General features: G+C 38.5%; 4 protein-coding genes across 9 annotated transcripts; 1 reads left to right on the top strand and 3 right to left on the bottom strand.

Moving 5' to 3' along the window:
* Positions 1–237: 237 nt before the first annotated feature.
* Positions 238–15793, bottom strand: asxl2 (ASXL transcriptional regulator 2). Of its 4 annotated transcripts, XR_004198695.2 has the most exons (14): positions 15641–15793; positions 13820–13902; positions 13612–13614; positions 12791–12899; positions 12421–12562; positions 9150–9268; positions 8127–8247; positions 7780–7839; positions 7388–7548; positions 7035–7131; positions 6821–6926; positions 4762–5494; positions 1740–4450; positions 238–840 (listed from the first exon to the last, which is right to left on the bottom strand). XR_004198695.2 is itself a non-coding variant. In XM_031727066.2 (13 exons), the coding sequence occupies exons 1-13, from the start codon at positions 15695–15697 to the stop codon at positions 2657–2659; spliced, it is 3585 nt and encodes a 1194-aa protein (XP_031582926.1). In that variant the 5' UTR covers positions 15698–15793; the 3' UTR covers positions 238–2656. The 4 variants fall into 4 exon arrangements, 3 of the variants coding, with proteins under 3 accessions (XP_031582926.1, XP_031582927.1, XP_031582928.1); XM_031727066.2 differs by having other exon boundaries at positions 238–4450; XM_031727067.2 differs by lacking the exon at positions 13612–13614 and having other exon boundaries at positions 238–4450.
* A 443-nt stretch (positions 15794–16236) lies between these two features.
* Positions 16237–22406, bottom strand: LOC116310322 (kinesin-like protein KIF3B). Its single transcript, XM_031727084.2, has 8 exons — positions 20690–22406; positions 20479–20580; positions 20273–20395; positions 19876–19994; positions 19231–19347; positions 18261–18375; positions 17035–17210; positions 16237–16770 (listed from the first exon to the last, which is right to left on the bottom strand). Exons 1-8 carry the CDS (start codon positions 22085–22087, stop codon positions 16620–16622), a joined length of 2301 nt encoding a protein of 766 aa, XP_031582944.1. The 5' UTR covers positions 22088–22406; the 3' UTR covers positions 16237–16619.
* Positions 22407–22556: 150 nt separating this feature from the next.
* hadhab (hydroxyacyl-CoA dehydrogenase trifunctional multienzyme complex subunit alpha b) lies at positions 22557–30236 on the bottom strand. The gene is made up of 20 exons (XM_031727078.2): positions 30098–30236; positions 28160–28201; positions 28004–28074; positions 27784–27917; positions 27507–27645; positions 27294–27413; positions 26834–26936; positions 26552–26674; positions 26343–26461; positions 26094–26150; positions 25892–26001; positions 25334–25468; positions 25005–25176; positions 24813–24899; positions 24486–24626; positions 24327–24395; positions 24013–24208; positions 23793–23907; positions 23491–23636; positions 22557–23384 (listed from the first exon to the last, which is right to left on the bottom strand). Exons 1-20 carry the CDS (start codon positions 30162–30164, stop codon positions 23239–23241), a joined length of 2292 nt encoding a protein of 763 aa, XP_031582938.1. The 5' UTR covers positions 30165–30236; the 3' UTR covers positions 22557–23238.
* Positions 30237–33585: 3349 nt separating this feature from the next.
* On the top strand, positions 33586–56234 carry rps6ka5 (ribosomal protein S6 kinase, polypeptide 5). 3 transcript variants are annotated; one of them, XM_031727079.2, is made up of 18 exons: positions 33586–33786; positions 33949–34033; positions 37225–37296; positions 37472–37690; positions 37909–38024; positions 38110–38211; positions 38546–38629; positions 38724–38827; positions 38924–39074; positions 39189–39350; positions 40622–40747; positions 41921–42054; positions 42796–42889; positions 43821–43991; positions 44310–44501; positions 47831–47990; positions 48575–48738; positions 49238–56234. In XM_031727079.2, exons 2-18 carry the CDS (start codon positions 33964–33966, stop codon positions 49541–49543), a joined length of 2427 nt encoding a protein of 808 aa, XP_031582939.1. In that variant the 5' UTR covers positions 33586–33786; positions 33949–33963; the 3' UTR covers positions 49544–56234. The 3 variants fall into 3 exon arrangements, with proteins under 3 accessions (XP_031582939.1, XP_039458850.1, XP_039458849.1); XM_039602916.1 differs by having other exon boundaries at positions 33895–34033; XM_039602915.1 differs by having other exon boundaries at positions 33586–34033.
* Positions 56235–60948: the final 4714 nt, after the last annotated feature.

Here is a 60948-nt window from a genome sequence, read left to right as displayed (position 1 = left end):
ATGGAAGAAATTTGTTGGGCAGACAATATTTTAGGTTGTAAATGGAAAGTTTTATTTCTAAGTCAGTTTAATTTGAAAACTTTACTCAAATCAACAATTACTAGTTATCGCTTTTACAGTGTGGAGTTTTAAATGGAGACAAAATGACACTGACATTAAAGAAATTCACCTAGTGTCAAACATGACATTAAAAGAAGAAGGGGAAAAAGTGGCAATCCCCCTCCTTTCCCACCCCCACTTCTTCAAGCCATTTTCTATATGATGTGCTCTACTCTTCCAAATGCACACACACAGTTAGCCTTAGTATTGATTGGGACTGCTGTTGGACTCATGTTTCAGTCATCATTAACAAAAATTTCAGCTGCCTTTAGGGTTGAGAATGATTGTTCTTAATATTTTTTTGCAGTGCAATCCAGTCCAGCAGGACTCTAACATCACATTCAACCAAATATGACGTAAATAATTAATGGGGGTCAAAAATGAGAATAAAAAAAACACATCTGTATCACTAACTCAAACATCACTATGTCATTAATAAGTGAAATTTCTATGCCTTGTGAAAATCCTGCTAGATTCTAGCCCTCAAAAACAACTTTCCACAAGACACAACCACCAAATAAAAATAAAACTATATTAATTGAATGACTTTTTAAATGGTGCATTAAAACATTATCTTTTCATAAAGTGATGATGCAAATAGACAAGTAAAAGCTACACTTTAGACAACATCTTCATCGAAAAATATAGACCAATGGATTCACTAAAAAACCTGGACCATACAGAATATCAGATACCTGGACTATTTGAAAAGTGATTATTCTGCACGGTGGACTGTCCAGCCTAAAAAAAAAAAAAAAGACAGCCAATATATTAATATAGTAAATACCCTGTTGATTTGTCAAAAACAATTAGCAAATAGATCTTTTATATTAAAATATATTAATTAAAATATATTACTTTGATTAACTAGTCAGACATTTAAAAACAACTTCTGATTATTTTTTGTTTTCTTTAAGGTGACTTTGGCATACTACCTTGGAAATAATTGCTATAAAAGAGGTCATGTTTTGTACCTCCAGGAGATTCTAAAATATAGTAGATGTGTCAATATTTGTAACCAGCAAAAACACAAAACGTTTGGAGATAACACTTCAAACACAGTGGCCTTTTTACAAGTCAGTACGCACTAAGCACTAATGTTAAAATCATCATAACGGGCCTGCAAAGGTTATAACAAGTGCTGACACCACAAATGTGTTGTGCATCACAAAGACAAATTACTGTTGATTAAATACATATGTGACAAATATCATTTTTACAATACTTCCAACCACAGTATTATAGAGGATCACTCTCTTAATTTCCTGGAAAAAGGCCGCGTTAAAGTGAAGTGTTACACTCACTTATTGATGTATTGGTGACATATTGTACCTGTTTTTAGCATATTTCACTGTTCTTCTCTATTTTCATTCCACAGTAAAAAAAAAAAGAAAAGAAAAACATTTTGAAATAAAGAGCCAGTTATGCTCAAGCAAGGTGTGCAGCACGAATAAAATAACAATATTTCTACATCTAGGCAAATACCATACATGAGCAAGTATATACAGCAAAATAACAAAATTGTCAGCATTTTCTCCCCCCCGCCTTGAGTGTTTAAATTAAGTTTGCCACGGCTGATTTATCTATACAGACACACAAGCATTAGAAATCCCACACCAAGGGAGATCATATCCACAAACCTGATTTTTGGGGAGGAAATGCTGATTCATGCAGTAGGAAGTGACTTCAGACCTTCACTGGAAGTGAAAAGATCTTAATTTACCAACAAGGATTATAGAGGAATTGTATATGATTCTCTTTTCTTTAGGTTTGATTTTAAGTGCTGTACACCGTTATTACTTTATATCCAGGTGGTTTTCAAGTGCTTTGCCTTGGAAACAAGTCAGGTTGATTTATATAAAGTATCATTCAAAAATCACACTATATCTTCTTACTAAAACTATACATGTTCATTTCTAGTTCTTAAATCTGAGTGTGTTCAGTAATAAAAGTACAGTTTCATATAAAATAGTTACTGTAAGTTGCACTTCCCTGCCACACGTGCATAAATGCCAAATAGGAGGTACTCTACATCAAATGATTATCATTAGCGCCCTTTTTCTTTTTTTTTTCTTTTTTTTTGCCGTTAAACCATAAATGATTAGGACCAATAATAAAAAGTGTCAGTCTAAAGCACAACAGTCATTATGTTCTAAAAAAATAGCAACATTCATTTTCCCTCCTCAAAAAAAAAAGAAAAAAAAAACAAAAAACTAGACGCATATATATATTTAAAAAAATATATCACACTAATCTAGCCAAGTGCAAACACTGCCAGTTTTCATTTCTCACATATCTGACAACATTTGATTGAAAATGGATTGGCATTTCTATGACACAATTGCACAAAACAACTTTTCTTAGATGTTAGTGGAAAAACAAGACCATCCAGTGTAAATCCTTGCCTTTCCCACAACGAACCGATGCTAGAGCCGTTTTCTCCAAAGCGTGACTTAACACGTTTCAGGCTATTATGCACTGATTCTAAAACACTTGCTTCTGCTTTGTGCTGTGACAATACAACTCTAACCATTCTTTTGTTACTGTTAATTTAATATCATCGTACCACTAAACACGAGACACACAGTTTTGAGGGGCCTATGCAGTCATCATGGCAAAAAGCGCCACACCCCTTGCACATGATCATTGCCTTCAGTCGGCAGTAGCATTTAGACTGGACGTCCTCCATGTTGGAGCCCTCAATGAATGACTGTTCAGGTGAGGGCTCGCCCTGGTTGCCGTGGTCTAATGAGTGACCAGCAGGTATGGTGGTGACAGTCACTGAGAAGGACATAACGCTCCCGTGGATGCCACCACCATCAGCTTCTGATGAGGATGTGGAAGAGCCGGTGCCTGCAGTGCTGCGGTTCAAAGTGTGAGGTACGGACATACTGATAGTGCCACCGTAGCATGATGCTACCGGGGGTTCCTGATTATCGAGTGTTCTCTGGGATTGAAAGGCAGTCGGCCGCTGGTGACTGGGATCCACGTGGGTAAGATATGGCTCGGAGTTTCCTTGATTACTATTGAGTTCGAGGTGCCTTCGGTGTGACTGAGAAAAAGGGCTGGTGTCTTTGGTGGTTGCGCTGGTGTTGTTGTTATCACCACCAGCTTCAATATACTCTGATCCAGGCTCCGTCTTTATGTTATAGTGATGCTGAAAGCCCGCTGGTTCATTAGACTTGCTTACTGAGCATCTTTGCTGCTCTGTTTTGACCCCAGAAGGAAACAGAAAAACTTTCCTGGCTGGTTGGTCCTCCTTGGCTGCATCCTCTGCTTCTGTGGTTTCCCTTTTTGTGCTGGTTACAGACGTGTTTGGAATGGCAGACAGGTGAAGTCTCCTGCTCTCTGATCCTCTGCCATACGTGGAGACATTGAGCAGGTAATGTCCTGTCATGGCAGGCCTTGGCATCCTCCTTCGACCCAAAAAACCAACAGAAATCCTGGATCGATCTTGTCGCTCTTCTGCGTGCATCAGTTGCTGAACTTTGTACTGAGGTGACTGAGGCCCTACACCCCCTCCATAAGGTTGACTTTGTTGGACTTTCCTCTGCATTAGAGCCTGTAGGATCTGCTCCTGAGTCTCCTTGTCAGGAAGTTCCCTGTGATGTTTTGTGTTTTCTGAGAAAACACCAGCTCGGCCTGATGTATTGAACTTCTCAGCCCTGTGCTCAGCAGAATGTGATGCCTTTCCCATAATACCAGAGGAGAAGTTTGACATCTTTACTTCCACCTTGGATAGCGGTTTTGGGAGGATCTGCTCCAGTGGAACTTCTTTGCCCTGCAGAAGCTGAGTGACCAGCGGGTTGTTTGCAGGGATGCAGGAGCTGGTTCTGGTTGTTGATCCAGCAGTTAATGGGATTTCCTGTTCCTTTGAAGCATGCACCGATGATGGTTGTGCTGATACACTTGAACTCTTTTGGACGCTATGGATTCCTGTACTGACAGTACCAGCAGAAAGACTTGTATGTTTTTCTTCAGTTTTGCTTAAGTACTTCTGAGACTGGTTTGGGCTACATGGACCAAAAGAGTCCACTTGGCAAGGAGAAGATATACTAAACTGTGTGGCTGGTAACCTAGCAGATCCCTGTGGGGATGTCGGGCTGGATAAGTGGTGTGTCTGCTCACTACTGCCTCCACCTGGCCCTGGGCCTGGCACCGCCCCCTTTGAAGCAGATGATGATGCTGCTGCTGCTGCACGTTGTGCTCGGGCAAGCTGAGCTTTGGCTTTGATATCTGCCAAAGTGCGAGCACCAGTACGGCATGGGCTACTAAGTGGGCTTGGGAGGGGAGTCCTTGGTGAGATCTGGCTAGGTGACACGGGCAAGGGAAGAATTCGTGATACTGGGATCTGCAAAATGGAAAAAAAAAACCCCAGAGATTAATTCCCATTTGTATATCTAAAAAATATAAATTAAAAAAACATATAACAATATAAATAGGCTTCAAGCTGTATCCTATTTTAATTTCCTCACATGTACAAAACAACAAACTCTGGGATTTACTGGGAAAACTCTAAGTCCTTGGAGCATATTGAGACTAACAATATACTGAGGCAAGTATAGTTGCCCAACTCTAAAAAGATAAAGCTACAGACCTGTCAGGTCCGCTCAGAAAATAGAGTGATCTGAGCAGACTTTGAGCTGCCACATTTATTCCTACCTTTAGTGGTGGAACCCTCTGATTTGTTGTTGAAGTTGGTGTAGCAGGGCTGGATATGGATGATGCTGAGGGAGACACAGATGAGAATGAAGACACTGAAGAAACTGAAGATATGCGGGGTCTTTTCTCTGGTGTTAATTCACCCTCTATTTCACTGAGAGACTTCCTTTTCAGCGGCTCTGAGGAGCCACTGGGCTCTGAGATGACCTCTTCGCTCTCTGCAGCAGGCTTAACCATAGACACCGACTGAACTTCTTTCAACTCTGAACTAGCCTTTGGTGGAGGGCTGCTGTTCACAGACAACTGGGAGCGTTCAGTTTTCTCCTCCTTCGTGTCTTCCTTGCGCTCCTTTTCTGGCATTGTCGATGCTGCACTCCATTCACCACGTTTCTCAACCTCTGGTGCTCTCACTGCAGCCACCAGTCCAGTATTTGCGGTTGTATTCATCTTCCGATCCTCAGCATACTGTGAGCGTCGCGTCTTCATGGGTTCTGCAGTAAAGACAGGCTCTTTTTGAGCAGGCAGTGCTTTCAGAGGCTCCTGTGACGATGTCTGCGCTGGCTTTACGTCTTTTGCAGGAGCATCAGTCAGGCTGCTGTCCTTGGTGCACTTAGATTCCTCTAGTGCTTGAGCGACAGGTCCTGTCTGATGAGAGGGGGACTGAGGCCTGGCAGACTCCTGATTCAAATCAGCCTTTGTCAGCTCTTTGGATTCCTCATAGCTGAGCCCTGAACTGTACAATAGAAAGGGAGACAAAGAAAAAGGGAAAAAAAACACAACTCCATGAATTAAGTGTTTTCTTTCTTGAATGAGGAAAGAGTCATTAAACACTTAGCTTTTAAATTATTTTTTAAAAAATACACAAGAAGAGTTTTGAAAATGACAATAGCCCAAACAAACTAAAAACAATTAATTGGCTAGTACTGTTTTATTCATTGTAGTATTTTACTTTTCAATCTGTTCTTTTTCTTATGAATTGCTTAATTTTTAACAACAAACTTGACAACAAATGACAAATCTTTGAATTACTGAATCTAATCTGAAGTTGTGCATTAAAAGTGAAACTGTTGGAAAAAATTCATTCATCCATAAAACTAATGACACTTATGAGCGCTATCTGGGCATTGCACTGACGTGCTATTTTGCCCTGTTTGGTTAATCTGTTCCAATATGTTATACAGAAAGTAAATATCCTTTAGAAATAGATATTCAATCAATATTCTTAAGAAAAGCGACTGATCCATTTTCCTTTTGTAAATACTACAAGTACTAAGATTTTAGTCTTTTTTGATATATAAGAAAAATTACTCCACTGCCAGCTAAGGGAGGGTGTAACCTAGGCCAGTTTTTGTAGATACAATATCCTGATGTTCCCTAAAGTTCCCCTACAGGATGATGGAAAAGATGACAGCTGTAAAATGAACTAACTGAAGGTGTGTGTGACTGTGCCATGGCTGTTTAGACAAGGCATGAGTGACTGATGTCATTTGATACAGGACACCAAGGACAATATATAAAGACAATTAAATAAAACTTGTCCTGATAGCTTATTAAAAACTCTGCCAGGTCAGGATTAGATGACCTTTGGTAAGACTGAGAACTTTTTTTGTCTCTCATTTTCTTTGAAAGCCTTCAAAAGGCTTTCTGAGAGTGAAGACTTGGGTTTTTTACAGTTAAAGTAAGAAGTGGGTTTAGGTTAAGGTTTGGATAAAGATGTCACACTTATTTGTGATGGTTAAACTTGGGATTAGGTGGGGTTAGAGGCTTGGGAAAGCAATAACACCAATACATGTCCTCACAAGAAAAGCCAAGCGAACATGCCTTATACTCTTTCTCCCTGAACACAGAGATTCTAAAATTTTAGCTAAAATATTATAATTGGTCATCTAAACAACCCCAAACCTACGACACACCTATTCGGGGCTAAAGATCTTCACCTGCCAAGTGGAGACCGAACAGCTGGACTGACAGATTAGCAAGATACTGTATGATGTCCAAGTTCACCAGAAATAGGTAGGATAAGTGGATCAAAAAATTATAAATGAAACAGAGAACCTACTTCTCCCCATAATAGTTTTCAAAGAAGGCTTCCTTCCAGTGCTCAACTTTCTTTTCCTTCTCAATTTCTTGGCGCATTCGGAGCTGCAATTCAGGAGTGAATTCCCCTAAAAAATGGAAGAGTCACAAAAGAGCAAATGTAAACCTTGGTGTTGTGCTGTTTTTTGAATGTGAATTGAATTTTGCAGTTATGAACTGAAAGCGTTTGAACTAACCCTCGGCCAGTCTATCTTTCCAAGACTGAGCTGCTGATGTGAAAAACTCATTGTTTAAGGCAGAGCTAGTGACCTTCAGAAGGCCGTCCATGCAAGCCTGAGGAGAGAAGGCACAATGTTATGACTAATAGCATGACGATCAGCATCACTGCATCAGTACATTGACTTTATTTGGATTCTGACTATGATATAGAATATACAAATGTTTTACAGAGATTAAAAAGATATTTTATGAGGCATATATCAAATAATGACTGGCAGATACTGCACACAGCAACAATTTTACTTACACATTTACATTTAATGTAATATAAATAGCAAACGTTATAACATATGTATAATTTTAGGGCTACCTGGCGGTCTACTTCTGGCAGAAGTTTGACCAGCCTTTGCTGGCAGTCTGGAGGCAAGGCAGAGAAATTGTGCTTGTTGATGATTGCTCGCAGGTTGGTGTTAACCAAAATAGAGTCTGGCGTCTCCACGTCTATTTTATACTTGGCACGTTTTATCTGCCCTGCGATACAAACAAAACAGGAAACAGATGTAAACCAAGGGAGATTCAATAATACAAAGAAGCAACTGTGAATTATGTAGCTCAATTTTGTAGTAAAATAATTTGTTTTACTTAATTGTTTTCTGTCAAAGTAGAATAATTTTACCTACACCTAAGACATAACTATGCAGACAATTAATTCTAGATTACAAGCATGCAACTGATTTAAATAAAAGCACTTGTCTGAATTACCTGCACTGAGGCGACTGGACCTTTGGGAAACCTTTCTGGGTACGACTGGGTGGCATAAATCTGTTTGGAAAGAAGAAGAGGAGCTAAAGGAAAGGCTCTGAGAAATGAAAGCCAGAGATCTGACTGCTTCAGTTTCCACATTAAAGCTGCCAATTATATGAGTCATGTTTGGATGATGATGATACATAGCCTTTTGTAGTCTAGTTATAAAAACCTGCAATAATAAACAGGATAATTCCCAGAACTACATCACTATCCATCATCTATCTTCAAAACTGTGAGTAATATCATGCAATTAACATCAGTAAACTATCCAACAATTTGGCAATGTAACAGTTACCACCTACCAGTCTTTGTTGTAATGTTATCTGCCATGTCTTTAAGGGTTTTCAGAAGCAGTCTTGGACTGGAGGAGATTGGCATTCCCCCCTGTCTACGCTGGTTTCTCTGCTGCTGCTGCTTCAGGGCCTTAAAATGAACAACACAGAAAGACGCAAATAGCCAGCAGTATGAGAAAAACAGAGTGTGAATATGTGTAACCCTCTGCTTCCCTGCAATTGCTCCCCAAGGGCCACTTGCCTGGTTAAATAACAGCTAAATAACAGCAGTGCAATGGAACAGAGGTTGCATAACAGAGGCATAAATCATCAACTTGCCATAAATCTGAGAACAAGTCAGATCAAATTTGTCACAAATTTCTCTACAGATTTAAAGAAGCAAAGAAAGGAGGTCCACCACAATGAGATATAAAATAGGAAACAATAAACAGATCCGTCCAGTAATATTTCAGCCAAGTCGCCATCTTGTAGTGTTACCTACGCCCAAATAATGAATACAAATTCACACCAGCACAGATGGAGTGAATTACAATGTGTGCAATCAAATTAAATCTAATTAAATGGAACACAAAAGGCAAAAGACAGCCAATGTGAGAATGGGAAATGGGTTCTTTGAAAACATTAATACTGTAAAAAAAACAAAAAAAACAAAAAACAAAATAGCTACAGGCAGTTCTCCCTGATGTTTGAAATAATCAGCAAGATGAAGAACAAAAAAACAAAGAACACCAGCTGAAACACCAACATTGAGTTATGTGCTGCCAATTAAAATAAAGTAATGAATATAATCATACAAATTTAATTGTTCATTGTAGCCCAAAAAGAGCCCAAGTCTAAGACTCCACACTCTGTATACCGATGTAAAAACAAAAGGGTGGATTTGCATATTGCAGAACACAGAGGCAGTGATTTATACGGGAGTGGGGTGTGGCAGGAACTCATGTTACTCATCTGAGTAGGGAGGATAAGTTAACAACTTAAATGTATGTTTAAAAAAGAAAAACAACAAGAAATATATGTTGTTTGCTGTACCTGTTTCAAAGCTTTCTTGCTGTGTTTCTGCGAGGGAGAGATGAGCTTACTGGTGGGGACAGACGGCGACGAGCATCGAGGCTGTGGAGACGACGGCTGTGACTGCAGCTTGGAGGGAACTATGAAATACAGAAGCACAAAACAGATGTTACCAAATACATTTCCTGAGGGCGGTGTGCAGACTTTATCACATTGTGCTTTTGTTTTGGCGAAACTGAAACCAATTCTGTAGACAAAGAAGCAGATTACATTACCTTACGAAAATATCATATTATTAAAAATGAGCTCAACTTCAGAACAATCCCCCTCCTACTATTTGCCTTCTGTTTCTTACAGAACATCTTTCTACATTCTGCAGCAGTTCCTTCCCAGTGCTACCTAATTTGCATTTGACTTTGCAGTCCTTTGCATCGATTATTTCAAAAATAAAGCAATATCAGAGCCCTCCTACTCAGCTGTAAACCAAGGTTATTTGCTTGGTACTTTTAAGTTGTGCATAATGAGGAAGTGGTCACGGGTCATACTGAGAAAATTCAGTTTCCTGTTTTAACCGTCACTTAAGTTATTCAAGTGGCAGTGAGAAATAATAAGAGTCAGCAAGACCACAACCTGAGGAAAACAAAATAATTGGCACTTGATGAAAAGCTCCCTCTCTCAAACTGCATTGTAATCAGGCACAATCAGGTGTTCATTTCACAATAAAGCAATATTTTAACCCCACAGAATGACAAAAGATCAGAAACCGTTGTAATGTGACTGTTGTGCGCTGCCAGCAGGCTCTCGGTGAACAATTATCAGACAGCATTAAGGACAAAGTAAAGCTCAAAGATAAAACCCACCTTTCGCTATCATCATGTTCAGTGCTGCGTGTATTCCAGGAAATGTTTTTGATGAGGTGGTGTATTTTATGTTTGTGGTAAAGCCACTTTCCAACTTGGCATGTCTAGTGCTACTTGAGCTAGTTTCCGGTGTTTCCGCAATAACCTACATCATCAGCTGACAGGGGGGTGTTAACTCTAACTGGCATAACCAATCAGCTACAATCAACTAAAAAAAAAGCCAAACATCTACTGCATTATGATCTGTTGATGTTTTTTTTTTCCTTCTCTGTTGACTGATGAACAGTTATGACACTTCAGCAAAAAACGCGCTTACTTTTTAATAAACGTTAACAGGGGTTGCATTTAAAGGTGTTTAAGGAGTTAGTAAAGGCATATTTCAGTGCTTTATTAAGTAGTATTCACTGTTAATTTACATAGGTGGTCTGGAAGTTAGATAATGGTGACATATTTCAAACCTATAACACTGATCAACAAGTGTTTTGGTACTTGGATTCTTTCACCCGTACTTCAACAAAATTGACTTTTTGACCCCAAATCTGAAAACCATTTTCATCTGGTTAAGCTGTTCCAAGTACTGGACAACTGGGATGACTGAACACACACAGCAATGCGTTTCAACATTTAAGATGTAAGTTTGGTCTCCAGAAAAGTGAAGCCAAAATCAACAAAGATGTTTTTGTTAGTCCTGAAATCCATGAACTGATGCTTGACGATGAGTTTGAAAGGAAATTGTAGCCAGCTGGATCAGCAGCATAGGAAACATTTGTGCCAGTAGCCCAGAATTTTCTTGGCAATCTCAGAGCAGAGAATTATGCTGAACTTGTGTTTAACATGCTGAAATCATATCAGTTAATGAGTGTCAGAGTGTCACTGAAGATGCACTTCTTACATTGTTTTCTCAACATTCTTTCCATCAAATTTGAGCAATGTCAGTGATGAGCATGGTGAAAAATTTAATCAAGATATAAAAGTGGTGGAAAACTGATATCAGGTAAAATTTAATCCGAGCATTACTGTTCATTCTTGCAAGGAGAGACAGATATACAAACAAAAAACCAAGTCCCTCGAACATTTTTAAGTACACTGAAAATGTGCTTTATTGTGTCTCTCATATCACCTTCTTGTTTATTTTCAGAAAATAAACACATTAAAACTGTTTTAATGGGAAATAGTTAACATTCCAGAGATTGCACTGATACATTATAATGATATTCAAGTGTTAAAAGAATATGATGGGTATTTCCAAAATCTTATGCGCAAACTTTAATAAGATTTCATATCTAAAATCAGCTTCCCACTGCAAACTCCAGCTTCCTTCCATAGTCCAAAGACATGCAACTAAAACTAGTTTAACCAGGTTAGCTAGTTTGAGTTAGTTCTATTGGAAATCTAAGGTGTAATGTTGAATGTGAGCACAAATGGTAGTGTGGCTCCAACAGCTAGCCCTGCGATAGACTGGCAACCTGTTTAGGGTGTACCCAACCTTTCATCTGTAATAGCTGGATTAGGTTCCAGCCCCACTGCAACCCTAAATTGGATAAGCAGAGGAAGATGGATGGATAATTTTGTTTGAAATCTGCAGGAAATATAAGCTAAACATGTAATCGAGCTATTAAGAATGAGACCCTTTCTTCATGGCAGACAATCTGACTGTTCAAACTGCCCATTTATTCACTCTGTAGTCTACTATTCAGTAGAGTAAATCAGCCATTCTGCAGTGCATTTCAAAATTACAGCTGCAAATTTCATCCACTACAAGTATATACTGGTACAGTTCATACACTGACTTGGACCATAATGTTTGAGCAGTCCGCTGTCACAAGTAAAAAAACAAATACTCATTACATATTCATAGAATATGATTTTCTTACCCTCTGAGAATTCCTGGTGAACACTTAAAACTAAAAGACCTATCAAAACTGTATTTGAGACATCAGGTACAACTAAATTTTTGGCATGTCTGAAATGTGATGCTAAGTAGCCTGCTTATCAAATATTTGCACAAGAGCTGTAAAAGCAACATGGCTATTTCTGCTTTTAATAAACAGTTACTTTAACGGAATTTACTGCTTTACATCAATTATGTTAATTCACAGTTACAGCTAAAATCTTCATCATTCTTAGCTAAGTAAAAAATACTTTATATAAAGCACACATTTTTGTGTTATAAAGTATTTCAATGCTATGGTAAGTTATGTTGATTACAATGAGTACTTATTTTTTTAAAAAGCCATAATTACAAATTAGATTACAAACAGATAGCACATATTAATGTTGTAGCAGTAAAAGTAGGACCAAATTATCTTGCAACTAAGAAATGTATTATTATTTGCAAAACAACAGTCTGGAAACTCATTCATAACAAGTCACTTTAAAATTTATGGTCATGTGTAAGTTAATTAAAGAACCTGTATGCAAGGGCACAATACCTCTTCGCATCCACCTTCCTCTCCTGCCCTCTTGACTGATAGCACTACTGTTGTTTTCTGAGCTTCGAGAGTCAGAAAGATTGTCACTGCTCTCCTCAGAGCCCTCTTCCGACAGCTCCTTCACCACATCTGAGATGTCCTTCTATATGAAAAACGGAGCAAAAGACTCCATGTTATTTTTATGCAGCAAACAGAGCGGAGGAACAGTTAAGCAGAAGTAAATAAGAAAAATGACCAGCTACGGCATGTACATTCATAACTTAATTTGTGTCCAGGTACCCAAAAAGCTGCAATTAGCAAAGAAAAACATGTACTATTTCTTTTTTCCTGTACTGGCTGAGTAATAAACAGCGCCTTGTGTCTCACAAACCTTTAATGTGTAGACTCCCATTCTGCCTGGAACTTTGTAGAAGATTCCCTCCTCACCACGAGAGTTCGTGTGCAGCATTGCATTCAGACATGCCAGCGGTGAAGTTCCGCTGGATCACAAGAGGAAAAACACAGTTTACACATCTGTTCCCCCATAAATCAGATGGCTGGGAAAAGACGAAGGAAGGGGAGAGGTTGGTCTGGTAACTTGGGAGAAGCTGCTATCATGCATCAGGAAAACATGTGTGAGTTCAGGTCAGATTTGCATCAGTGCAGTTAGAGGGGAAATTTGCTCTGTGCTTTATGAGAAATCAGCTGCAGAAAACTGATCCAATGCTCATCTAATTAGAGTGGTTGACTGATACTCACAGAATAAAGGGGTTTGACATAAAAATGCCTGTTGCAAAAAAATTAATCTGTCAAGCTTTGCTTAAGTCATGCACAAATCTAGACTGACAAATTGAACCTTACTTTTTTTTTTGTCAAATTGCATTTGTGCTGCTTTACACAGTATAACGCATAAAGCTTTGAACAATATAATTACTAGAAAAAACAAAAGACTGTTTTTATCTTTTTGGAAATTACTCTAGTTATGCTTAAATATTCCTAATTTTTATTTTGTTAATTACTCGAAAAACAAGGAAAATGTAATTTTTATGCAACAGGTGGCTGTGGAAACTCAAACTATGAATGTAGCATTGCATTTTTATGCAACCTAACCTAGAACATGTTATTCCTATTAACATGCAAAAAGGCAACTCCAAACAAACCTGCATTGCTGTGAGTTTGTTAAGATAAGGGGTGGGGGCTACTTTTTCTTACCTTCTGGATGAGAATAGTGACAGTGAAACAAAAAGAAATAAAACAATTATTAATTGAGTAAAGTAACTGTGACTATGTGAATAACAAAAATGCACATGATATGAGCAGCTGAGAAATGACAGATGACACCTGTAGTGCTCTCATGAAAATGTCTCAAATATGAAGTGTATCTGCAGTTCCAAAGCTATGACAACAAGGACCTGTGTACCTTATTTCCTTAAGTCTTTCTCTTTGGATCACTTGCAAGATCTCTTTATGGCTCATAGGTGTATTAGGGTACTTCTCCAGAACCTAGAAAATAAAAATGCAGATGATTATATTTTGCAGATAGATTATTTAAAGGAAAAATATTCAGAAATTAAGAGGCAACCCCAAGGTTACTTCATTAAAGATATCACATTTTTTACACATCAGTAAAACGAATTAAAATAAATAACCATAGGAAAAACACTCCTCACTCCCCAAGATATTTCTCTACTGTTCAGCAAGCTAACAGGATTTTATCTGTAGTAGGAGGTACAGGGTCCCCTTATGTAAGTATAACCACTATAAATATCCATTTGTTTCTCTGTCAGTTAAACTGCGAAGTGCTTATGACTGACTGACAGAGAAGTGGCAAAGGTTTTGAAGCTGCTTTTTTTTTTTTAAAATCTACCAATTGTTATTTGTTCTAATGACTGTGTGCCTTTTTAGGGTTTTTGTCTTGATTTTTATTGATTTTCTGATTTTTGATGCAAGACTTCCCAGGACGATTTCCTCAATCTTAGCTTAAAACTTGAGCAATTTATGCAAAAGCTCAACTAGTTTGTACTAAGGTTAAAATGATCCAGTCAACAAGCACAGCACAGTTGTGTTTTGTATTTCTTTCTTTTTTTCACTATTAGAAATATATTTTGCATGAATATCTTGCAATCTCTGGAGAAAATGCACAGAATCCGTCTAGTAATAAATAAGGGGTGGTAAATTTTTAAGTTGTAAGTTTCATTCAGGTTTGAGGTGGATGCACCACCTTATGCTGTAACATCTCACTCTCTGAGTGTTGGCTGAAAGAAAAACATGACAATAAAAGCTTCTCATAACAGTATAATAATAATAATAATAATAATAATAATAATAATAACATATCAGCAACTTTAAATCGGTAATTTTAAAAAACTACTATGGGTAACCTTAAGATGTAGCGCTTACACTTTTCCCAAACCCTCTCGAAAAGCCTTGAATTACTTTAGCTAGTGTTTTGAGCACTGCAATGAAACATAACTTTATGAGTCCTACAAACGTAATCGCTATTTATTTTCTATGCAGTTAGCATACTACATGCTGTGCGCAAACTATTAAGTGTAAATACCTGTATGAAGCTAACGCAAAGCGTTACAGCCGATTGCAATGTGCTTAAATTATAAATTACTATTGGACGTTTTGATAATTTTATACTCGTTAGCATGCTATGCTGTCAGCTAGCTCAATGCTAACAACATATATTGTACTCTCGCAAAACGCTGGCATGACTAGACTGACTTTGTCATCGAGTTTGTAGTTAAAGCAACCCAAGAGCAAACTACTTAACTACGGAAACAGGAGGTATTATAGTGGTTTATTTCCAAATAACATAAAACAAACTTGTTGACGAACAGAGTTGCGTTAGCAGCAGCTAGCCCATGCTAGTCGCGCTAGCGCGCAACACTGGCGTGATTACTTCACGGTTACTTCATTGGACTTAATATCCTACGAGACCTGTCAGCCTTACTGTCCCCACAAAACACATACAGCGGGTTCAGAGGCATGCTTGGGTGCACATGACTTATATTTATTTCGCTGTATTTATGCTTTGAGGTGCCACTTGATGAAAGCTACAAGGCTAGTAGTGACAGCGGTCTTTCCAAATGTCGAACCGTCAACACAGGCCTTGCGCGGTGCACGCAACATTTCATCTTCACCAGCAGGTCATGAACTCATAAACACAGTTGTACAAGTGGGAGCGTTCAAGGAAAACAACCACAACAAACGCTACATAAAACACCAAGAATACCGTTTTCGCTGCTTCCGCCCACGTCCTCCCCTTCTTCTTCTTCTGTCTCTCCCTCATTGTGAATGTCCTGTTGCAGAGTAGTCTTCAATTTCTGTTTCAGTTAAAATGTTGCTTTAGTTACCGCGTAAGATCCACTCCGTCTGCCATGTTGGACTTACTGTAAAAGAGTCATGTGACTCTAAAAGAAACGTCATCTTACTGTATGTAGCTGTCATTCCAAGTCCTCAACTTTCCCACATGTATTTACACATTTGCCAGCTGCAATTATGACGAGAAAGGAGGATATATATATAATAATGAGTTTAAGACTGTTTAAGTCTCTTTATTTTCATGTGTAAGCAAATGGACTTTGCACAATTTCACAACTATGAAAAAATAAGGCAGCTGATATAGAGAGCACTGCAAGCTTTCTTCACATTTTTGGCTTACAATTACACAGGCTACAAACTGAAGCAACAATTCATCAAGCATACAGGCTAAACCAAAGTGGTCTTGCAGACCCCCCCTCCCACCTCCATTACCCTTCAGTGTTTTGGCAAAGACTGATATATGGCTAAACAGAAAAAAATAAGTATTTAAGTGTTCTTATTGGGGGCAGATTCAGTAAATACAAACTGGACTAAAATACACCCCTATTAGTTGAAAATATGGAAACCTGAAAGCCTCGTCTGTGCTATTTTGATAGGGCAGTGTAAGCCAAGAAAATTGCATGGCTTAAGCAACAAAGAAAAAAGCCAAATCTTATTAAGCCAGACAGCAAACTATCACTTTTAAGAGTCAAGCTTTTGAAAAAAATCAATAAAGGTTATCTTCTGGGTTAAGCTGAACACATGCTTACTTCACCGTTTTGCATAAGAGAAATTAAAGCAATCTAAAGTCAAGACATATAGCCACCTCACCCCACCCCATCTGTCCCAGATGTTACTGGTGCCACCATTAATTAAGGCCGGCCCTATAATACAGGTGTAATCGACATAAATCAGGGGCTTGTCTGAGTTGGACTTCCCAGTGGAAGATAGGCAGCTGAGGAAGGTCTTTGTCTCTGAGCCGGAGAGAAGTTCTGAGGTTCTGATGTCAGAGTGGTGGATGAAGAAGATGATGTGACAGATGCTGCTTGTGGTGCCTGATACCTGCAAACCATTGCAAAAACCACTGACTATATTTTAATCTTTAATATCACAGAATGATAGACAAGATTTAATAGGTGAGATATAAAAAACAAAATAAAAAATTTGAATTGTATTTAAAGCAGAATGGTGCAATGTATGGTAAAGTGCAAGGACATGTTTTCAGGAAATCCAATTTATTAAAGAGGAAAACTGAAGACAAAGTGATATAATTATTCTTCAGTTAGAGCCATAAATAAAGAAATTATCTGCTTGCTGTTCTCTTACCAGGACTTAGATTTCCTGACCCTTGGTGATGCAGTCCTTTCTCTAAAGAAAACATTTGCCAGGGGATCGTGTATTAGCCTCGGTGTAAAGGCTCTCTCCAGGTGAGTACCATCAAGATTTAAGGTGAACATGGTTGGGGGAGACATGTCTAACTCCAAAAGCATGATGTTCTCAGCCTGTAATGACATACAACAATAAAAATGTAGTTAAAAAACACATTTACTTGCACAAAAAACCCAGCCTCCACTCTAGGCCAGTTTCCATGGAGAAGCACATTAGATTTAATCTGAACAGTCACAGAGACCAAGATATCCCAGCTCAGTCTAATGTTGGGTTACCTTGATACTGATGAAATCCATAAAAAAATTATAGTTTTGCTGGATATAAGGATATCAATATGATCTCTATTGTGGTCATCACTCCTAGGTTGTGCTGACAGCCTGAAATCAATGTTAGACTCTTCCATGGTGCTGACTGGTCTTCCCTGCCGTGAGTGTATTTGAACTGAGAACCCGGTGTTAACGACCACTGCTGTAAAAGACCTGTCTATATTTAAACAAGATGGCTATGAGGTAATGCTAGCAAGTTCAGTTATTAGGTGCCTCCATGCACTGTACAGGTGCATGACACAGACTGGAGACTGGACACAGATGTTTCTAATAGTCTGTTAGTACACTTAATCAGACAGCTATAATATTTGCCCGATAACTGCATTAGAAATGCTCCATAAAACACCAACACCACAGACATAGATCAAATCCAGTGACCTGAATTAGCTGAAGTGATGCCTAGATGCAGAGTTAAAAGTTTGGACCCAGCCAAGTTCTTTGCAATTCAAAAATGGTGTGCAACTGTTGCACACCAAAAACCTTCCATCATTTTATGCACATAGTTTTCTCCCTTTCCAGTAAAGGCTTCTGTTGCAAAGCTTCTGCTCTTTAATGTCTTATTAACAGTATCTTAACACTGATAAAACGTGGAACATTAAACAGCCATAGAGTGATGAGTGATTCTTCTGAAATGTAAACTATATGCTTTCTTACAATAATGGCTCACTGGCTAAAGATGCAAAAGTTAAATCTGTGAATAGTTTCCATGGCTACAATGGTCTCCGCATCCTTCAGCAAAGGTTGGTGGTTGTGAACATGAAAATGGAAATTAGATCACAACTTCCCTGTTTCGCTGCTGTTTCTGCCAACTGGCCTTGTGAATTTCCAAACACTGACCTGGTATCGAGATGGGGCCCCGGTAGCTGTGGCAACAGCCATCTGTGCATATTGGCTGACCGGCCTCTTGTAGCCCAAAGCTGAGAGAGGCCTTCTCCTGACCTGAGTGGGTGTACTGAAAAAAAAAAAAAACATAGGAAAGGATGAATTTATGCAGTTAAATACACTTAGGTTGCATGTCACCTGAGATGTAAACCTTTTTGAGACCCATGTTCCCCATAGATAGCCAGCTAATTAGCTTGTAGCAATATAGCTCAACATGGCAAATTTCCCAGGTTAGGAAATAAAAATACACCAGATTCATGAGTATTCATAATATATCGTTATCTGTAATCCTTAAGACTAGAGCCATTGTCATGTGAAGGATTTTTTTTTTTTACTTTAGTGACTCCCAGTGGTAGCTAAAATTATTGTGGCTGAAAAATACCAGATATGCTGTTAGATGTTAGAATTTAGACACAAATTCTATCAATATAGTCAGTATATGAAGTGCTAAAATATCTTTTGGCCAGATCCACTTTTCTGGTTATGTGCTTCTGATACTTAATTCCTATAATTCCTTAATTCCAGTATCTTATTCTTATCTTATTCCAGTGGGGGTTTTTTTTTCAAATTTTTCTATGTAACTTTGCACTGTCCACTTTCTGCTGTAACAAAACAAATTTCCCACGTGTGGGACTAATAAAGGTTATCTTATCTTATATTTTCCAGGGGGTTGATTGAGAGCCCATAGAAAAGAAACGTGCAGGTGCATTTAAGTGTAAAGCATGCAGATCAAAAGAACTATAATAGCTACAGTAGAAAAAGCACATGTATATCCCTTATTTAAAACCTTACCTTATATTCCAGGTACACAGTGACTGGTGTTTTTCTGTTTCAGTGATGGATTTCTTGTGTGCTCACAATTTCTTTATGAGAATGTTCTTTCTTTACTGTACCATTTACAGATACAGATATTTAATTTACTGACCTCTCTGATGGAATAACTGGTCGGAGTCTCCACTGGTCCTCCTCGCTGTCAAAGTACAGCCTATTTATAATTTTGTTCTTTTCCTCGGGAGGTATAAAATTCTCAATCAAGAGATATCTGTAATACAGAAGACAAGTGGGTGCAAATTGAAATCAGCCAAAATAATACAAACTAAATTCCTGTGTAAAATGGTGTAAAGTGGAAACAAAAACTTGGGCATATGTGTGTTTTATTAGGACAGTCTTAGAGTACCTTTAGATAATTGTTGTCTTGAATGAAGGTGAGACATCGGTTTAACTTGATATATATTAATGATATTATAGTGATATAGTATGACAGGAAGACACCTCAATGATGGCGTAAAATTTAAAAGCTTAGGTTGTATATCTCCAGGTGAGGTCTAGCCCAAGTTGCACCAATGAACAACAAAAAATATTATCTTTGTTACAAGCATGCATGAATAATTTGCATTCCTGATGACTAAGAAAGAACAATGGTAAAGACCCAAAGTCATGAAAAAGTTTATTAGTTTATCAAATAAAACTTGCCAAATAAAGATGCATTATAGCCAAAATTGGGTGGATTTCTTTCTTCTTTTTTTCTAAAAAGAAAAATTCCATCATGTATGTTTTATGTACTACTTACTTGTACTTGAGCTCTCGGGTGAGCTCATTCTGCGTCTGTTCAAGTTCCTGTCTTGTTGTGATGTGTTCGTCAATGATTTCTTTCATCTCTCCCTTCAGTACCTGTAGTTTGTTACACAACTGTACAGAAAGGACAGAACAGAGGTCTGCATCACGAAACCTGGAGTAGCAAAATGTTTGCATGAAAACAGTGATGGTTTATGCAAATGTAAAATACCCCCTCACAAGAAAAGTCATTAAAACCTCAAAGTTAAGCGCACAATAACAATGGCTAATCTGTACTAATTCTTTTACTGACATTGCCTGTGTAAAAAGGATTGTTTATAATAAATAAGACTAATAGTTATTTGGTTTTCCAATAATGCCATTGGGACGCATTAGTGGGTGAGTCATCTTACTCTTTTCAGCTTCTTTGTCTTAAGTTCGATCTCCTGCTGCAGGGAAGAGTATGTTTCTTTCATTTCCAAGGTCTCCTCATCCTGCAGCATCATCTGCTGTTGGATCTCTCGCTCTTGTCTTATCTGGAAATCAAACATTCAAAGCTGAATACAAGCAATAAAAAAGTTTCTTTATTATTGATTTGATTTTAGACACTATTAATAACCTGTTCTGCAATTTCTTGTTTCTTCTGCTCAAGCATTTTTTGTTGTTCATTGGTGTGATCGATTATAGTCTTTCCCCCAACTAACAGTTTGCTCTCCATGGCCTGTGAACAAAGATGCAATTAATTATTTATGCAGATTTCTTTTGTTCCACCAGTGCCTCGTTAATCTGAAATTGTACTGATTAATTCACTGGTTTCACACTCACAATACCTTATATTTCTCTATGATCTTCTCCACAGAATCTTGATCCCACTGCATGTCCTCCACGCTTCTTCTGTTTTCATTCAGGTGCTTTAACTTTTCACTGCTTCCCTGGCAAGCCAGGACTATTGGGATGTCACCTCCATCTTTCATGTTCACATCTGGTTCCTCTTCAACAGTCTTCCACACATCAGCATCCCTCTCTCTAAGGATGTCCTCCTCCATGCCAGCCAAACTTTTACTCAATCTTTTGCTATTCCTCCTCCTTCTTCTCTCTTTTGCGAGCATCCCCCGCTCCTCTAGCTGAGCTTTCAAGCGTGCGATCTCCTCCTGAAACTCCCTCAGCAGGGCATCTTTGGGGTCCTCATTAATCCGTGGTTTGTTCTTTATTTTCTTGGCTCTGCTGGCGTATCTCAGCGTGGCCAGGGATTCATCAAAATTCTTGTGCGAAGGCCCCACTGTTGCTATCATGACGGTCTTTGCATTGCCACCCAGGGAGTCCTGGAGCAAGCGGGTCAGTTTGGAGTCTCTGTATGGAACGTGGGTGCTCTTCCCATCCACCAGAGCTGAAATGACATTCCCCAGCGCAGAAAGGGACAGGTTGATTTTGGCAGCTTCCTTCAGACGCTTCCCCTTGGCGCCTGTCTTGCTCTGGCGCTCGCTGCCAGCCAGGTCAACCATGTTCAGCTTCCCAACTCGGATGTGGTCCTCACCGTCTGGCCCTACTTCACTGCACTCCACAGTGATGACAAAAATTGCATGAGACCTAGAGCTGCGTTCATTCATGTTGGTGAACCCCACAGACCTGGACTGGTTGCCTATGTTCATCACATGTTCAATCTCTGTGGCATTCTTGGTCACCACTGAAGACAGGTCTTTAACATACACACCAAAGTCTGGGCTTTCTTTAAGTTCCAGTTTCCTGTTGTTATCTTTGCACAGCAGGTCTCTGATTTCCTCCTGGTAGATCTCGAGATAGGATGACCTCACCAGGTATTTCTGATTCTGGGTTCTGGATATTTGGGTGAAAATGTGCTGAAATGAATTAGGTATGACACCTCTCCTCTCTGGGTCGTTTGAAACCCCTTGCATGGTGTGGGTTTTACCTGTCCCAGTTTGTCCGTAAGCAAATATAGTCCCGTTGAAGCCTTGGAGCACGGACTCCACCAAAGGTCTCACCGCATCGTCATAAATGTCGCTTTGCTTTGAATTCCATCCGTAAACAGAATCAAACGTGAATACTTTCATTGGCTCATCAGGTGGTGCCTTCGGGTTCCTGACGGTGATCTGCCCCAGTTTGTCATCAATCTCTAAAATGTTTTCAGACCCCGCTATCTCTTCTCTTCTGCTGAACGGCCGGCAGCGGACCACTACCCTGACCGCCTCACAATGTTTGGTTTTGGACATTTTAGCTTAAAAAAACAAACAAACAAAAAACCTAACCTCTCCTCACCACGTTAAAAAAAGCCATTACCTCGCGCTGAGTCCATATAATTTCTCTTCTCCGTACAGGTGCAGCAACTCCCATTTTATTTAGTGAAGGCAGCCAAACAAGTCAGACACGCCTCATGTGAGCCGCTTTCATCACCCCCCGATGACCGCAGCATCTCCTCCGCCCTGAGCATCTCTCAGAAAACAGGCGATGTCACAAGCTTGTAGAGGATGCTGATGAAGAGGGGGGGGAAAAAAATCCAGAATATCCATCCATCCAGACCCAGCCCACACGTCCCCGGTACACACCCTGCTCTGCGGACAATGGAAGTAAGACATGTGACTTGCGCAACGAATTAGATTTCAGCAAATCTTGTGGCCCACAGACGCGGATCGTTTCCCATCTAAGCAGCACGTGAACGCACCTCGCAAAAGACAACGCAGGTTTAATTCATTCAAGCTTTTATTTCACATCACATTGTCCAGACCAAACCAGAAAATCTTCCACGTAGAAAAAAAGAATGAAAAGGCATTCACTGAAACATACTTGTAGACATTCATTATAGAGGAAGTTCATTGTTACCATTTGGAGCAGTTTATTTTACATCTACAGTGTTTTTACATATGCAATGTGTAAATAATTGGCCCCTAACACACCTATTTAATGTGTTAGTTAATGATAAAAAAACCCAACTTCAATTCTAGATCATCCATTGCCAGTTTATTAGATAGACCTAACAAAAACCAATGCAGACTGATCTCCATGAAGATGGAAATGTTCCAGTTTTTCTGACAGTTTTAAAGAGGTATTGCTTGTGCTTTATGATCATTTGGGATGCTTTTGTGCACACATTGGGTTTTTTTTTAAACCAGTGAGTGCAGGTTAAATAAGAAAAATAAACCTTAACCGTGGGAAAGAATTCAACACACCTCAGATTGCATCCTGTCAAATAATCACAAAATTAGATCTACACCACTTTAAAACAGCATTAAAAATAACAGAACATTACAAATTTCATGAAGGCAGGATTTACTGTAGGACCCCCCCCCCGATATAAATGTTAGGCACATTCAAATGGCGGGCTTGAGTTTTTACTATGAGCTACTGGCACAGCATGGTGATTCGGTCACTTGTGAAATTTCTTGCTGGAATCTTTTGCATGGTCCAGCAGAAGCTGGCATGGTGTAAACTGATTCCCATAGATGGCCTCATATTGCCTCATCTTGTTCACCAGTTTGTCAGCACCGAAGCTGTCCACAAAACGGAAAGGTCCTGGAAGCAGCAAGATGTATAATAAATATTAGTAATATGTACATTAAAAAGAAGTAGTTGCAAGAAGAGTATTCAGTTGTGAAATGGCTTTGCAATGAAATCTGACCTCCAAGGTAGGGGGGGAATCCAAGACCAAACACTGCTCCGATGTCTCCTTCCAAGGGGTTGTTCAAAATACCTTCTTGCAAACACATCACAGCTTCGTTGACAAATCGAGAGACAAGTCTGTACTGCACTTCAGAGTCTGATGAACTGTGAGAAACACGAGTGGTTAAACATCCCAACCTCAAGAAACTAGTAGAGCACTGCATGAACTTTTAGACCTGCAATGATGGCACTTTTTTATTTCTTTTCTATAAGAAAAGCCTGAACTGAATGTCCTTTTTACCTCTATAACTGTCAACTTACACAGAGGGGTTTGGTGTCAACTTGTATTTCTCAAGAATGTCTCCAATATCCGGGTTCACATCTCTGACTTTAGTTCCTGGCTGGTAGACGTAGCAACCCTTTCCTGATTTGCGGCCTTGAGAATAATAAAGCAAACATTAACACAATTGATAATCAAGTAAAATTAAAACTTAAGCCCTTAAGTCACTCACCATATTTCAGTAAGAAGCGAAGTACATACCCTTGAATCCCAGATCCACCATAGTCTTCAAAACCTCCACATTTCCACCACCAAAGCGGGAGCCAAAAGCTTTCCCAAGGTCCTCTGCCACATGGGCTCCAACGTCAATGCCAACTTCATCAGCCAGTGTGGCCAAACCCACGGGGAACCCAAAATCTGTGGTGAGTGCGTCCAGTTTCTTGGGGTCAACACCTTCCTGTAAATGCGGAAAGATAAATTAACATATTCTCTATTAAATAATGAATGCTGTTACATCATTTGCAGCAGTCAGCACTGAACTCCGAGCTGGAATTTGTTACTGGAACAACACTAACCTGAAGTAATCGCACTGCCTCAGCCAACATGGGAGCCAGGCATCTTGTTGTGTAGAATCCGGGTCCATCCTGCAAAAACATGTAAAATTTTCAGTTAAACCATTGTTAGTTTTAGTTTAAACTAAGAGAGGAAAGAACACTCATGGCGCCAAATCTCACCCCAACAACTATGATGACTTTTCCCTGCTTCAGGCCAACTGCCACAGCGGAGGCAGTGGTGTCCTTTGATGTCTTATCAGTGGTTATAATCTCAAGGAGTTGCATCTTGTCCACTGGAGAGAAGTAGTGCATTCCAATTACCTAAGAATGGAGAAATAAAACAAATCAAATCTTTTCGATTTCAGGTTAGGTCAACATCAGCACCATTTTTATGGATTTTTTGTTTTTTTGCCATAATAGAAGAAATGGCCAGCAGGCCAAAATGAATGTATACAGCATTATTTGAAAGGTGGATCTTAGGAAGTTAAACTGTTCTCAAGTACAGACCTTTTCTGGTCTTTTGCTGGCAGCTGCGATGTCCTTTATGGGCAGAGCAGATGTGTTGCTGGCAAATATGCAGTGAGGGGGGATCACCTGAGAACAAAAGCAAGATCACAGCTCAAAGTTACAGTTAGTGCTACAAATGCTTACAAACAAAGTATAAATCACATGGTTTAAAAAAAATAAAATCATACTCACAGCTTCCACCTCTTTCACAACTTTATGCTTGATGTTTATGTCTTCAAACACAGCTTCAATAACCATGTCGGCCTTTTCGAAACCCTTGTACTCCAACTGGCCAGTCAGGTTCGACTGTATGGAGTCTCTCTCAAACGATGTAATTCTCTTCTTTTTGGTCTTATCATTGAGCCTTGTTTTAAAAGAAAGAAGTCATACGAGTCATCAAAAAAGCTATAAAATTACCAGAAGTGATTTGAAGGTTATTTTCTTATGACTGTGTCACTGCATCCACCATATTTCCCATCAGTATGTGGGTTTAGTGCTGGGTGATATATAAATGAGCTCACCCTTTGTAAACCTGCTGTTCGCCTCTCGCCAGTCCTTCCACTGTGGTGTCTTTCAGGATTGTATGCACACCTTTGTCCACGCTCACCTGAGCAATACCTGCTCCCATAAGACCTGCTCCCAAGATGGCAAGAGTCCTAGTGGTAAAGAAAGACAACCTAGATGTTAACTTGCTGTCATGAGGGTCAATGTGTCATATTATTTAAAAAAAAAAAAAAAATTAAAAAATAAATAATAATAATAATAATTCAGCAGCAGGAAGTCACACAGGACTGAAACTCATAAAAAAAAAAAAATAGTAAAATATCAAGGGCAGGACATTTGCAACTTTAATTATTAAAACAGACAGACTTGCTTGGGAATGTTCATATGTGTTGTACTTTTTTTGAAAGCTTTTGGCTTGTTTATAGTTCTGTTTTGAATTCTGGCAAATTATCATTTGTGTTAAAATTCTTTATGTTTAAACAAAGCAAAATAAAATAAAGATGTTGTTTTGTTTTGTTTTTTTAAATTGCTGGATGCAAATATGCTAACCCCCTTCCCATCTGCGTTACACTTACTTCACTTCTCTCTCAGGGGTTCCAAAGCGATTCTTCTTGCATGCAACCTGACCATGGTACAGACCAATCAGGGCTGCCGATTCTGAAGTTTTAGCCAACTGACCAAAATTCTGTGATAAACATGAATATTGATGCCGTTTATAAACACATTTTATTTATGTAAATATTTAGGGTGCCATTAATGTAGGAAAACAAACCTCACCTGAGACTCCGCTAGGTATCCAGCAACAGGTCCTTGTTCAACTCCAGTTTTCACACACTAAGAGGAGGAAAAAATATATATTAAAAATGTTATATCATTTTTTTTTTAAATATCTCGCCATAGAGAGCCAAAGGTCCAGATTGCATTAGAAAGGTTTACCCAAAAGCGATGCCATGACTTTGACTTCTCTATACTATATCTTTCACTGTATTTTCTAAAACATATTCATTAGAAGGCGCTTTTACTTACTTCAATGATTTTCAGGGGTGCTGGATAAAGTCCTTTGCTCTGCTTCATAACTTTGCCATGGACCGTTTTGTAAATCTGATTCCGGACAAAGGGGAAGCTCATAACATAGTCTTGAATCTCTATGGAGACAAGAACAGAAATTTTATTTATGATAAAACAAGCAAGAGTGACTACAGAATCAAATGATAAACAAATCCAATACAACTTACTCTGCATTGTACCCTTTTCTTTGCGAAGAGAAATCTTTTTGTTGGCAATCCCTTTGGCACACTCAATGGCAACTTCCTCAAGGTATTCTATTGTTCTTTCCTCTGGACTCTTCAGTCCCGGTCCTTTAATACAAACAGAAATAATCTCATCCTCCGACTGAACAACGCACACTCAAATGCTTACCAAACTGCAAAGATTACAACAATTGCACATGATAATACTTAAAATTACCCACATGTTCACCATTTTTTAATTTTACTTGGGTAGCATTAGAGTTTTACCTAGAGGAGATACGAGTTGGTCAACAAGCCCCATCTTCTTGGCTTTCTCTGCTTGGATATTTCGTCCTGTCAGCATCATGTCAAAAGCAGAGGGGAGGCCAACCTACAGGTAAAGAAAGCAGATCAATAATGCACTGAATATTCATCACTATTTAATGTGTGGAGAAAGAAAAATACACTAATACATTTTTTTAATGTTTTTATTTTTTATTTTTATAGAGGTTATAATGTGGTCCACACTAGAAAACAGCACATGATGAACTGGAGTGATAACCAGTCTGCAAAGTCTCCAACAGCTTAAACCAATTACGAGCATTACCCGACTGCTCTGTATTAGAGCTTCGCCAATATACAACATCGTTGCTGCTATTTCACAAGTATCTGCCTGAATGCCACTTTTTTATGTGAATAAAGTTCAAGAAAATCAAAGACAATTTAGAGAATATAATCCAGTACGAACCATTTTGGGGAGTCTTTGCGTACCACCAGCTCCAGGTAGAAGACCCAGCATCACTTCTGGAGTCCCAAGAACTGTTTTTTTGCTCTTTGTTGCAACTCTGTACTGGCAGGCAATAGCAAACTGAAATGCAACACAAAGAGCGAGTTAGAGAACACATTATAATCATCGATCCCTGTTAAACACAGCAAGCTGCTAAAAATAACACTTATTTACCTCTAAGCCTCCTCCTAAGCAAGAACCATTGATGGCAGCGACAATGGGCTTTGGAGATTTTTCAATCTGCTCAAACATTTTCTGTCCTTCCTGAGAAAGTTTGGTAACCTCTTCTGGGGTTTTGCAGCCCTGGATCATACTGAATCAGATGTAGAATATTTTAAATGAAATGACAAGCCACTTGGACTCATTATTCAGAGATGTCACCAACTTTAGAGTCGCACTTTGTGTCTGCAGTACCACCCAAGAGAAGTGGATTTAAGGAGTTTGTGCTTACTTGATATCAGCTCCTGCAATGAAACATCCCGGCTTTGATGAGATAAGAACAGCACTTTTAACGGCATCGTTTTCCCACACTTCATTCATCACCTCTGTCATCTCTTTTTGCATTTGAATAGACAGTGTGTTGACCTAGAGGGAAACATAATTATAGTTACATTTAACCTGCACAATGCAAGACTGCAAAATAAACTAAACGTCTGTTACTGAGCTCACACCTTTGAGTTTGGGTCATTAATCCGTACAACAGCTACGTCTCCCTTGACTTCATAGTTCACATGTGTTCGGGCTACAAATACAGAAAGAAGAGAGTGTAATTAGGTTCAGCGAGTGTCTGACATATTTTTATACATATATGATTGTTCTGAAATTACCTAGCATGGCAGGAGATACTGAGAAGGAGCGATAAGATGGCCCTGTAAAAACCAAGGGAAAAGACAGTGCATTATTAGTTTATCTGCCAAGTTACTATTGGGTTATTCCATCACAAATCTCTGTGACTTCTGCTGATCCATGTCCCATTTGCCTGAAAATTTTATGATCTAAAGTTAGGATACATACACTAATTGCTGTTCAATTTTAGCTTCATATATGAAGATACATTTTTAAGATACATTTTTTTGGTATCCAATAACCTTTTTCCAACATTTTTTCCCCACAAAGTTAATTCTGAGGTAGTATTTGTACATGAATATAACTATTTAAATATATATTAAAGATAAATGCCCAAACTTTTCTTACCATAAAGTTCAATCAGAAATAGGATTAGGGTCTTGGCCTTGGAAGACTACCCACATGAAAGAAGCTACTAATCCCCCCTTTTATTACTGTTAATTATTCTGCTATAGATATATATTTTTTATGTAGCAAAATATTTACATTATACTTAGTGAGCCCTTGAAATCTCTTGGTATATTTTAAACTTAACCTGAATTAACACAATCCTCCGGGGTAGTACATGTCAAAATGGTTTGTATAGGATGTATTGAAAAGGATGTGAAATATGCATGCATTTCACAAAATCATTTTTTAGTTATAAATTAGAGTAAAATCTGGAAAACAATCACAAATTTAGTTTTTCTGGAATAGCTACAGATATTTCTTTTTTATTGTACAACTTGTCATATTAGCTCAATCCTGCACCAAAGTTAAGTAAGTTGATTATTCATTTCACATTCAAAAGTATTCTAGCAGTTTTGTTTTGCATAATTGTGAAATACAAGTATATATCATTTAGAAACGGTCACTTTGTCTTTTTTTATATAAAGGTTTATATTAGTATGAGCTCAAATGTAAGACTTTCTAAGACTGCTTAAATTTATTTTTTCATATTTGAACTAAAAATGCAGATATATCTGTCCCATGTTACAGCTTCTGTTTCAATTTTATAGTAAGAAAGAAGTTCAGGTTTTTACTTTTAATAGTTTTTGAGATATTAATGTTCAATGGCGTCAGATTTCAATGTGCGAAAAAAAGCGCCTGAAACTGGATGGGCAGGCCTTCTATAACAAAAATCTCTTTTTCTACATATACACATACGTGTGTGAAGCAAAACTTTCACAACAATCATTATGTATGTTCAAATCTTGGGCATAAAAGACAAATAAGAAATGGTCGAATAGAAAAAAATGTCATGATCTGAGATGGAATAACCCTGTTGCAACCAGTCTTTAAAACATTTTAAAATATTTTGAACAATATCTTTTGCGTACAGATTTAAGATTCAATGTCATATTTAAAAGTAACTTAAACCGAATGCCCTAATGCATTAAATACATTGATGCATATGAAACGTTCACACAACATTTCCGTGACCTCAGTGCACAGCGACCTTTCACCTACATTCTCCCCTCACCAGTAGGACAGAAACCGCGGTCATCACAATTGAGAATACTGTACACAAGCCTTTAAATCTCAGTCTGAACTGTCTTAATCAAGACAATTTAAAGCTTAAAAGTGAAGCAAATCCATTTACAGCTGTAACTTTGATCCACTCCCACTTTAATTTATGGGATTCCGTAGCAGTAGGCTAGCTAGCGCTTAAAGGTTTTCTCGCTACATTGATAAAGGTTTAGGAGTGTCACGCACTTTGAAATTCTGGTTAAACTTTAATTGAGATATAGGTTTACTGACTCAAAATTAGCGTTGTTTAACCTGCACTACCACACGTTTCTGCAGGGCATTCATTAGTGCTAACAGCTAGTCGCAAGCTAATTATACATTTACGACACTTAAAAACCTTTGGACTCTTGCTGTCATTCTCTCTTCCGCCTTTGCTTAAAATGTCTGCATGAAACAAGTGTATAGTATACCTGTGAAAAGATTATATCTCCTTAACGTCAGTCTGGAGAGAACACCAACAGCTCGTACACCGGCCATCTTAGAAGCGTAGGTCAGTCTGCGGTGGCGTGAAGTGAAGCTAGCTAACTAGGAGGTGCTTTAGAAGAGAGGAACGAATACAAGACTTGTACTACTTCCTGAAAGCGGTCAATCGGACAAGATACTTATTGGCTGTCTTTCAACAAACCCCCACAGCATTGGTCAAATCTCAGGAACTCGCAGCTAATTGGACGCCCAAAGACTACAAAACGCCTCTTAACTAAACTGTTAAAAATGAACCAAACGTAAATACTGCCGGCTGGGTTTCATCCACACTGTCATCCAGATGCCCTTATACATTTTTTAAAAATAAAATTTTCAAGCAATTACTACTATTGTTATTACTATTTTGTGCATAGCGAAAATGTTCAATTTTAAAGTTAACAATCACACCGTATTCATGATGCAATCGCAGCATGCTACCACAAGGTAGAGGCAGAAATCAGTGAATACAAACATAACCAGAATATTTGCACTGAGTTCTTTAAATCCCAGAGATATTTACCTATGTATATGTTTTTATGACTAAAATGTCCTTTAGCTACAGATTTCGGAGAAGTGGTGCCTTTTAATAAAGACAAGCAGGAAGAACTGCGTCTTTTAAAATAAATAAATAAATAAATTATTTGCCTAAAGCTACAGTCTTCTGCATATTTTGCTTGTACACTTGTACAGGTTGAGTGATCAGGCAGGATGTTTACAGATGACATTGTGATTTGTAGTGAGGGTAGAGAACAGGTGGAAGAAAGCCTGGAGAGGTGTAGGTATGTTTTGGAGAGAACGGGAGTGCAAGTCTAAATACATGTGTGAATGAGAGGGAGCGTGTATTATATGAATCCAACTCATGTTACGCAGTCCAAATACAGTGACAGTTGTCCATGTCATTTGTTTAATTCCAGTTTTTAATCAAGTTCCAGTGGCCTCTGCTAAAAAAAAGATGAGTTATTAAATTAATATTGTGTCCAGAGTTTTCCATATTCACAAGATCAGAGATTTTCACATTGAAATAGAAGGAGGATCATCTCTGACCCACTTCACAATTTTTTTGCTAACATTAAAAGAGAATTGATCACATTCTCCTTTTCTTTAAGGGAGGAGGGAAATTACTTAAACTGACACAGAAGTGGATTTGCAGAAATTTGCTACTATTGTTGTACCAACAGTTGAACATTTTAATTTTAATGTGTTTCCACAAAAAGTGGAACCTAGTGCCTATACAAGATTTACATATCGGACAGTTACTGTGGAGGACTCAACTTTGTAAGGTGACAATTAATGTAGGACAGTATATATATATATATATATATATATATATATATATATATATATATATATATATATATATATATATATATATATATATATATATATATATGTATATATATATATATATATATATATATATATATATATATATATATATATATATATCCATCCATCCATCCTCATCCGCTTTATCCGAGGTCGGGTCATGGGGCAGCAGCCTAAGCAGAGAAGCCCAGACCTCCCTCTCCCCAGCCACCTCCTCCAGCTCATCCGGGGAACACCAAGGTGTTCCCAGGCCAGCCGAGATATAATCTCTCCAGCGCGTCCTGGGTCTGCCCTGGGCCTCCTCCCGTGGGACATGCCCGAACACCTCGCCCAGGAGGCGCCCAGGGGCATCCTTGTCAGATGCCCGAACCACCTCAACTGGCTCCTTTCGATGTGGATATATATATATATATATATATATATATATATATATATATATATATATATATATATATATATATATATATATATATTTTTTTCAGGTATCCCATATATCAGGTGATAAACAGACATGCAACACAGAAATATTCAATAAATGGTACTTTTAAAATCCCATTCTGTACTTTCTATAGATGTATGTAGATATGTATATATGATGTAAGATATTATATTGTAATTTTTATGCATGCTAAAAATTAAAATTTAGTAAGGCAGTTACAAAATCGAATCTCACCCATTATTGACCATTACACATTTGAGACAAGGACCCCAGGTTACCCAGGTTCAAGCTTAACAACTCTGAGAATATAATTTGGATTCAAAGTGTTTGTATTCCTTATACTTAAGAAAAAACTACTTAATGGACATGAGTCATTTGGGATTTCTAGTGAGTTATTCTTCTGATCTGTAAATATTTGTAGAAGTCTTCTTTTGAATGTTATACCTTTAAGTGATCTTTCAATTAATCAAATGTTTTAAATCTCAAACAAACATTCTAACAATAACCGCTCTTTGCCAAAGTGTAACATTAGGTCCTGTTGCTTGTGATGAGTAATTACTAACATTTTGACTGCAAAGCTAAGTTATCAACTCATGAAAGCTGAAATTTATCTATCAAAATCTTCTGTTTCATAGTGAAACCATTTTTCAGTTGTCTGTTGAAAGACAGTTATACTAAGATGATTGACATCTTAGTATACTAAGAATTAAGATAACTGAAATGTTAGTATAGATAAAGGAAGTACATTTCTTCAGGTATCCAACAATTTTGTGGTAGTCTGCATGAATGATCAGTGCAGATTTCTTAATGTAAAAAATGTGTTTTTTACATTAAGAAATATTTACACAGGAGATATTACAAATACCATTTATTGAACAAACAAAAAAAGGAAAAAATATTTACAATTACTGTCTACGTGTTTGTGGAGTATTAATTGTCACTGAACAAGGTTGAGTTCTCTACAGTAACAGCACAAGGGCGACACCCCGTGTGCAGTTAACTGAATTGCATTGCATTAGATTGACAGTTTACATTACAACCATGTACTTGAAGTTACTATACTAGCCTAACAGCTTTGTAGTTAATTCAATATTTATTAATGTTATAATGTTCACATTTGTGTTGAATCCGTTTTAGAGAGATTTCCTTTCAGAACTGCGATCGCTTTGGATAAGGTGGTTTGTGTTTCTGAGGAACTGCTCTACCTCAACTAACAGGAACTGATCACTTTCATGATATGCTGTTTTGTGGCAAGACCAGATGAGGGGATAAAAGAAAATCAAAAAGGAAAGTAACTATAATTCCTTTTAGACATGTGCATAATAGTGAAATAATAAAATATTGCTATCCTTAGGCAAAAGTCTAAATTGTTGGATTATCTCTTGAACCTCTTAAATCCACCATATTCCGTATTATGGTTATATGTTAATTCTGAGAAATTTTTCTTCATTCTAACTTTATTATCTTATTGACAGTAAGTAGGATAGGACTGAAGAGGTTTCATCAGAAAACTGAAATGGAAAATCTGAAGTGAAATCTGCACCTAACACTGTAGGCCTGCATTAATTTATTACATTAGGACATGCGTGTTGCTTGTATTCACATGTATATGCTGCCTAAACTGATAAGAAGTATTTATTATACTTACATTCTGACCTTTGGCACAGCATGTTAACAGGGACATTTGAAGGCAGCACCAATCTATTGAAGGAGGCGGGATTATGTGGCGTTACGACGAAAGAATCCAATCAGAGGCCAGCTTTTCACATAGTAACCCCAATCAGCGAATAGGGACTGGCTGGTTGCGAAGGTAGTGGTCGTGGTGGTGTACTGGAAGAAGCAAGTGTTTCCTCTGGGCTTGTTTGCTGCAAGGTTTAGTAACAACATTTTACTCGTGTATCTGTCAGGTTAGGCGCCGAAATTATCGGCGTTTGATCCTTTTGTTATGCATTATTTGGTTTCTGCATTCTAATTTTGCAGTCTAGCTTGGCAGGTGAATCTAAATCTGCCTGAAAGCATATTTGAATATAATAGGGACACGAAATTACGATGCCATCCCCGATGGAGGGATCTTCCAGAGAAGGTGACCTGTTTACTGTGAAACACGAGCTGAAAAATGGTAAGTTAGCTGGGAGCCGGTAAAACTCAATGCTGTGCATTTAATTCGGTATTTATGTTTTGGAGACACGTGTCGGAGCGAGAAAAATGTTAGCTGGGCTAGCTTAGGGGAGCCAACTGTCACTGTCAGTGATCGTTTGTAGTAAGCAGTAACATCAACGTTACACAAGTTCAAACATGGCAGAGGAAAGCTAACATCCGACTGTCATTACTACTTATAACGTTACCTCGAACTCACACAAACTAACGTTATCTGACCATATTATTACGGCGAGCTAGCGGCTAGCGTTTGTTATAAACCGAACTCAACCAGGGAAATAACATTAGCTTAAGCTAGTTGTCAGCGTGTAACTAGGTTAAAACAGAGCATCGATGAAGATTTCACTAAGTTAATGCCATAGTCAACGCCTTAAGTTATTTTGCTGGGTTTTCCTGCTGTTGCCTGTGTGTGACTGTTTTTGCTGTCACAGCTAACTTCTCCTCAGTCAAAAAAGGCAGAGCCAGCTGCAGTGATGTCAAGTCCAACACGCTAATGTTAGCCTATAGTTTCATTCTCCATATTACACAATAGTTAAGATTACCTGTAACCTTAGCTACAGCTGTTTCTTCTAACAGTGCATGCAATGACATATTAATCTCCTAACCAGCCTGGTTAACTTTATACTACTAAGCCTCATCCCTAAAAGGGTAATCTACTGAAGGACAGTATAGTGTGAGTTCACTAAGAATTTACAGTAAATCTAGGCAGGATCCACAAATATTTATAACAGAGATTTTAATATTAGTGTTAGAAAGAGGGTCTCTGTGAACAAGAGTGCTTAGTGAAGTTGGACAGTGGACAACTAGGTTATTGATTGATTGATTGATTGATTGAATCTTTATTTTGAACATGTTGAAAAAGTACAACAACATAGAATTAAAAGAGACAAATAAACAAAGCAAAACAAAAGGAAAAGAGCAACCACAACTACAAATAATGATACAGCGCTCCTGTTCAGGCTCCAACATGACTATGCTGCACCCCGATTATTGCCCTGCCCTAAAAATGCAGTCTGTCTAGTTGTCACTTTTTTCCCTGTGTGTTTCATTTAACACAGTGAAACTTATGGCTACTTTACATCCATGCTGTACCATTTTGTCTGTGGAGATGTCTTAGTCCAGAACAACCACACAGTGCTCCAAGCTCATATGTCAATATAAAAATATGTCAATATCAGTTGTCATTGCACCTCCCTGTCTTCCTGTTGGAGATCAAGGCAGAGCTGTACTAAATGTGGCTATGTTATCATAAAATGAGTAATCATGCTTGTGCTGGCAATTGCACAATAAAAGAATATTCTTGCTTGTCCGGGGCTTGTATTAGATGTTGGGTCTTTAAAAACAATCACTCAGGAAACCAACCAAGCACAAAGTTTAACAGATCTGTTTTTTTTAAAGTTTTTAATTTATTGATTTTTTAAAGGAAGCACAATTTCCCTCCAATAAAGCAAAGGGATTCCTAGGACACCTCTGTTAGGCTATTAATAAACACCAAAATCAAACTGGGCCTTGGCAGGGTAAGCTTGACAAGGGTGTTATGCAACCTGAATCTCTGACCTTAAATTTGAAGGACAGCTTTGTTGTTCTGAAATGATACAGTGTGCGCTCAAATTGCCTAACAGTTGCAGCATTTCGTCTTGTGTGTAACTGGAGAAGCAGAGGAAAAGATTAAATCAGCCGCTTTAATTGCTCAGTACCCTATTTTCAGAGTGTGAGACAGAAGGAATGTGTTCACTACAATGGACATGCATGTCTAAGAGTGTGCCATGCTCAGTCAGCTGTACTGGGAGACCATGATTTAGTGAGACACAGGGAGTCACAGACAGTGTGTGCTGAATTCAGTGAAGATCTTTAATGGAAGATAATGACCTTTTGCTGGTTAATGTAGCGAGTTCGCTTGCAGTGGAAGGGAGGATTATTTTGTAGTGCTGCATATTTAGGAGACAGGAAGAGCAAATGTGTTTTTGTAACACTTGTTTACATGGAGGAAGTTTAGTAATCATGCATGTGTTATTTGTGGTATTTTTTTTTGTACCGTAATGGTGAAGTGAAATCACCATAACAATGTTACTAGTCTGCTGTTGTTGGTGTTTTGCTGTCTCTTGTTTTAATTTGCTGGTTCTTCATTTGAAAGCCCAATTCTTCAGCTTTTAAACCTTTTCATTAAGTCTCAGTTTAGTCACATAGTTAAGTGCATCAGAATTCAAAACTTGACCGCAATCTACAAAACAAATGTACCAAAAAATGTCTACTGGTAGCCATGCAGTGTTGACAACTCAACGGTAGTTAAAATGGCTAATTAAGATTTGTTTTGTTGATTAATAGTAGATAAGAGGAGAATATTTTTACTCATAGTCCTTTATTTCATCCCCAATAGAGCTCATGAGCATGGTAGCTAACAAACCATCTTTAATCCTTATTATTTAAGAATGGGAACAGATATATTATAGAGCTGTGGGGTAAAGATTGGACCAGAAATTAGACCCTTCAGTTTTCTATTACAATCTGTATCCACAGTTTGTGCTTCTTTGAATCTTAGGTATCTTGATTTTAGTATATAATCTTTAGCCATTAATAGTTATTCCTAGGTACTGAAAAATACCAAGTGGGAACTTCATAGTGCAACTGCATACTGTCAGGCTGTGAGTATAGTAAATATAAACAGGGATGTACCATGGAAGCACTGAGACATTTGCTGAACATTGGTATTAGCCTATATTAGCCTGATTAACTAGTATTGGGATATCGCTAAACAAAATCGCATTTGCTAATGTCAGTGGCCGATGTTTATGTGTTATATCAGTTTTGCACTGGCCTGCCTGTTTCCCTAGAACAAAAGGGAGAATAAAAAAAACAACAAAAAACAAATGAAAAATAGTCATATCTAGAATTTCAGAGCATCCCTAAATATAAAGTTTTACTTGTAGTAAGCGTTAAGTGATCTTTCAGTGCTAATAAGCTGTACCTTATGTGATTTAATTGCTTTGGAGAAGTGTAAAAAAAATATAATTTCACTGACAATTACTTTTAATGCCAAATATACAGTATGAATATATTTTAAAGTGTCTGTGTATATTGACAATCAAGCCATCTTTATTATTTCAAGTATTCACTACAAATATATTAATATTTTTATTTCTACTTTGACTTCAGCCAACCTGACGGGCCATGTAGAGAGGGTGGGGATTGAAAACTTTGAGCTATTAAAGGTGCTGGGTACTGGAGGTAAGTGCAGTGTTACTTTCCCTTAATGTAAACTCTAAAATTCAGAAAATAGTTTGCACGCCATTCTGGCATCCAACAAAAGTGTGTTTTTGGAATGCCAAGCATGTCGAACTAGTCTTTTCTGTTTACCCACCTGCACTGAACTTTGCCCTGTCTGTGATTATTTTACTGCCAGCATATGGAAAGGTGTTCCTCGTGAGAAAAGTCAGTGGCCATGATGCAGGAAAGCTTTATGCCATGAAGGTTTTGAAGAAGGCCACTATTGTACAGAAGGCCAAGACTGCAGAACACACGCGGACGGAGCGGCAGGTGTTGGAGCACATTCGCCAGTCTCCATTCCTAGTCACACTTCACTATGCCTTCCAAACAGAAACCAAGCTGCACCTCATTCTTGGTGAGGATATTTGATAATTATTTTTTTTAATTTTTAGACGAATTCAGATTTTAAATTGTTACAGCCAAGATTTAAGGCCTATAGCGACTGTCTGAGCCCAGTGGAAAAAACACATTTTTAACAGCTAAATAAACTAATGTACGCAGAGAATAAAAATGGTCTTTCCTTGTAGGGACATTAACCAACTTGCATAACAAGCATGATGTTTTCCGTTATAGATTATGTAAATGGTGGGGAGCTCTTCACGCACTTGGTGCAAAGGGTGCGGTTTAAGGAGCAAGAAGTAGCCCTGTATAGCGGAGAGATTGTTTTGGCACTAGAACATCTACACGAGGTGACCTTCAGATTTAGTTCAACAGTAAACAGTTGTGCTTCTTCCGTCCTTTATGCTTAACCTGTGTTTCATTTTCTTGTTCCAGCTTGGGATTGTCTATCGGGACCTTAAACTTGAGAATATTCTACTAGATTCAAATGGTCATATAGTTCTCACAGATTTCGGCCTTAGTAAAGAATTTGATCAGGTACAGTTTGCCTTTATGTGTTTAAACCTCTCAAACCTTTTCTATTCTCATAATACGTTTTAGCTAATAAAACCCCCAAAAAGACATTTTTCTTTTTCTTTTATGCACTCAAAAAACCCAACTGTGAAGTCAGATTTTTACTTTAAATAGTGTGGGTTTGGGTATTTCACATTGGAGATATTTTTTCATCAATATAGAGAAATAACCACTTCTCACTTCCTCATTACAAATGCAGAGAAATATTAGCATACAGTGTGTGTTAGGGTAGAGTATTTTATCTCTATTCTATGTCATATTTGTCTTACCAAATGTTTGCTTTTGTTTTTAAAAATAGGCTGAAAGAGCTTTCTCTGTCTGTGGCACCATTGAATATATGGCTCCAGAAATTGTGGAAGGAGGAGAGTCGGGGCATGACAAGGTAAATTCTAGTTTCATGTCATTGCCTGTTTGATCAAATCATGTTGCACACTCTCCAGTGAGAAGTCACGGTTAGGTGCTTTCATGCATTCCAGGCGGTGGACTGGTGGAGCCTCGGCGTGCTGATGTATGAGCTTTTGACTGGTGGGTCGCCCTTCACTGTTGATGGAGATGAGAACTCGCACACAGACATTGCCAAGTATGAATTCTCCTTGATCATCAGCCTCAGCTTGCAGCTATATTTCAGTTATAATCAGTCTATAATGCTGTGGGTTATTTCTCTCGCACATTACAGGAGGATTGCCAAAAAAGATCCTCCTTTCCCTAAAGACATGGGACCACTGGCCAAAGACCTAATCCAGCGACTCCTCATTAAAGATCCAAAGAAGAGATTAGGGTCGGGACCTAATGGAGCGGAGAATGTAAAGAAACACCCATTTTACCAGGTGGATTTCATTGCCTGTCTTGTAATGTTCACGTTATTTAATATAACTAATGGACTGAGATGTCATTGTTTTGTACTGAGTATTTCTACATGTTTTTCTTTTAACTCGCATTAGAAAATTAACTGGGAGGATTTGGCAGCCAAGAAGGTGCCTGCGCCGTTCAAGCCAGTGATTCGGGATGAGCTGGACGTCAGCAACTTTGCAGACGAGTTCACAGAGATGGACCCCACCTACTCTCCTGCAGCTCTGCCTCAGAACTGTGACCGCATCTTCCAGGTGGGAGGGAAGGAAGACATCTTAGACAAGCAGACTGTGTTTTGTTGTGACTCATGCTGCTGTTGTTTGCAGACAGGAATATTTCTTTGTGCTCCTTGCAGGTCATCGCACAGGACACCGTTTATCGGCATTTGTTTAGAGCCCGTGTTTGTCTGGGCTTTGGTAGCAGGCAGTGTGAAATGTTGACACGGATGAAAAATCGCATTATACATTATCCGCTTTTTGTCTGTGACTATATTTGACATACTTCACAGCAATTGAAGTAATCAAGTGAAGTTTTGAATGTCCTCAAAAGGTTGCTGTAAGTCAACATGAGTCTGTCTGTGTGCATTGGTATTCAAATTGACTAAAGGGTCTTTTATTGAAGTAATTGCTGCCATATGCAGCTCTTATTGAAGTAACAGATGTGAATGACTATTTTTGATGTAGCTTTGAACCATAATATGGCCCACAACTCCATGCCAGCTGATGGCTGTCTGATGTATTGCATGAAATTTCAACTCTGATTGCCTTCTGGATCCTTGAGCATGCTAGATCAATAGATCCATTAACGGGCTTCTCTCATGGAATAAAAGGTTACACTTTGAGAGCATCACCACGTCTGTCTCGGTTACGCCTTCAGTCTTTGATTGCCAACTTCATCTTGGCTTTTTTCGCTCTCAGCTGCCATTCATGTAGTCTGAAATTTTGTGGTCTTTATAATTTGCAAGCCTAGCAATCTCTGAGATAACGACAGCAATCCCAGTTTTAAACCGTGCACTTGCTCCCCCGCCGTGCCGCACAAAACAAAATTAAAATTGCATTAAGAGCGCCAAGATGTAATTTCACAGCAGAGCAATCAAATATTCAAGCCCGGCAATTTAGGGCATCTCATTCATTCAACACCCATCCTTCCGTCCATCCATTGCTGTCACTACATATCACACAGCTGTGTGTGTGCCGGTGTAAAAGAGAGAGGGAGAGATTAATGCCAGCTCAAAGCTCTGTGCTCCCCACAGCTGGAATTAAGCAGGCAGCGCTCCACAATGACAGGCCTAACAATAGGAACAGCTGGACAGCCACTGTCAGTCACACATGAACAGAATTGGGCTTATTGTTGAGCTGACAGGCTGGTTTTGATAGATTTAAAGAAAACTACGCAAATTTTTATTTTAAGGGATTTTTTTCTGTGGCACTGGAGGAAGTTTCCTTTTCATCTGCCCTAGTCCATCTCTCGCTTTATGTCTTAGTAAAATGTAAACACCTAGGGCTCTTGTGTTTTTTATGTGCAGGGTTACTCTTTTATGGCCCCCTCCATCCTGTTCAAGAGGAATGTGGTGATGGATGACCCTGTCCAGCTGTGTGGGGGTTCTGAAAAGCCAGGCTCAGCTGCGGTGGCCCGCAGCGCCATGATGAAGGTAAAATGAATGGACTTGGTTCTCCGAGCACAAACACACTTAAGCTAATGGCTGCTGTCACAGACAGATGAGATTTTTTCCTTCCTTTCCATTCCACTTGAACTTTATTTTTCTTCTGTGCTAGTTTTACTGCACTCACGTTCAGTTTCAGGCTTAATCCTGTTTATTCAATGGCGTTTGTTCGTGAATACACTTGCGTGTCTTTGCAGCATAATGCTTTTTGAAAAGGTAGCAGTGCATTACTTTTGTTACCTCAGTTAGTTTAAAGCTTTCTCACCAACATCCTGGGAAACTGAGCTGTTATGCAAACCTTAGGATTTTGTATTTATTATGAGATTAGTCCTAATGGTGAAAGGTATTGTAATTATTTATCTCAGTGCTTTTCAGATTGCAGCTTCAATAATCCAAGAAAACGGAGGGAAAAAAAGAAATTGGGTCTTTTAAATTGTATCTAAACAATGAAGGAAATTAGTGGTTTAACTAGCTGGCTTTTCTTTTCTGAAGTTTCCACTGGGTGCACATTATAGGTTTTAAACCAGATTCTGGTTAGCAAACAGGAAGCTTATTAACGGTATTTCTGTCTTATCATGTGACGATCTTAACTCTTTTAGTTCAGATCTAAAGTCGAGACTTTCAGTGCTATTTTTTAATGTACCTCGTCACATTTGTATTTCTTCTTTTCGATTTTGCATGTGAAGTGTACAGGGTTGGTGTGGTGATACACTTAAAAACAACCCTTTGTGTGGCATAAAACTAGAGTGAGAGAAGAATTATTATGAACATTACTATGGGTGAAAAGAGGGATAGCTTTGGGGATTCTAGCTGTAATTGAATCAGGCTTTTTAATATAAATTCTGCATACAACCTCCAGAAAAGACTAAAAGATATAAATTGTGTTTTTTTTATGTGGGGAATAGAAAGAATGAAGAATGTCAAGTGTACCAAGTATTCTCTGTAGAAAACTGAAAGCAACTAAGGCCCTGAGATAATACTCCGATAATTGGCGAATTAATTTGGTCATAAGTAATGTAGGAACTTGCAAAATCTCTACTTTAATTCTAAGAACAAACATCCTATATCAGGCTAAAATATTTAATGTGAATTTTATTTGCGTGATAATAAAATATACACATAATTCTTACTTTTTGTGATTATTTTTATGTGTATTTGCAGGACTCTCCTTTCTACATGAGTTATGAGATGGACCTGAAGGAAAGTGCTCTGGGGGAGGGTAGCTTCTCGATCTGCAGACGGTGCACACACAAGAAGACTGGGCAGAAATATGCAGTCAAGATTGTCAGCAAGAGGTACGAGTTCACTGGGTGCACACATGTGTTTGTCAACTCAGATGCTTTTGGCTCTGTCTTTTGTTTATAGATTTACTGAATCAGTTGGACCGCCACCCTCCTCCACTCCCCTGCTCAGCCAAGTCTGAAGCCAGTCTGAGAAGACTAATAAATGTTAAACTAACAAAGGCCAAATAATGTCATAATTTGACCTGATTACATATTTTTTAGATTTTTCCCTATCAAAAATCCAGGTTATAAAAGTAGATCACTTGGTTGCTTTTACTGCCACGTCCTATAAAATCCCATGAATGCTTACAATACACTCTTCCACAGTGTGGCACCCAGTATTATAGTTCTGATTATAGTTGACATTAGGACTGATGCAAGGCAAACCCATGTCCAGTATTTTCTAGCTCTTCGTTGGTTAGAGCAAAACTGCCCTAAAAATATTTAGGAAATTCCCCTAAAGTAAACAAAATAAATAAAAGAAACCTAATTCAACACAATCTGCTGTTAGTGATTTGTCGTGATATTTTCCAGTGTGTTCTGGGTTATAAAAGGATCTTCTTTTATACTGTGTTGTACCTATCATAACAAAACATTAACACGGTACAACTAATAGTGCTGTAATATGTGTAAATGTTTTGTCTTCTTTAAAAAAAAGAAAATCTTGGCGTATTGTTCTGCCAAACACAGAATGCAAAAGTAGAAAAATTTCCACTTCTACTGTGTGTCTGTTTGTGACTACCTTTGCTGTAGGATGGAGGCCCAGACTCAGCGGGAAATAGCAGCCCTGAAGCTCTGCGACGGTCACCCTAACATTGTCAAGTTACATGAAATTTACCACGATCAGGTAAGGATAATTGCGTTCGTTACATTTGCCTCCATAAATTCTGTTTTCCATAGCTCTCTGCCTAGTCTGTGGGGACTGCAGCCTTATTAAGTCGAGGAAATGGAACAAGGCAGATTAATGGGGATGCTGGTAGCCCCTGGGTGTTTCTTTATCTCTTTGCATATTGTTTCATGAACATCTCGCAGTGTGCTCAATATTTCGCCTCAGATTTATTTCTAAACTGCAGCTGCACAAACATCCATTTTTCGCCACTGAATAGTAACAACCTAGATTCACTTGTTTTGCTAATCGAGCCGCACACTTAACCCAAACTAAGCGCGCCTGTGTTCTAAATGTAGCTTCCCCCCGTTATATGGAAGGTGTGACCGTGTGTGTGACTGTGTACAGCTTCATTAGCCTCGGTCCTTCATGCCCAGGAGCACCACTTTACTGATGAGCTCAGTGGGGTTATTACTGTACCTCACAGGTCTGTGACCCAGATCAAAGCAGCGCTGCCTCACCCGCCTCAGCTGAGTCCTGTCTTTGTTCCCTAGATCCTGCGCTAATGAGAAACTCAACCCCGCTGCTCTGGCACATCATTCTCCTGCCACTTTGTTTGGCCCCTTTCATTTTTACTTAATACCAGTGTGGTTTAATGTCATCATCATGAGATCAAGGATGGTTTTTTTTGTGTTTGTTTCTGTTTGTTACGCAATAGAAAAATTACAGTTTAATATTTCACACATCAGCTTTCAGTTGTTTTCAATGTGCTGTTCAAGCTTTGAAAGCAAGATTGATGATACTTTAGGAAAGACAAACTTTCCAATATTTATTTAATTACCAAACATTTAAGAGTGTTTGTGCATACCGAGCTAATTCAAGGGTTGTTAAAGAATATAGGCTAAGAGTGGGTGTAACAGATGTAACCTTATCCTGTATGTTTTTGCTGTAGCTTCACACATACCTGGTTCTGGAGCTGCTTGGTGGAGGGGAGTTGCTGGAGAGAATCCGCCGGAAGCAACATTTCAGCGAAACGGAGGCCAGCCGGATCATGCGCAAACTGGTGTCTGCTGTCAGTCACATGCATGACGTAGGAGTTGTGCACAGGGATCTTAAACCGGAGGTATTGGAGAGCTACTCAGCCGAGCTATTGCCAGAGATTTCTTTCTGTCCAAGCACAGTTTGTGTCTTTGTGATGAATGCAGGCTGGCTGGATTGTACGCTTTTGAAACAGAATTACTGTGTTTTTCTGAACTTTGTATGATCTGTCCTTCTGTCGTTCTCACTCTGCTATTTTCTGCAAAACAAGAGTAAAATTGTTTGACCCCAACGTGGGTCACAAGTACCTGGTCAGTCATGATGTACAATTTACTACTTGAGTGAACCAGTTCTGCTGAGCTGAGAAAAATGATTGCTGTGCGTGTCTCAAATTGCTTTGTAGAACCTGCTCTTCACAGATGAGAATGAGAACTCTGAGATAAAAATCATAGACTTTGGCTTCGCTCGACTGAAACCACCAGACAATCAGCTCCTAAAGACTCCCTGCTTCACCCTGCAGTACGCTGCACCAGAGATACTCAAATATGATGGCTATGATGAGTCCTGTGACCTGTGGAGTCTAGGGGTCATCCTGGTGAGTGGAGCAGCCACGCTCAGGTTAAATCAAGGCACTATTAATTTGACCGAGGATCATTGATTATTCAGCAATCGGGGAGAGAACAACGAGCAAACCATTATCTGAGTTTTTGAATGGTGAACAAGCTGTTTATGCTAACATTTACACTATATGAATGATAGATTGCAGTGTATTTATTGATGTTCATGTGGTGAGCCTAGGCCTGTGGCATTGGTGGTAGGGTTGAGTTGGAAGTGGAAGGGTATTGGATCTTTAAGTTACTTTAAATCCTGACTTAAGCCTTTAATTTGAATTCCATTAAATTGTTCTATTATTATAATTACAGTTATAGCTGATTATATAATTAATCTTTTTTTTAAATTAATTAATTCATTAGCAGCCCTTCTTTTTTATAGATCAGTACATTTTAATGGCCATGTTCAGAGCATCGCATTGCATGCCGACCACCGTGTAGTAGGTAATGCACTAACATGGATCAGTTCCATCAGTTCCTTTCGTCCTTAGTAGTATCTGTTATCCAAAGAATGGTTGGCTATTCTTAGGCGTGGTGCTTTTTCGTAAAAAATTCAGAATATAAATCCCAGGGTATATTTGTGCGTTAAATTATTTTGCTTGTCGAAATGCTGTATTCTTGGCAAGTAAAATTTCACGTAGCAGTCTAGTCAACTCAAAGACATTATGAAAGCATGAAACTCATGGCTCTCACAGGTTGTAGTAGAACTAAATAACAGATCATTGATTAGCCCTATTCAGGAGCATCCTTCTTTGTGACTTAACGCCATCACTTTCCACAATGCTCCAGGAAAGTGACCTGATTATATAAATGTATAATTTACACAAATCTTTTCAGAACCCACATTCCCACTTTAAAGCTTGTCTAAAAATGCTTTTGACTGAAGTGTTTCTATAACTAAATAAATGTTTAATCAAAAGCTTCATATACTCTTGATTTGCACGTCTTGTCGAGTTTGAGGATTAAACATTTGATGTAGGCCACTCTGATTAAGCAATCAGCTGTTATTTTAACTGATTTTGGTAGTAGTTTAGGCTAATCTGTTTTGGATGATATTCATCTCCTCTTGTTCAGCGGTACAAACTTCAGCATCATGTGGTGAGCTGACACAGTTTAACGCTCACCACAAAAAGAAGAAAGACCTGCCCCACTCTCAGACCTGGTAAAGGCTATGCGGATATGTCATCCTCATTCAACTTTTTTTTGCATGAAGGAGAAAAATTAAAATGAGAGGTAAATGGTAAATGGTAAATGGCCTGTATTTATATAGCGCTTTTACTAGTCCCTAAGGACCCCAAAGCGCTTTACATATCCAGTCATCCACCCATTCACACACACATTCACACACTGGTGATGGCAAGCTACAGGTAGACAGGATAAGGAAAGGACGCATAGTTGAGAGAAAGATTTCTGTAGTTGGCCAGTCATCCGTACAGAGCCATGGCTCCATGTTTAAGTGCTGCTCCCACCGTCGCCCCCTGGGGGGATATGGGTGTACTGTGCCTCTTGGAGTTTTGATGAAATGGCTACTGACATGCTTTGTGCACAATGCCCTGGAAGCCAACTGAGTTGAGATATAGAGGGAGAGAGAGAGAGATCACAGCACAACAGAGTCTTTGCTGCCAAAAGGGTTGTTCCCAACTACTGTCATTTTAATGAGAAGTATGAGGGCAGATGCATTCAGGCCAAGGTGAGAGAATCCTGTTCATTCAGCTGAGCACAAACCGCTCTTCTCTTGAGTGCTAGTTCAGCCATGGTCAACAACTTGCAGCATAACAATGGAAAAATGTGGACAGTCGTGATCGGTCAAGGGCGCTTTTAAAATATGTTATTTTAACAGAAAATGTGTTTAAACACTTAAGCCTAGTTACTTAACCAGCTTATTGAAGGTAGTGTGGCACTGACAAAAACGAGCATGTAGCATTTTTTCATCCGCAGCTGTTGTATAAAGTGTATAAATTAGATTTTCACTAGAAATACCTGATTTCTAAAGACAAAGGGATTAGAGATTTAAATGGAGAAAAAAGATAGTTGGGATGTTTTAGAAGATGTAAATTAAGAAAAAAACCCCCCCGCAATGCAGTTATTCACAAAACCTATAGCACATATAAAGATAAAAGAAAAATGTCAAACCGCTTAAAATATCTGTTCATTTAAAATTTAATGACAACATGTTTAAAAGGCCAGTTAGGATCCTTGAATGTTTTACTACAGAGCCACACTGATCTGTGCAGAATGGGGTTTGATGTTGTGTTGCTAAAATAACCAAGATCTTCCATGAAAAAGAGATTTTCCTGATGGGAGCATTTGTGGTGCCTTTACACATGTCTATGTAGCTAATTCTATATGCACTATTGATCCCGATTATCACAGATACTGCTTTTAAATGTTGTGTAGTTTGCAGAACGCAGCATCCATGAGTCTCAAAGAGATGTTCAGATTTTTCATATTTACTGTGAAAAAATGAGTTTAGTGACAGTGCAATGTCTCTTTCAAGATTATATTGTCCTTTCAGTTTTATTTAGGCCTTATATAATCGTCAAAATCATTGGATTATTGTGATATTTTGGCGATATACATTTTACACAGCATTCCAGTTCCTGGAAATCAAGGTTGCACAGTGTGTTGTACTGAAAACAGAAAATAACAGAGTTGTTATTAACTTTGTAGTAAAGCCTTTCACAAAAACACTGCTTAGCTACGCACAACTGTTCAAGTTTTGACACAGTTGTGCTCTCTGTGCTACCCAATTTTGTCAAGCTAGCAGATTTCAAATTTAATTCTATTTTATTTATACAGCACCAAATCACATCAACAGTCACCTCAAGGCACTTTATATTGTAAGGTAAAGACCCTACAATAATACAGAGAAAATTCCAGCAATCAGAGGACCCCTTTTAAGAAAGCACTTGGTGACAGTGGGAAGAAAAACCTCTCTTTTAACAGGAAGAAAGTGTTAGAGGTGTGTCTACACTTTGTGGGGAGCTGTGATTGAGTCACCACAGTTTGGTGATGTGGCAGCTAATGTTAGCTCAGAGACAGAGAGGAGCTGAGAAAAATTAATAATTTAATTAATTAGGTCACCAACAGTTAGCCTCACTCCAAGACTTTTCTCAACAATGTAACAAAAACTTAAATAAACCTCGCTCTCTCTTTAAAGTCTATAACTGAAAAGCTAAGAGAGAGCTATTATAAACTGGTAGGCCAGTCTAAATGTGACTGTATTGTAAAAATTCCATTGAGATCTCTAAATCATCTTTTTTTTAATATGTTTATGTTCATAGCAGATTGTATGGTCTTCCTTTGTTTGCAGTACACCATGCTGTCCGGCCAGGTGCCTTTTCAGTGCCAGGAGAAGAGCCTGACCCACACCAGTGCTGAAGAGATTATGCGCAAAATCAAACAGGGAGACTTCTCTTTTCAAGGAGAGGCCTGGAGAAACGTGTCCAAGCAAGCTAAGGACCTCATACAAGGTGAGGGGAAAAAACTGGCTCATTTTCTTTTGAATAACTTGAGCTTCGTTTTCTTTTTTTCCCATTAAAAACATAGAAACATAGTGCACTAAATTTACAAAATTCCACTTAAATAGTACTACAAATTTTAGGATGTGGTTATAAAAGTGAGTAGTGTTAGCTTGTAGCTCCAAGACTTCTGTTATCGTTAGAATCTTTGTTCCAGTTCATTTTTTCAGAATAAAATATCGACTTTCAAAATAAAGTAGTCCAGAGCAGGAGGTATGAACTGTTTTTGTAAAATTGTAAATTAGTTAAATAAATAAAATGAGGTTTATGCAAGAGCTTTGAGTCATGTTTAGGGCAGATTTTGATGGTGCTGGTAGAGTCTGGCGGAAGAAATGGTATGATGCACAAATGGACAAGTAGTGCTCCATTAGTGCAATGTCAGTAAGTGATGACGTGTTTTGGATGAACTTTCTACTCACAAAGTAGCTTTCAGAGATCAAGTTTCCTAAAGAGGAAATAACTTCCTGCCTGTGTCTCACCTTTTCTCACCTGCATTAAGAGCGTTAAAGGTAATTATCTGCGTCTTGTTCCTGCAGAGCTGCTGACGGTCGACCCTAACAAGAGGATTAAGATGTGTGGCCTCCGTTACAACGCCTGGCTCCAGGACGACAGCCAGTTGTCCTCCAACCCACTTATGACCCCAGACATTCTCGGATCCTCCACTGCCTCTGTCCACACTTGTGTCAAAGCTACTTTTAATGTATGAAATGTTCAGAAGGGTGCTAATGTTAGATAGTAGGTCAGAACGTTCCAACCTAGTGTAAAATTTGGGTTGTGTAGCTTCTGCTAAGTGTCAACCGGCTGTTATTAATAGAGATGGAGACCACATTATATTAACCGTATTGTGGGGAGATTATTCAAACAAACGCTAAAGATATTAGTAATTTAAAATGCATCAAAAGGCACTTTGATACTGCAACAAAGCGCAGATGCTACTTTTTGTCTTACCTGAGGTTGGATTTGTGTGGTTATTGCGATTCATCAAAATGCTGAATGGATATTAATGCGACTAATGATATAATTATGTGACCTGGGTTTTGGCCAAATATTGAAGGGATCTGAAACGTTTGTCCAGTTACAATGGGCTGTCTACTCAGTTTTCTCTGCAACAGCAGTATATGAAAGAGATAAGAGCAGTGCATTGCTTGGAAACTATAATTTACAGAAACTCTAACCAAACTTCTGTTTTGTACATGCAGGCATTTAACAAATGTAAGCGGGAAGGGTTCCGCCTCCAGACGGTGGACAAGGCGCCTCTAGCCAAGAGGAGGAAGATGAAAAAAACAAGTACCAGCACAGAGACCCGCAGCAGTTCCAGTGAGAGCACCCATTCCTCCTCCTCCTCCTCCCAGTCACAGGAGAAGACTTTTCAAGAGGGAGACCCCAATCGACAGCACTCTAACATCACTCCTATCACCACCCCTGTCAACACACCGGTGCCCTCCGGAACAGATTCTGGGCCCCAGCCAGCACCTCCAGCCTTTCCCTTCTCAGAAGGACAGTAAGACAGCCTGAGGAGAATCCAGATTCAGACGGTTAGGTCTGAAAAAAAAGAAGAAGAAGAAGAAGTTTGGCTTGGACTAGTATAGAGACATCCTTCTTCTTTCTCTCTGCCTCTGGCTCAATTGCATGGATGTCAGCACGTCTCTAGAACCAAGCATGCAGCAGGAGCAGCACTGTCACCTCTATATCAATCAATCAATCAATCAATCATCACTAGCAATAGCCTATCCTATCTTTTGCTCTGACTTTCTCACACAGACTATCAATCAGGGACTGGACCAGGAAGAAGTGTCACCAGTGTCCTAAAAGAAAAGGGCTGCCCTACTGCCCCCGGTCCAGAGAGTGGAGAGACATCTTCAGTCTCGTCATTAAATCACAACATCTGTCCTCTCCTTTTCTGTCTTTGTCCGAGTTTTTAGAGATTTAAAGGGAAAGTCAGCGTTTACACCACGGATGCTTTGTAATTTCTGTCAAAAGGAGAGAGAAACAAAAGGCCACATGCCGGAGGATAATCTTACGTCTCTGCTATACGGAGCAGCTTATTTATATGTGAATTTTGCAGACTGAAATTTATTTATGATAAGCTATATTATTAACTTATTTATGGTTCATTATGATCTGAAAAGAAATAATGGATACAGTGAGACTAAAAAAAGAAGATATTTTGTGTATGTGTGTGTGTGTGTTTTCCTATCAGCTCAAAAAACTTTCCATATAGTCAAATGGTCTTTCATATATCTTTCTAGTTAAACACATCAAAGAGTCTAGTAGGTCAGTTTTAGTTTGTTTTGTATACATCGTAAGAGTCAAAGTCATGAAACCAGAGTTCTTTATAGGTACTGCTAATTATTTAAGGTGAATTTTAAGATTGATATTTGTTTAGTGGCTTAAAAAATATACATTTCCTGATTCATATAAAAGATGAAAATGTGTGCACATCTTTTTGTAAGAACCAAATGTGGATGTAGTAAGTTCAGCCGAATCTGTGATTTTATCATTGTATGGCGAGTACCGCTGCCTGAGGCAGTGCAACCTGACTAGAACAGCTATATTTAGACTTATTTTTGTCTCTTATGTGGGAGTATGGCTACTGCCGGACTTAGCGTTGCTGCTGTTCCATGTGGTCTGATCCTGAAGTCAGTATTTAGCCCAGCAGTAGAGACCTAATTGTCTCATTATCACTACAACCAATTGGATTGAACAGAATGTCCCAAATGGAAAATGAAGATCAGCTTAGCGTAAGGGTTGAATGCGTCAAGTAGTTTGAGATTTGAGCCTTCTTGGAACCAAGATGCCTGAGGGCAGTTTCAAGTGACCTCTTTTTTTTTGTCGTTGTTGTAGATTAAAAAATATTAATTAAAGGAAGGCTTATGTGCCAAACTGCATTTGAATGGTAATGTTTGAGTTTAAAGACGGTCAGACACTAGGACATTTGGAGACAATGTAGAGCAAAAGTAGCCCCGTTTTGTCTTCAGTCATAAAACTACTGCAAAATGCCTAACTTTGATGATTACAAGTTGTTGAGCACAAACTAGGGATGCACTGATTGATTCTATTAGCCAAATGTTGGTATCTGGCTGTTGTGGGCCTTGTTGACTCATTTCAGCAATTAAATATGTCTGATGTGCGAATCATATCCGTGTTTAACTGGCTTATAGTATGATGAAGCGTTGAAAGACTTCAAGTTCAGTTATGCTTATTCATAGTGAAGATTTCTTTGCTTCCCTGGAACAGAAGGTGGAATAAGTACGGGAAAAAAACACATCAGAATTTGCCAGTCGGCCCAGAACTTAACGATCAGTGCATCCCTACCACATGCTTCTTTTTACTATTGATGCTGTCCTTGCTCTATTTACCATGTTGTACTGCATGACTGAAAAGGTGATCTTTGCACTGTGTGACAGCTCGCACTTTGAGGCAGATATCTTGTTAGTATTAGGTCCCCAGTGCATGATATGAACCGAAACATCAACCACTTCCTTTATTTGCCTTTGTGGGCTTTTTTGGGGGGGCAGATTCTTACTTGATTTAATGTGAGTTTGTTTACTTGCTTAACCGATTTTCAATTCGGGACTTTTACTGTTTAAAATTGTGATGGATGTACCAAAACCCCTTGTTACAATAGTCTAAATATTGTAATATCCCAGTGTTACAATTCTGGTGTTAGTTGGGATGGTTAGGGGGAAAAAAATGCCATGCTCTGTTAACTGTTTTTTTAAAATTATGTCTTTGTCTGTTTCCATTGTAATAATTGAAATACTGTATTTTGCTGTTGTGTGGGGTACTTGGTGATCCGTATGTGAAGCTACCTAGAATCAGATCCTCCTGCTCAGCCAGGATACAGATTTTCAGTTGGACTACTGTGTGCATTTAAACACACGCTGTCATCCTCTTCCATTTTTACTCTGAATCAGAACCAAAGCATTAACTTCAAGGTAGCTGCTTTAAGCTGCATGAGACATTACCTTTCATGCAAATATGCAAAGAAATGCTTCATATATCACATTTTCTGTTTGTTCGGATTTCTTTTACTTGGTCCATTCAATGAACGATATTTTTTAGTACAGATGGTTTTTTTTAACAGCACACAATGTGTTTTCTTCAGAGATTCTTTATGGAATCAATAATATCAATACCCAGCACATTATCATGCTTAAATCTATGCATCTCTTTTACACTTTTGTGTTGCTTGTTTTGCCATTTCACAGACCTCATTGAATGGGTTTAAGCAGAGTGCTTAAAACGGTGTAACAAAATTTCTATACACTGATCGTCTACAACACCAAATATTGTGTAATGTCCACCTTGTGCCAGAAGAAACAGCTCTGACATGTTGGAGAACAGACATGAGATGCTGTTAGTTTCTGGGACAGGGCAGATGGACTGCTGTCAGTCAGTTTGGAGACCAGTTTAAGACCTTGGGCTCTTGCTCATGTTTTTTGTTTAATTTTTGTGGTGTGGCAAGGTGCACTGTCCTGCTGGGAAAAGCAGCTATTTCGGTGGGAAGCGTACGGCAAAGGAACATCCACACGAATGGCGCGATCCAAGGTTTCTCAGCATAACATTGCAGAGAGTGTTTTTAATGTTTTGGCTGATCAGTGTTTACTGTACTTTTACTCCCATAACGTCAGCCACTGTAGAAATGGAACAGATGGAAAAGATTCCCAGTATGAAAAAGCTGGAATCCTTGGAGCTAAACACTACAAAGCTCTTGTCTAACTTAGTTCGCATGAGTTCCCCGTTGCTGCCTCATTAAGCCTCTTTTCTTTTGTTTGGGTGTATTAATAGCTCAAGTGGAGGAAGAGGAAGAGTGTCCTATATTGAGCTCCCCTCTGGGAGCCAGGCTCTATTAGCTGATGTGCTGCAGTGCTGTTTGTTCCAAAGAAAATACCGTACTCTACTCACTGCCTCTGTGGGACCCAGCTCACTTTCTTTGTAGGGAAAATAACAGTGCATCACAGGAAAGGGTTGGTTTAGTATCAACGTCTCTTGGGGCTGATTTCCAAACTAGGCTTTCCTTCTTTTGATGAACATCTTGTTCATTGTGCCACCACGAGGAAGAGAGATAGAGGGAGGCCGGTTCTTATTTTAGGCCTTGTTGCCTTTGATACATTATGTTGTCAGTTCCCTGAAATTTTAACGAAAGTTCCTTTTCTGCCTACAGTGCTTCCTCATTTCTAAGCCTGAAAGCGTCACATCTAATGATGCTAAACCTTTTTAGCATTTTCCAACACTTAATTAGAGGGCTGGTAGTTTGAATTGTTTTGTGTAAACCAGCGACTGCTGTTGTATATTTTAGTCAGAGAAATTGGCTTGCAATGTTATGGTGTGTTTTTAGTGCTCCGGTTCACGACGTCATGCATGGGATTAAGACACTAAGAGCAGCATTGAGTGACATCCTGTGCTGATTCTCAGTATGGTGCTCTTGTGCATGTGTTGTTTGCGAACGTCGAACATTTTGGACACACCTTGCAGCTAGTGTGGTTCTTTTTTGTCAACATTAAGGACGTGTACAGTACTGTGCAAGAGTCTTGAGCCAAGCTTCATTTCTCTATATTTTGCCAGGAAAATTGGAAATATGTGCAGTGAATTATCGGACACATGGAAACTTACTTGGAAATACAGTATATAAGCAAAATCAGAGTTTGTACAAAATGTTTCATTGTATGATCTTACCGCATTAACAGTGTGTTTGGGGATCATTGTCATGCTGAAACTTGAAACCAGTGCCAATGAGATGCTTTTTGTTTTGCATGGTGGATAAAATCTGATGCTACTTTTCTGCATTCATGATTCCATCAGTTTTGAAAAGATCGCCAACACCACTTGCTGAAATCAAACCCAAAACAATGACTGAGCCTTCACTGTGTTTTACAGATGGCTGTAAAGACTGTTGTACCTCTCTCCTGACTTCCAAAATGTTAAAATTTGGATTCATCACTCCATAAGACCTTCCCACTTATTTTTAGTCTAGTACTTGTATAGTTGACACACCTCAGCCTTTTCTCCCAGTTTCCCTCCTATAAGAGTGGTTTCTTTACAGTCACTATTCCTCTCTACAGTCACTCGCCTCTGTCAGTGCACCCCAGGGTGGCTGTGGCTACAACGTAGCTTGCCATCACCAGTGTATGAGTGTATGAATGTGTGTGTGAATGGGTGAATGACTGGATATGGAAAGCGCTTTGGGGTCCTTAGGGACCATAAAAGCGCTATATAAATACAGGCCATTTACTATTCATTTGAGATCATTTCTAATGATCAACTGAAGGACCAGATGTCTCTCTCAGGTCCTGCGTTAGGTCTTTGTTGGATTTTTCTTTTTTCCTGTCTAAAAAATGAATGAAAAAGCAGCCAGTGTCCACAGACCACCTTTTAAAAAGATTACAGAACTTTTGCTCTAGAAAATGTTAAAAAAGTTAAAAGAAAGTATATTTCCTTGGAAGCAAAATACAAAGAAGTGATGGGTGACTCAAGATGTTTGGATTGGACACTGCCGTATGTATGGAGCTGTCCAAGGTGCTGAAGTGCTCAAACTACAAGTGTAATAGTGTGATCCTTTAAAATGACCAGGCGCACATGATTGTTAAGTGGCTCAACTAATCCACAGAAAAAGTGCGTCAAGAAAACAAACAAACAAAACCTCCCACTATGGCTAATGATAATTATATTTATTGATACAATTTAGAGCACTTCCAAGTAAGGCAGAGCTTTCATCAGTCATGAGTCAGGTGTAGCAGCTTTGATCAAGAGCGAGAAAAGAAAGAGTGAATGGATGCAATGTCCAGCTTTGCTGTGCTTCTGTGTTGTAGATGTTTATATCAAAGTCTAAAATACTTCAATGTCTGAACATGTAATCTCTGCGTGGCAAAAGCTCAGACTTCAGACCGCTCTAAATTCTTGGTTTCTTGTGTTTTTTTTTTTGTTGTTGTTTTTTTTTTTTGGTCTATTGGTCTTTGAACCTGACATTTTATGATGTCAGTGGGAGCAGATATCCCAGATATGGGCAGCCAATCAACAGAAAGTTGGCTTAAAGGGAGCGGGAAGGGAGAAAAGCTGAGTATATGATAAAAAAAGAGATTAATTTGAAAGGTAAATCATGCAAAGGCACCCTGGTAGTGTCCACAAATGGCACTACTGAGATAAAAAAAAAAAAAAAAAAAAAAAAATCTAAAAAGCTCCACTTTGGATACAAATAATGTAATTAATAATGTCAAATAACATCCAGAATCATTTTAGCTAGGAAATGAAATATGTGAACTTTTTTTCTTGTAATTTTGGACTATATACTAACAGTTACTTCGATTAAAAGTATCCAACTACTACTACACTGATATCTCTGGCAGTGACAGCCATATGTAATATATACCCCCCTTACAGTTCAGCCTTTTAAAAAGCAAGTGGTCAGCTACAAAGTGGTACTCATGCCTTGCTGAGCTACACTTACCTGCATGAGGACGTGTTCTCTGGTGTTAATTTTATTTGACTCAGCGAGTGTTGCTCTATGTAAAGTTGGTAACAGATATTAATGCTTCCACATCCATGGGTTGTAAGGGATGTAAAGGCATCATCCTCATCATCGTCGTCATCATCATTTAGTCACCAGTGCAGCCATCATGCATGTGCTGATGCTACTTGATTCCTGTCAATCTACGTACTGTAGCAGTGAATCCCTTTGAGATTGGTCAATACTAAACTGGTTTAAAATATAACATCAAGCTTTAAGGGCAAAACTTTGCACTTACATGTTGATTTAGTCACGCATATGTTGCAGGAAAAATGTCCTCTTTTGTGCAGGTTCAAATGTTTCTCATCTTTCTGTTTCTCTTGATGGTTGTTGTCAGATAATTCTAAGATAAAATAAACCTCAGCAGTAGTACTTTTTAGATACGGCGAGTAGACACCATGTGCATACCTGCTTCTTAAGGCACTGTGAAAATCATCCTTCAGGACTTTTGGGCACACCGTCGATAGTATGAGGGGAAAAAAAACCTCGATTTGCTTCAATAAATGCTTTACGTGCTAGCTGAATACATGTGTACGTTTGATAATCTGATACCAGTAATGAGTCTTTTAATAGATCCTCTGCTTCATTGTATTTTTAAGTGTTTACATCATTAATGAAGATATTTTGTGATACCAGGATTTGTGTGTATGAGTTGTCAAAAAGACAATAAACGTACGATTTCCTGTTCATTTGATGATTTTGATTTTAATGAATTAGGTGTGAACATTTTTAAAATATGCCAGTCGGCAGCCACCAGATGGCAGTGTTTAATAAAGTTTAACCAGAAGAGCAGTTTACTGTTCAATAAGCCTTTAGAAACAAGTAGGAAATCATGTTTAGCATATATTATCTTAAACATTGCTATAATAAATTGTGTCTTCAAGGTTGTTTAAATCACCACCAGATGTAAGGTTTATGCCATGGGTGCCCTAAATTAACATTATTGATAATTACCAAAATAATTTTGTATATTTCTTTAATGGTTAATTCACCAGTTAAGCTCTTAATATGAAGTGAATTTTCAAACAGACAAATGTAATAATTTAATCACCTGGAAATATGTGAAAAAAGGGTTCTTGGAATATTTAAAAGCAAAATTATTATTGTTTGTGTTTAGTGTTAGAATTATGTTTATTAAACCAGCTTTATCTGTTTACCTCAATACCAACATATTAAATGTCTTTTCCACTAAATTGTAAATTATTTGTAAATCATTAGCATTATTTATTCATTTGTCGATTAAGTGCCACAATTCAGAATCGGTGAAGTATGAATATAGTTTTTGAAACAGTTTTCTGCCAGTTTACTTAGCTGGAAGTTACTGTGTAATATCATATGCCACCAGGAGAGGATGCTCTACACCTCTCACTGAAGACGACTGTATGTCCAGTATAATTCATCTACATCTTCTGAAAAAAGTCCCAAAAAGTGAAGGAGACTGAGTTTTACATATTTAGGCAAAAGAATGTACAACACCAGTCACAGTTTCTTTTGCATCAGTATTGTTTATAACAAAATACAACATGTTTACATTAAATATTTGTCATAACTGTTATGACGAATAATTTTGCAGCTATAGGGTTGTTTTTTGAAGGACATGGCAGCAGAAATTCTACAGGAAAACAGCATTTGTTCATGCAAATGTTTACTTTGCAGGGTTTTCAAAAAGATACCGTTCCCTTTATATCTTCCTTTTTCCACCATCAAATCAAATGCCATTTTAATACAAGCCAGTAGGCAGGTCATGTTTTTGAGTGTAAGCTGGCTTCTGCAGGACACAGACTGATACAGTACTCCTGCATAATATTTAAAAAACAAAGCAGATTTTTCCTATTCATGGCTTTCAATCCACTTATTGTGGTTTCACCCCACTTGCTACTATATGCAACAATACAGATGGTGCACTTACAGAGCACTTTTGCCTGGCTAATTTTGCAACATGGACGCTCTGCAGGAGAAACTCATTATACAGTGTGTGTGTGTCTGTGTGTGGATCTGTGTGCGTGTCTGTGTGTGTACATGGACATGGACATGATATCTCTTTTCTTTGAAATCTCTCTCTCCACTAACATGCTAGCCATTACTAAACAATGTGTGGTATACAGTGGGTAAGTATTCAGATGGAAGGTCTGTGCTCTAAAACCCATAACTGAGAACTATTTGCCAAAACACCAAAAAAGACAAAAATAAACACAGAAAGCAGAGCATCTTATAATCATTTGCTGCATAATCACAAGGGTGCCTGAGTGTAAGATATGGTTTATGGTAGACATGCAGTGGCAGAGTGATTAAAATGCAAAGCACCAGAAATTCAGCTAACTGTAGTAAAGTGAAAACAATGTAGACCTTTGTATGATACAGCACAATTTCTGCATAGCCTTTTTTGTTCACCTTCAAAGCGTACAACCTGAAACAATGTTACTTTTGTCTGTGTCCGCATTTTGTCTCTCCTCATCTGCCAGTACTCAGCACTACGCAAAATGTTAAAATAATTACAGACATTTTAGATCTCAAAGATAATTCATGCAGTTAGGCGCATGGCTTATTTTATGCATTGCCACGCTGGAATAACGTCTCAGATTAGAAACAAAACCTGCTTAAAATGCCAATTACATTTAAACAAGACTAAATGTGCAATAATTTATATATGATATAGCTATAATTTGTCAGTCTATAAAGAAGGTTACAATTTAAGAGATATACCAAGGATTTAATCGTTCCAGGCCTTCATTTTTTTTCAAATGAGAAAATTTGTTGTTTTATTTGATCTTAATAGAAACAATTTTAAACTTGACGGAGCCAAGGACCTGGAGAAAATGTTCCAAATGATCCAAATGTTCAAAGATCCCCCTCTTAAATAAACAATAACCAATAATCTTACTAGAATTTTAAGATGCCATGAGAATAATTTGTTTACTCAAACTTTTTTTTTAAAATCTAAATACTTTGGATGTGACATGATGCATCATGTTTATCCTAGAATTTCTACTTCCTAAATATAACATAAGTGGGAAATTTGGACATATAATTATTGTTTTGTCATTCTTAATAGTGATTTAGATTTTAACTTTATAACATTACATCATAGTTTGTTTTTTTTTTTTTTTTAATTTTTAGCAATTTATTTTTCACATCCCTTGTTTGGGCTCTACTGTCCCAGTAGTACTAGTATTGAATATTTTTCTCATATATTTTGCAGTAGACCTAATCAGATGAATTAAAGATAATCATTATCAAGAAGAAATAACAAATGCTTTCTGTTATGAATGAAAAGCTGCTTTTAAAAGCAATAACACAGTATTATTAAATATAGAATGCAAGCTAAACCAGTAATCTAGCTACACTCTATAAATGTCAAACATGCTTTAAGTGAATATTTTAAACCAAAAAGCAAATATACCAACAAGTCTCAAAGGTTTTTCACAGCCTCAGATTTAGTTGCAGCTCCTCCCAGGCATGTCCTCAAAGAGGAGAGCGGCGTTTGAGAGATGAATGCAAAATGGGACAGAGGGCAAGGGAGGAGATTGAACTTGAGTGTGGTTTTGATGTGTATGTGTGAGATACTTTTACAGGACCAACACTTTTTTATTAACGTTTTTCAGAGAGCTGAGAACTTGCTCAAACTGGAGGATGTTGCAATAAATTGGATGGTGTTGGGGAGTGGGCATGGCGAATCATGGCAGAATCTTTTTGTGTAGCTCTGTTATGATGTCATGATTCACCGCTTTAGATCTAAAAATCTTAATAAGTTGAAGTTTAGAAGGAAGTAAATATAAACCGAGGCATTGTTCTCTCTCTGGTATGGGCAAAGTAATGTGTGTGTTTCACCATGTGTGTGTTTGTACTCCACAGGATGAGGTTTAAGCTGGGCTGCAGAGAGGTGAAGTGCCTTCGATCCCTGGGAGTGGAGCGCATTTCCTTTTGTTGCCCTCCAATTTTTGACTGGCTTGCCCCCAGCACATGAGCATGATGGGGCTGTTCCTATTATCCAACTTCCCAGACCCCTCCCTCCACCTCACCCCCACCCTACCCTGCTCTGCCTGTTCCCAAAGCGACTGGCATTCCTGGGGGCCACCAGTGAAGCAGCTTTTAGAGGGAAGGCCCGCTGGCTCCTGGGTGGCCTCTTGTGCACAGGCTCCAAGGGGAGGAGACAATGTCTTATTAATTGACTGGGCGTCTTGGGCAGAGTGCAGGAATTTGCAGAAGGGGGATCGATGGAGGGGCGGGATGACTGAGGAAGATTCACAGTCCTCTGTTTCAGATTTATGTCCGTTTGATTTACACTGCGGTGAGGAGGACAAGATAGGAGGCAATGCGGAGGTGGCTGTACTGCAGTAACACAGAAACTATTTTTTAAAATGACTTTTACGTCAATAACTTTTAAGTTCTGCAATATTAAAACTTTCCAATTTGGCTGCAATTAGGAATTTTTCAAAAAGTCTTAGAGTCCAACCTAATTTCACATCATAGATAGTATTTCTGAGATATATAATACACTAATTGTAGTTTATTTGGACAAAAATAACACATTTGTCTTCTCAAAAAAAATTAGACATATCTGTTTTCATTTTATTCTTGTGTACTTCTACTTTACTGCACATTTTATTTCACGTTTAGCCTGACTTTATTTCATTCAATAATACATCAGTTTTATAAAGCAGCTCCAAATACAGGATGACAATACTACTTCCTGTTAATGCAGGTCACTTTGGTTATTTGTCCCTTCTTCCCCAGTGGCTATTGGTTAAATACATGATGTTCAACATCATTCACCATAAAGATTTGTTTGGCTTTACCTTTAGGCTTTTAAAAAAAAATAATAATTACATGAATTTGAGTAAAGTGACACAGTTTTCTGTTGATGCTAAGGTGCTGAAAAATGTCAAACATCAATGTCAAACAAAGACCCTTCTGCATATGACTTGTGGGTTTGTGCAAGTTTGATGGAGTGGGACAGGACAGGGAGGGGTTGTTTGGGGTGGGGGGTGGGGGGGGCTGGGATGGGGATGAACCATCTCCCCATGTGGTCTCCCCCCAGGTGTCCTCACCCTAATCCTGTTACATGTGTCCCCCATTAGCACTAATGGAGCAGCCATTGTCCCCCCGTTGTGTGCTGTTGCACCCTCGGCCCAGTCACCTTGAGTCAGTAAACTCAGCTCTGTCATGTTTGGACTGCTTCCCACAGCCAGAGGTCTCCATGACGACTGTGGACCCCACTCACTCACACAGGCACTGACTCACTCACACACACTTCATTTTGTATGCATTAAAATGTAAAAATACATTTGCTGCTTTTGGATGAGCTGACGCCTTAAAACACAATCTAAGATGCATGATGATGTTTAGTAAATGACAAATATTAATTACCCCTTTAGTACATTATTTGGTTTGTGTTACATCAAC

This window comes from Oreochromis aureus, linkage group 19, assembly GCF_013358895.1.
Source record: "Oreochromis aureus strain Israel breed Guangdong linkage group 19, ZZ_aureus, whole genome shotgun sequence".
NCBI lineage: Eukaryota > Metazoa > Chordata > Actinopteri > Cichliformes > Cichlidae > Oreochromis > Oreochromis aureus.
The sequence above is the reverse complement of the archived record's forward strand: the minus strand, read 5'-3'. Positions and strand labels throughout refer to the sequence as shown.

What these genes read in the sequence shown, in the direction of transcription:
- asxl2 (XM_031727066.2), bottom strand. Translation starts at nt 15,697, where the DNA reads ATGAGGGAGAGACAGAAGAAGAAGAAGGGGAGGACGTGGGCGGAAGCA. An exon ending in TAACATTACAACAAAGACTG is followed by an intron (nt 7,840 to 8,126) that starts GTAGGTGGTAAC and finishes CTTTCCAAACAG; the next exon opens with ATTTATGCCACCCAGTCGTA. An exon ending in GAAAACTATTATGGGGAGAA is followed by an intron (nt 5,495 to 6,820) that starts GTAGGTTCTCTG and finishes TCTATTGTACAG; the next exon opens with TTCAGGGCTCAGCTATGAGG.
- LOC116310322 (XM_031727084.2), bottom strand. Translation starts at nt 22,087, where the DNA reads ATGTCCAAAACCAAACATTGTGAGGCGGTCAGGGTAGTGGTCCGCTGC. An exon ending in AGATCATAGAGAAATATAAG is followed by an intron (nt 20,581 to 20,689) that starts GTATTGTGAGTG and finishes CTTTGTTCACAG; the next exon opens with GCCATGGAGAGCAAACTGTT. An exon ending in AACAAGAAATTGCAGAACAG is followed by an intron (nt 20,396 to 20,478) that starts GTTATTAATAGT and finishes TTTGATTTCCAG; the next exon opens with ATAAGACAAGAGCGAGAGAT.
- hadhab (XM_031727078.2), bottom strand. Translation starts at nt 30,164, where the DNA reads ATGGCCGGTGTACGAGCTGTTGGTGTTCTCTCCAGACTGACGTTAAGG. An exon ending in AGTATCTCCTGCCATGCTAG is followed by an intron (nt 28,075 to 28,159) that starts GTAATTTCAGAA and finishes CTGTATTTGTAG; the next exon opens with CCCGAACACATGTGAACTAT. An exon ending in GAACAGCAGGTTTACAAAGG is followed by an intron (nt 25,177 to 25,333) that starts GTGAGCTCATTT and finishes TTTTAAAACAAG; the next exon opens with GCTCAATGATAAGACCAAAA.
- rps6ka5 (XM_031727079.2), top strand. Translation starts at nt 33,964, where the DNA reads ATGCCATCCCCGATGGAGGGATCTTCCAGAGAAGGTGACCTGTTTACT. An exon ending in TTAGTAAAGAATTTGATCAG is followed by an intron (nt 38,212 to 38,545) that starts GTACAGTTTGCC and finishes TTTTAAAAATAG; the next exon opens with GCTGAAAGAGCTTTCTCTGT. An exon ending in CCCGCAGCGCCATGATGAAG is followed by an intron (nt 40,748 to 41,920) that starts GTAAAATGAATG and finishes GTGTATTTGCAG; the next exon opens with GACTCTCCTTTCTACATGAG.